Source organism: Coffea eugenioides, chromosome 8 (assembly GCF_003713205.1).
Source record: "Coffea eugenioides isolate CCC68of chromosome 8, Ceug_1.0, whole genome shotgun sequence".
Classification (NCBI taxonomy): Eukaryota; Viridiplantae; Streptophyta; class Magnoliopsida; order Gentianales; family Rubiaceae; genus Coffea; species Coffea eugenioides.
Window position 1 is genome coordinate 37,278,027 of NC_040042.1, and position 72,089 is coordinate 37,350,115.

The window sequence follows — 72,089 nt, forward strand, 5'->3', positions numbered from 1 at the left end:
TATCATGAGAATGTGATTTTGGTATTTCTGGAAATGAATCCTTGGTTAAACAAGAGCAGTAACAAGTGTTGAATTAATTCATTTTAGATCTTTTGTGTCATAAGTGGAATCTACATCCCTAGATCTTAATATTTAGTGAATTCTACTCCTATTGTGAAATTGCATTTATCTATTTAAGAATTTTTGTAGTTGAATTAAAATCTGAAGTTTCTGCTCAAATTAATTGTGAGTCTAAATAATAGAGTAAATTAGTATCTAATAATTGTTTTAAATTGCTCCTCGTGGGATCGACCCGATACACATCTCGTACTACAATTGCGACCTGTATACTTGCAGTCCAACGGGTGTAAATTCGGAATTAAACTTGCATTGATAAAAAAATCCCGTCAAGAGCAACTGGCTAACATTTTTACCAAGGCATTGAAGACTGAGACTTTTGTCAAGTTGAAGAAGATGTTGGGCATGTCCAAATTAGAAAAACTTGGTTTAAGGGAGGCTATGTAGAATATTAAACCAAATTTATTGGTTAGACTTATTTGCTGGCCATATGGCATTAGCTTATAAGTTAATATTGTTAGTAGCATTGTTAGTTTATAGACGGAGTCACAAGGGATTAGTTCCATTAAGATATAGCACTAGTAATTGTGCAAGTGTACAAGGCACAAGAAGTGTATTAGATATAGCCTCTGCGTCATTGTACATTGTGGAGTCAGAAGCTTCTGTTAGTGTGAAAAAAGAAAAGCCACGCTGCCGCGCTGTGTGAATAGTTGAAAAAAATTTCTCTTTGCCTTTATTTCGTTGTTCTTGAATATTTTCTGTGGGTTTATAATTTGTTACTAATTTGGGTCCTTCATGATTTATGATAAAAAAACGAGTTTGGGGTGTAAATTCACAAAATAGCTATTCAAAAATATTTTTTTCATCATCTTTGGGGTGTAAATTCACCATCTTTGCAATTTTTTTCATAAATAGCTATTTTAAAATATTTTTTAAAAAAATAAAAAAAAAATGCTCCTAGAAAGTCCATCCAAAAGCACTCTTTTCTATTTAAGTTCATATAAGAAAAACTTTAGTTCTCCTTACAGATTGCCCTCATTATAAGATTATTATATTGGACATAGTCCAAAAAAATATTTTGAGTGCATGATATAATACAACAATGTAAGAAAGAAAAATGAAAGAAAAAGAGACAAAAACATACCAAAAATTTATATATTAATTTTGTATGTGGATAGCTTACAGGTTATATTTCAATTTCAGTTCATTATCAACTTTTCTTTTAGCATAGAAATGACATTTATTTGTCCTTCATAATTATTCAAATTTATAAATGTTGAATGAAGAGGGAAGGACTAAAGTTCGACTTTTATTTGATATGAACCATATATCGTTTAAAGGTGAGCTAATTATATTTCAGTTCTATTGTATTAGGTTACAAATTAAATGGGTTTCCTTAATCTCCTTTATTTATTATAAAAAATGTGGTCTATTTGGGTTTTATTAGTGGATCTAAAAAAACTGATATAGATCTAAGAACTGGTACAGATATCTATTTTTTGCATTTGTTATTTTATGTATATAGTAATAAAATAGAATGATTTTCCTTACACTCAATGTCTAGACTAATTAAGTGAAAAAATATATTTGAAAATGGATATGGGTATAATAATTTATGTATTATTTTTTAAGTGTATAGTTCATAGATTATGTTTTAAGTTAAGTTCATTTTTATATTTTCTTTTAACATGGACAGGGCATTTAATTTTTCTTCCTATTCATTTTAATTTGAATAAGCTAGGCTAAAAGAGCTACTAAAGTTATGCTTATTTCATATAAATCATATTTAGTTCAATTGTGAGCCATTCATATATTTTTTTCATTCTATTTGGTAACTGATTGAATGGCTTTCTTTAATGTCCTTTGTTTATTTTTAAAGGTATGACCCATTTGGATTTCATTGGTGAATCTTTCCTCATTTGCTTTTCAAAATTTCCAATTTTAAGTAGTCTGTTAGGTTATTGAATAAACTCATTTTAGATAAATTGTAAGAAGTAGTGAATGCTAAAGATTTAGTATCCATTTAAAATGGTTATAGAGATTTATTGTACATAAACTAATTCAAAATTATAAGAAAAATGATGGAGGGTAGGAAGTTTCAAGATTTGCCAAAAGTGAAAACACCTCTTAGAATACACACACACAGATATATATATATATATATATATTAATCTTCTATACACTGACATACACACATTTCCTAAGTTGTATGAATTGGTTATTTACTAAATTTTTTAGATGTAGTAACTATTGGTACACCATTAAAAATAAACAAAATTGGCCTCAAAAGTCTATGAAATTTTAAAGCTCAACATAGTCTATTGCAAGAACTTCGGAAATTGAAGAACTTAAGCTTCAAAAACAGCCTTAAAATTTTATAAAGAGCAGATTTATGGTGAGTTGAAAATAAATGACGAGTTGAATAGAAATGAGCTGAAGATTAGAGCTGTAAAATTGATAAGGGGGTGGTTGTTTAGATTAACGGGCAAAATGCTAAGCCAAAGAAGTGGATATCTGAGGTGGTAACCCGGGATTCATGCTGATACTTGGGTTAATTATTAGGAGTAGAAAAAAGAGGCATGGAATAAACTGGTAATTTCATGAACGGGTGTTCCCGAGTTGGGTATCTAACCTGCAGAATAAACTTATGACCCAATTCAATCCGAACAGTTTGACAAAAAATCGAACTGTAACTACCCCACGGCCATACGGTACTTGAATGATCGGAGACGCACTAGATAAGTACCCGACTCGATATCTAAATTTAAAACTATACTTTTTTTTTTTAAAATCGGTGAATGCATTTCTAGTTACATTTATGTCGAAAAAAAATCATGGGCTCATCACGTGTTCAAAATATAAAGGGAAAAATTTGTTATTCACATAACCTCTATCAAGTTCTCACAAGTAATTCATGTGCAAATATCAATCTTGGGTTGGAAAAAAAAAAGAGGTAGAAATGACAAGTTTAGACATTGAAAATTTTTCATGTATAAATCTTCTTCATCTTTCTTCGTCTTCTTTCCTAAGATTCCAAAAAAAAAATTGAAGAAGGTGTAGAAGGGACTTGAGAGAGGGGTTGGTGGTGGTCGAGAGGGGGGAAGGAGAGGGGTAGAGTGGCATAGAATGTTGGAGTGGGATTGAATAGAGGTGTAGGCTTGGTGGAGGAGGTAGAGTAGTGTTTGGGGGTTTTTTAAATTCAGGAAATGCCTATCCAAATGAAACCTGATTTTGTACTGCCTTACCATATTTGATTTTTGCCCCCATCCAATCGCATAAGTATTTCCTACCAAACTTTTAATTTTATAAATTTAGTTCCTATCCTTTGTGTAATAGCAATCCAATTTGGAAGTAGCCATTAATGCCCTCATAAATAATTTACTAGATATCAACCAATAGCTGTTTTTAATAATGTATTTTGCATAACAATTATACTGTTTAAGAAATAATCAAAAGATCAAAACAATTTGGATTTGATATATTACGTATATTGCAAATCAAATTATGATTAAATTAACATATTACTTTAATACAAGTTGCCTATACCTTTTTTAGCCTTTCTCATTCCAATCCAGTGACTCTATAATAAGTCACCAAAAAACTTGAGAGTGTGAATATCATTTTCCTTAATTTATTAGTCAAAGTAAATAATTACTTTTTTTTTTAGCAAGTGAAAATTTTTAAATTCAAAACCTCCTACTTATAATTATTCTTACCTTACCACCTAATCCATCCCTACCCCAAAGTAAATAGTAACTACTTAAACAATAGTACTGGAACAATGGGTATTTCCATTAAGTCTATCTATCAAATAGACCAGTTCTACAGCCCCCAGCAGAGAGCTCAACTGGTGATCACATGCGATAGTATCTCGTAAGTCACCCGTTCGAACCTTGCTGTGCATCCTTGGACGGGCCTCTGTACAACTTCGGGGGGATTAGTCCCGCAAAAATGCTGGAATACCCCTGTATGACAAAAAAAAATTAAAAATAGACCAGTTCTACTATTTGGGCCTTTGTTAAAGGATCTCAATTCAGCTGGGAAGGGCCCACCCTACCATCTTTCTTTGTAGGTTCACCGCCATAACAGTGAACGTGTGATATGATATCTATTAAATTGTAGATTTTACCAAATCTAGTGGATTGTATTGGTCTGTAACTGTCTCTGTCAACCTGAGTCCATTACGGGCCCATATTGGTCTTTGCTACAACACAAATATTCACGAAATTCTCTGGTAGTCTCTTTGAGAAATGTTTCCGTAGGTCTCCGTTGTAATTTGTATGCGTAATTTTCAACTGAAGAACTTTTGAGGATTTTTTTTTTTTTTTTTTGTAAAAGTCTGAAATTTTTAATGAATTCTTGCAATTGATCAATTTTCCTGAAGCAGCTCTCTGGTCTGTTTTCCATCATGGGCACTGCCAGTTTTGAGCATCTTTTTGGCATCAGTGATCATATCAGTGAAAATTCAAAGAATTTTGTCAAAAAAAAATTGGATTTCTCTGTGGAATGCTCAAGATTATATTTGTCTCCGAGTTCAGCAATTTGCTTTATGCACAAGGCACAACTCACAATTTCCTACTCTACTTTGTTCTTTCAAAACTTGTGAGGCAGCACATCATATAATTTTATGCTATAATGCCTGTTTTGATTATTGTATGCTGGACTATATTGACATTATTCAAGTTTGTTGGCTATGATAAAAAAAAGAAAAAAGAAAAAAAAGATAGAGCAAGTGTTTTGATCTTTATGTGTTGGAATGAGATGTATGTAGATGTTATTTGATTTGTATTTGAATTTCAAAGAAAAGATCAATTAGAATAGGACTAGTTTCCAAAATTTAAATAGTATTTAGATTTAATATAACTAATTAGATTATTTTATTTTAAGGCTATAAATATAGTTTAGTGTATCATTGTAAACCTTTGAGAAATATTTCTCCTAATCTCTTCCTTCTTGTTTTTTCATGGTATCACAGAACGAATCATCTGAAGTAAAATTGACACTATCCTAGAGGACTTGACTAAATGAATGATTTGTCCATGATGAAATTCGACATTAAATTGGATGAAACCAACAATATGCTTTATGGTCCCAAATTATTGAGATGCACATTTTAGGCAAAAAATATGTTGGGATACATTACACTTATGCCTTTGTATGTCTTATTTCACGTTGCTTTTTCAATTCATTGATCTGCATTTGAGTCTCACTTACTTGAATTTTGAGTTTTATTATAGACTTATGCCCTTATTATTACACTCTTTTATGTATGTTTTTCTCCCCTTTTTTCCTTTCTGTTTCTTACTTTTGCTTCTTCTTTTCCCTTTTCTTCTTTATTTTTCATGCACTTGGCTTTTCATATTCGTATTCTCATTCTTTCAATTGTGATGCAATATTTTTCATTCTTCGTTATCAGTAATCAATTGATCGCAAAATATACCATATTTACACAAATTGTGATAATTCAATGCTTATTTGAATGTACCTTTGAGATTAAAAAAATGAAATTTTTTTTTTCTCAATCTAAAAGAGGGATTCTATTCATATACTTTAAAAAAAAAAAGAAGAATACATAGCTCATGAAATTCTTAAACAAGGAAAATGCATCCTATCAAGATTAACTATTCCTTTTACAATCCGTGGCAAATCATGAGGATGATGAAAAGTGGACACTTGGCTGGTACTGGCAAGTCGTGCAAATGCATCTGCAGCAGAATTGACTTCTCTATAACCATGAACAAGATGAAATTGTCCATTCTGAGAAGTAACTCAAATTTGGCAAATAACTTTATCAATGCTCTATGGACACTTAGCTTTCCTCTGAACCACATCAGACAAAATCTTGGAGTCCATTTCAACCAAAACTTTAGAGTGACCAAGCGAAATTGCAAACAACATGACCTTCCAGTAAGGCTCCTGCCTCCACCTCCAAATTGGTTCAATGACCATAGAATGTAGAAAACGCAGCAGCGATCACATAACCAAAATGATCACAGAGCATACCACCCATGGTTCGAAGTCTCGGCCGAGTCGTCACCGTCTCGGCCCCTACCGATACGATACCGTGACGAAAAGATACCGAGATACTTGACTCGCCGAGAAATCGGCCGAGACGTCACTGCGACGGATTGACTCGGCCGAGTCACACCGAGTCACTCCGAGTTATCCCAAGTTAAGACGAGAAATCGGCCGAGTTACACCGTGACGGATTGACTCGGCCAATTCTTTTGCTATTTTTTATTATTTTTGTTTAGCATACTTTTTTTATATTATTAATAATTTTTAGAATATTAAATATTTTAAAATTTGCGTCTCACCGAGACCGCGACCGATATGTCGAGACCGATGTGGAACGTTCCGGGCCGCGACCGTGACCGCGACCACGACTTTGAACCATGATACCACCCCTACCTGAATGTCCAGGATTTCCAAGCGAAGAACCATCCACAGTTTATTTGAAAAAAGAGAATAGTGGTGCTATCCAAGTCAGGGACTTAGCTGTCCTAGGAATTTGTGGGATAAGAAAAGGAACCATACCCGTAGCAAGAAGCTTCACATCAAATTCCTTCTTATAAGCCAAAGGCCAAGCTTTCAAGATAGTTTGAACTTTAACAATAATTTGACGACAAAGCAGACTAGCTAGGATAACAACACCTTCAAACAAATTGGAGATTCCATGCTTTCCAAATTTCCCAACACACGATCGATGGAAAAATCTGCAGAAGATAACCAATCGTAAAAGAATTAGAAGCATTAATGCATAGACCCTGCATTTGGACAAGAATATCAGCATAACACGTGCTCGGAATATCCAATAGATGCTCAAAAAAAGATCAGATTTCCTCTACTAGCGAACATGTTGAAAATAGATGATCCACCATTTCACAATTTATACAAAAAGAACATATTGAAGGCATATTAAAGCCCAAGCCTGCAAGAACATCAGGTAATGGTATGACATTATTTAGAAGCCTCCATATAAAAACCGAAATTGTTGGAGGAATTCAAGAGCTCCAAATGTATCTCCTGGAAATCATTATTGGTTTATTTGGTCGCATAATGCTGAAAGCGGATGAAATTGAAAAAAGACCTGAAGCAACAGGACACCATACAAGCTCATCCTTCGTATCATTATATAAAATGACTAAATGTGCATCACGTACTGATTTCAAGCTAAAAAGTGATCGAAATCATAGGTTGAAACCAAATTTTACTGACTTAATTTTATAAGGAACGTACAGTTACTATTTTAAAAGTGAAGAACAAAACAATTCATTTGACGAAATATCAGCAACGTTTTAAATGATTTTATTTTCTTTTAAATGATAAAGGTCAATGATGTTCGAAAGGTGCACTGATTTACAGTACCAGTTTTTACAGTGGAAGTTCTACTCCTTGATGTGTGTTTGTTTGATATAGTGTAGTACTATAGTGCAGGTTGTCAAAAAAAAAATTGCAAAGCAATGTATATTGATGGTCGTGTGTTTTCTGGTTGTAACATTTCTTGACTAAAGGGCTGAAAAAGATGGGATGTGAAGGCTCTAAGTTTTCATTCAGTTTCAAATCATCCTATGGTCGTGTATTTTCAAGTTTATATGAGAATACACGAAATCACAATCATAAGGTCTTAATCCTAAAGCCAAGCAGTACAAGGCAACAGATCATGAGTCACCCATTCTTCTTTTGCACTTTTCATGGAAATTCCTCATCAGCATCGAATACAGAGAGTACAGGTGTCTTACTCTAACAGACTGAGATCGACAAATACAAACCTCTAATTGAAGGATAAATCAACCATTCCAGAGAGGTATCATTCGCCTTTTCCTTAGTGCACTATTGGTTCGTAAATTCATCACCACAAGCTCAAGTTTTTATGTCAATTTTCTATCTGTATTGAGGAAATGTGCGTTCATATGATCCTTCATTGCTGTTGGCAAGGACAAATTCAAGTATAATTCTAGTAAGTTCAAACTCTAGGAGTAGGCAAGCCGATGTCCGGTAATTATGAATTTACTAAGGTCCTGCAAATTTCAATTGCAATTTCAGAATGATGAACTTAGCAATAGGACCAACATTCATAACCTAAAGACTCTATTGCACCTGAGGGCTATTACATTGCTTTTGAACTTGACATTGAGAAGCCTTGATCTATTACCAAAATTTTTCGACTCTCTTTAGCATTAATCAAACAGCTTTGTTAGAAACCTTAAATGTAGGAATTGGAGTCTGTTATTGCACTAGGAAGGAACTATAACAAATGAAGACATCCTATTCTGTGAAACTTCAATTGTCTAAACAAAATAATATAAACATCAACAATACTAATTGCCTATTTGCACTCACCACCATTGATGCACAATATACCCATCTTTTCTAAGTTTGACAAACAAGTTTAAGCACTGAGCATATGTCATCTTGTATCTGTTAATCCTCTGACCAGAGCAGCATTTTATGAAAATATCATAATGACATTCCAAAAAGCAACTCATCAATCAAACGGGTGAATTCTTAGTTTATGATGGAAAAAAAAAAGAATTCTACAACAGGGGCGGTTTTTGGAGCTTGTTCTACAAAAAGGGGTCTTCGCATTCGTGGAATGCGAGTTGACTGACCTCGCATTTCGCGAATGCGAGGTCAGCTCAAGTGAGCTCGCATTCGCGGAATGCGAGCTCAGCTCAAGTAACCTGAGCTCCCACTAAGGAGCGCCATCGAATTAGTTATCGCAGCAGTCAATTTTGAAATGTAATTAATATTGCCACCTACTTTCTAGAATTCTGCGGGACGCTGCAGATGAACAGGCTGTTGTTTGAGATGTGAGTATTCCTTTTTCGAAGTAGACTAGAATGAGGAAAAGATCACGAACTCCCCAGTACAAATGGGCAATTTTCCATCTTCTGCTTTTGGAAAAATGCTAACAAAATGTTTAGGTAGATTTCTTGACTTTGTAGTTTCACGCGGGACAAAGACAAAAATTTTGTTGCACAGTAGTATTTATTAGCTTAACATAATTTGCGTTATTGTGATTTATTTTGCAGTTTATTTGTAGGATTGTTTAGCTTCTCTGAGGTATAGAGAACTAGTTTTTTTTTTTTAATAAGGTGTAGAGTCCTAGAGTTGTTGTAGGATTTTGTTTTCCGTTTGTAAATGCTTACTGCCTATTTCATTTCTTATTAATTAAATTTGAATTTTACAAAAAAAAAAATTCATAATTGTGTTAATTTTCTAATATATATTACTTCATAATTGTTATAATTTATGGTTAAACCCCCTATTATTAACAATATACCCTTAAGCAATCCAAAGAAATTAATGTGCATACTATATATTTAGTATACCATATATTTGTAATACAAACATCTGCAGGCAACTTAAGGCAAGGAAGTAAAATACCAAAAAAAAAAAAATAGACGTGCATACAACTATGCCAAGTGTATATTAGAGCTCGCATTTGCGGAATGCAAGCTCAATAAGTAGAGCTCGCATTCCGCGAATGCGAGCTCTATTCTAACCTCGCATTCGTGAAATGCGAGCTCTACTGACCCCCGGACGGAATCCATTCGTAGAATTTTTTTAAAATTCATCACAAAATTAGAAATTTCTCTCAATCAAACACACTGCACCAGTTTCAACCAAGCTCTTCATCGAATCTACCTAAGTACCCTCGACATCCATTTTCGTTACCACAAAATCCCTCTTTGAAACTGTACTTATCAAGCAATCCGAAAGGTCCAATGCGTCAACCTTGTACAGCTTGTCAGCATAATCCTTCTGTTTTACTTGACAATTGCTCTGGTTGAATCCCATCCATCTGTTCCCATCATTGCTCTACATCTGTGGGTTCCCAATCAATTTCATAGAACAATGTCTCATTGCTTATCCATGCAGCATAAGGCGAAAAAGTCACCCCCTTTTTTTGGCTCTACTCATCATGGAAAGACTCATGAGCCTCAACTGCGTAGATCTCAAATGTTTTGTTCTGCTTCTGATTATTTCTTTCTGAACCAACTCTCTATATTTGAACCATAGTCTCGGGATCCAAGATCCACATAGATGTACATATCCTTAAAGCTCAAATCAACCATGGCAGAGAGGTACTGAATACGGTTCTCATTTCCACCTAGTGCATTCCACGAGTCCTGTGGTTTTTCCATTACCATTTACCAATGGCTCAAGCTTGTTGATCAGTTTTCTTCCGTACTGTGGCATCATGCACTTATATGATCCTGTATGGCTAGAAAACTTGTTCTCTCTCTTCAGAACCATTTCACGCAGAGAAGGCGATTTGGATTCCAGGGCTCTGATGTCACACGAAGCTACTAATTCACAACAAGTGAACAAATTAATAAAAGAGTTCAAACTGTACTCGTCTTTAGACACCATGCGGACAACCAAATAACCTCCTACTTTAAGGGTCCTACAATTCTGTGCTGCTGTTTCAAAAGGATGGATTGACCAATCAAACCAGCTGTCGTAATCAAAGAACTCGAAATCAAATGCATTATTTTTCACGGGATGGTTAAGAGTTTCTTTGTCTGAAAAGCTAATTGCTGACTCAGAAATTCCAATTGCATCAGTGACACCTATTTTCCTTGGCGCAATTACATTAAGTCCACCTATACTGTTGATGCATCAAGCTTTTGAGGCTGGAAATTAAGTATCCTTCAGCCATCAAATTCTAGAACATCATGTAATAGTAATCAACAGATTTTGTCGGCTGTCCATAATAAGGAGGAGCCTGATTTTCCAATCTGGATAAGTTGAGATCCGATTTTGCATTATAGAATCCATCTCTGATGATAGGCGAAACTAATAAAAGGAGGAAAATGAGAATGCAGTAAGGAAGCATTTGAGGGAAGGATCTTTTCTTTATATTCATTCTTTGTGTCAAAGGGTTCATTAGTTCAGGATTGCACAGAAGTGGAGTAAGGCTGGCTGAAACTTTATTGCTGTTCATGTGTATTTTAGCTTTTAAGCTCTTCTATTTCCAAAATCTCGTCTATAAAATTGGACATTTTGGCGCGCCTGTACCTTATGGTAGCTCCACCACTCGTTCGACCGTCTATATAATTGATAATTTGAGGTTGGGTGAACGTCATTTTCACTACAAGCTGAGAGGTAGTACTATAGCCGTGAGCCCGTTATACATACACACATATATATATATATAATGTGTTTTGGAGGTGGGATGTATCGGATATTATGGAAGAGGAAGTGTTAATCAGAGGTCTTAGATTCGAGATCTCTCATTTAATGTGTTCATTGGAAAGGAATGTGTCGGATGGTATCAAAGAGGAAGTAAAAGTGAGAAGTCTTGGATTTGAAATCTCCCATTTACATTTAAAAAAAAAACAAAAAAAAAGTGTTCAATACATAAATTTCCAACAAAAGATGGTGGCTGTAAATGCAAAAAAAAATCTTCATGTTTCCATCGACCTTGCTTTGCCATCCAGTCAGCGCACCGGTTTGCTTCTCTCGGAGTATGTCTAAACTGGACTTGAGTGAGTTGTTGGACAAGAGCTCTGCAATCACAAATTCAAGGAGAGTGTGATGCTTATCAGAATTAGTGCCTGTAATTTGATCAATAATAACCTTTGATTCTGATTCAGTGATGATATCCAAATAATTTTGTTGGACTACAATCTGCAATCTCTGATGGCACATGCGTCAGCTATCTTGTTGGTTGCAATTCCAATAAATCTGCTCTATCCAACTACCCACTCTCCTGTGTGGTTGCGGAAAAAGCCCACCTGCACCTGCTGGTCCAGGGCTTCCTGTTGAAGAACCATCTGTGTTTAACTTGACAAAGGGTGTCATAGGTGGTTCCCAACCAATAAGTTCCTCCTGTGAAATGATGGAGCCAAGGGGGGCAGAGGGGGCCATGAGTTTTGAAAATTTTAATTCATAATATGTAAATATATGTATAAGTTAAAGTTGGCCCCCCTAATTTTTTATAATTTTAGTTTATATTATGAGAGTTTATATATATATATATATATATATATATATCTGTGTGTGTATATGAATTAGCCACCTTTTGATTTAATTTTTTCTTCAAAAAAAGTTATTTATTTTTTATTGTACTAATTATTTAACATTCAAAAAATTAAACATATAATTTGATAATCCATAGTAAATTGACCCAATTTGATGTATTATAATGAAAGACTCAATTCATAATTATCAATGGGCTAAAATAAAAATAATTACTTTATTGATCCATATACAAATATACACCTTAGCCTAATTGATAAAAAATTTAAAATTAGCGATCTATCCTCTTGTTGACTCATATACAAATATACAAATAATTACTTGAAAGCTTGGTGAAGACAAGAAATTGAGTGATACATCTTGTTATTGGCAGATTGATTATATTTGTTCTCACTCTTTCTGTATTAACTGCAACTGTAGAACGTACATTTTCAATTGTGAATATAATCAAAACAAGATAAAAGATAATTTCTTGAATGATTGTCTAACAATGTACATAAAAAAAAAAGGATGATCAAAATTTAGCACCGATTCAATTATAGATGAATTTAGTTCTATGAAAGAACGTAAATCTCAATTTACTTTTAATAAAAAAGGATGAAATTTCAAGGTATATTAACATAACTTTTATCTTTTTTTTAATTGAAAATAATTATATTTATATTACATAGTTATATTTTTGTTTTTGCACAGGTGACATATTGGAGCATCTTCTCATAATGTACAACTTAAGTGGTTTGTGATGTTATAAGATATTTAATCAAATGTTATTTCTTATCTTAATTTTAGTTCTGACTATGCTACATATTTATGAAATAGACATGCCTTTATAATTAAAATTAAAATTTGATATTTTAAGATGTCATATATTTAAATAAATGAAAATTAGTTTGAACATAACATATTAAGATAATTTTGATCGAAAGAGCATCTTCTCATAATGTACAACTTAAGTGGTTTGTGATGTTATAAGATATTTAATCAAATGTTATTTCTTATCTTAATTTTAGTTCTGACTATGCTACATATTTATGAAATAGACATGCCTTTATAATTAAAATTAAAATTTGATATTTTAAGATGTCATATATTTAAATAAATGAAAATTAGTTTGAACATAACATATTAAGATAATTTTGATCGAAAAAATTTTGGCCCCCCCAAGGAAAAAATCCTGGCTCCGTCACTGCTCGTGTCTCTTAACTGAATTAAGAACATTAGGTCCCAGGAAAAGGAATTCTGCAGCTCCACCAATACAAAAGTTGGCCAAGTCTTTTGGCTTATTAAGGGGGTCGAATAAGGATTTGTTCCTATCAGTACAAAGACCCCAGCAGTTGAAAGGAAAGAGGGAGCTCCACGTAATTTGGCGGAAGGGAACAGTTTGGAGTTTTGTAAAGCCATACTTCAACCACTCCACAAAACTCATTTGAACTAATTTAGGGTCATTAATAGGAAATGAGAAAGAAGACCAAAGACTTAGACTTTTGGGACATTTTCTCACAACAATGTTCAGCATTGTCCACTGCGACAATATAGAAAGCAAGTCTCACATTTTTTTTGTGGCTTTGTAGTCAAGACAGGTGCTGATTCCATTGAAATCTACGAAGGATGAATCATTTCATAACCTCTTCAGAACATGACGAGTCGGTCTAAGTCATTGAAAATGTAAGGTCTAATCCTAATTACTAACACTAAGGAGGAAAACCCTGCACGGGAGTTAGGAGCCTGTAGTGTCTGTCACATTTGGAGCTTATTTTGGACCAAATTATGTTAGCCTGCAAATTTAAGTTGGCGAACATGAATGTTAGTTAGGAATTTAATGATGCAAAGGAGGTAAAATTTCAAAACTTTGTGCCCCACGTTGAGGATATTCTAAAGAAATAGGGGAAAGCACTCGCTTTGATTGTCAAAACTTACAATATATCATTAGCTAGTGCCTTGAAAATTTTTTTTTGCAACTTGGATCATTAATTTGCGAGATGATATCAAATCTTTTACACAAATAATCATCAAAGTTTACAGTGATTTGTTGGACTTCTACTCATGGTATGGCATTAATCATACAAGCAGGTTTTACTTTAGGTACACAAACAAGTTTTACTTTTCTTATGCAAACATAAGGTTATAATTTTTCTTTATCTTATCTAATCATTTTTTTGGTATCTTTAATATTATATACACACATGCATACATATATATTTATATATATATAATTTTTGTATTTTTATATTTTTTAAATAGTTAAAAATAAAAATTTGTGGGGTTTGCATCCCACGCCCTGGGGTTTTTGCCCCGTCTGAGCGGACGCAGAGCACCCTATCCAATGTTTTCGCCTTTTAAAACACTGATTTGTGTTTATGTTGACAACCTACAACGTCTTCCATATCAGCTACAGCCACATGAGTAGTAAGCATGCAGACAACATCACCGATATTTTGCAAAATGAGTTTAACACATCCTAGACAAGCTTTTTCCTTTGGGGGAAAAGCAAGAGGAAGATGCTACTTAATAACGAACAAAACATCATTTTCCTTGCATGATTTGAAACTTCAAATTTATAAGCAAAGAGTTGCCTGATCATATTTACTCCCATTGGTTGGTGCACAAAGCCCTACTGCAAGGAGGAAAAGGATATAATGTGTTTGGATAGCAGATTATTTAGGATAATTTTTTGAAAAAAATAATATAGTACTTTTGATATGATGTATTTGAAATTAAAAAAAAAGTGATTGAAAAATATGTTGATAATATAAGCAAATAAATTTTGACAAATAATGTGTTGACGTGGTTTTTCGGCTACAAAGTCAATTATTCAAAGGCTTTCTGTTTATATAGAAAGTAGTCAAGTGTCATCATTTTATTCATTGCGGTTTTTCGGGTGAAGAAGTTTTGCTATTGCCTAATTATTTCCCATCCAAATTTTTGTATTCAAGTGAAGATAAGCTTCCAAAATTAAGTACGAATTATAGAAACGACAAGAGTTTCCATCTTCCATCTTTTGATGTAAAAAAGTCTTCCTGGTCCACACAATGTTTTGTTCTTTAAAGCAATTTTCCAAGAATGCTGTTGTGATGGAATTTTAGTGGGTCTTCACAATTCTATTTGAGGTAATGAAATTCAGAAGCCAATTAATGAAGCTTGCACTTGGAAGATTTAACTTAATTGGTGTATCTTTTTCTATGAGAAATTTACAATTGCTCTCCTTTTCTCTCTATCCTTCCTCTTCTCTAACTTCTTCCTACTTCTTTTTCTGCTCTCAAAAGATACTTCCTGTTTGGAAAGGAAACCACCTAGTCTCAATCCCATAGATTTCTTTTTTATTTTGTTTTTTAAATAAAATCTCTCCTAAAATTTTTTAGCAAGAGTTTTTTGTTTCTCCTAAAGATTCCTAGTGAGAATTTTCTATTATTCTAGGAATTTCTAGTGAGATTTTTGTGTAGTCTTTTCTCATTTTGTTGTTAGATCTGAATTTATTTCAAATTTAGTTTTATATATGAAATTTTTTTAGATCTTGGATCTATTTCGACAGATCTCATCATCATTATTAGAGTTTAAAACAGTTGATTAACAGATCCAACGATTATAATATACACAGAAGAGAGCCACAGCGATTTATCTTCTTAGAAGGCTTTTTGAAAATTCTTATAATTTTTAGATCTGTTTATAATTTTTCAAATCTTTGTATTTATTAAATTGCATATTTGTTATTTCTACTGTATGTTTATTCTACCATTAGTGCAGATTTATATGATGTAAATCACATTGTGCTAGACAATTTCTAGATATTTTGTTATTGAAATTCACTTTTTATCAAAAAAATCTATAAAAAATTTCATTCATGGGTCCTAATTAGATTTTCTGTCCAAGCTATGCTAAAAAAAAAAGTTTAATTTCACTTTGCTCTCTTGAATTTCCTAACTAAATTTAGGAAACTTTGCTCCTAAAGTTTTAAATTCTTTCTACTTTAGTCCAGTTGTTAACCAAATGTACAAAACCAAAAGGAATTGCTGGCACTCTCAGTTAATGAAATTAATATTCTAATTTGAGCAGTAAGGTAATCAAGAGTAGCAACTAGCCTACTAAAAATTGGACTAAAGTAGGATGAGTTTAAAATTTCGAGGAGTAAAAGCATTTCAAACTAAAATTTTAAGGACCAAAGTGAGACTCAAGGTATAATAATTCAAGAGTATTGAATTGATAAAAACTCGAGAAAAAAATAACACGACCGTGTGGAAAGAAAAAGCTAAAAATAAATAAATAAGTAAATGAGTGAACCAATTATAAGAGAAGAATATGTAATCCAATCAAAGGCTGGGACCAAACCTAGCTCCATAGGAAATATGGGGGGGCACACCACATTTATACGAACGTTGTAAATTGGTACATCTTCAATATCATGCCACATGACTTGTGGACGTGCAGACAACGTGGTACATCACCACCACTATTATGGTAAATAAAATTTGACACATCCTAAACAAGCTTTTTTCCTTCCGATGGAAAAGCAAGAGGGAGATTTGGAACTAAAAATACCTAAGCAGAGAGTTGCCTAATCATGTTTACCACCATTGGTGCACGAAGCATCCATCTTTTCTGAGTTTGGCATACAAATTCATGCATTGAGCATATGACCTCTTGTGCCTATTGGTCTTCTCACCAGAACAGCATTTGATCCAACGATCATAATGGCATTCCAAGAACAACTCATCAATCAAACAAAAAGCACCACTTTCTACCAATCTATTCATCAAATCAAATTCGGAACCCTCAATATCCATTTTCATTACCACAAAATCCCTCTTTGAAAAAGTTCTTATCAGCCAATCAGCAAGATCCAAAGCCTCAACCTTATACACCTTGTCTATGTTCTCCCTGTCCTCAGTTGATAACTGCTTCGGTTGAATCCTGCCCATCTCTGCCCATTGCAGCCCTACATTATCGGGTTCTCGGTCGATTTCAAACGACAAGGTCTCATTCCTCACCCATGCAGCATAAGGCATCAGCTTCACCCCTTTCTTTCCTTCGTACTCTCCATAAAAAGACTTATCAGCCTCAAATGCATAGACTTCAAAAGTCTTGTTCTGCTTTGGATATTGCTTTTCGAACCAACTCCCGATACTTGAATCGTAGTTTCTGGCTCCAAGATCCACATAGATGTGCCTCTCCTTATATCTTAAATCAACCATGGAAGAAAGGTACTGGATACCGTCTGCGTTTTTCCCCAGACCATCCCAAGACCAAGAGTCTTGTGGCTCTTCCATCACCAATGGCTCAAGATCGTTGATCAGGTCTCTTTTGTACTTTGGGACCTTGCACTTATCTGATGATTCCAACTGGCTAGGGCTAGAATGCTTGTTTGCTTTCTTCAGAACAAATTCATGCAAAGAAGGGAGTGCAAACTCCTTGAATTTGATGTCGCGCGAAGCCTTTAACGTGAAACAGGTAAACAAGTTAATGAAAGAGTTGTAAGTATACTCATCATTAACAGCAATGTGAACAACCAAATATCCTCCTACTTTCAGTGTCCTGCAAATCTGAGCAATTGTTTCTGAAGGATGGACCGACCAATCAAACCAACTGCTATAGCCAAAAAACTCGAAATCAAAGGTATTGTTATGAAAGGGATCATGGTTTAAGCCATGTTCTGAGGCTCTGAGTGCTGCCTCAGAAATCCCAAATGCATCAATGACTCCAATGTTCCTTAGAGCCATTACATCATGACCACTTATACTTTCAATGCATAAAGCTTTAGAGCTTGGTAACAAGAAACCTTCAGCCATCAAACGCTGGAAAACTGTGTTGTAGTAATGAACTGCTTTGGTCAGGTGGCTAGAACCAGCTGAAGACTGATTCTCCAATTTGGATAAATGGGAATTGAATTTTTCGTTGTGTAATCCATCTTTGATGATGGCTAAAACCAAAATGATGAAAATGAGAATAAAGTAAGGAAGGACTTGAGGGAAGATTGCTTTCCTTGAATTTAATCTTCTCCTGAAAGGGTCCATTAGTGCAGGTTGCAGCAGAGGAGTGGAACTTTGGAACTTAAAAAGTGAAAAACTTGATAGGCAAAAAGTTTTTCAATTGGAACACTGGGAATCTTCTGAGAAGCATAGAAACATTAAAATAACTGAAGAGGTACGTGGGATCATTGGACAAGTGAATTTTGCACCACTCGATCTTAAAATCGAGAAAAAAATATGTGGTACCATCAGATAGGGCTCAATAATTTACGTTTGTCGAAAGCAGGTGGTCCCTGGAAATTAAATTCATCCCGGGAAGCAACCAATAATTGCAACTTTTTACATTTTGTCAGAGAAAAATGTTAGCACAAAAAAGTATGCAGCAGAAAACAACAACACGCGGTGGAAGACATCTCAAAAATCTCTAAATCAATAAGCAAGAAGGCAACAGGAATCGAACCCAAAGCTGTTAATATTCCAGGCTTGAACAAGGAAGAGAGGATCGAGAATAAGCATCTCTGTAGCAAAACTAAATTTTATTGAAATAAATGAATCCTTATGTCTGTTTTGCGCACCTAAGACAATCCAATCGAAATTACTAGACAACAAATTCAATTCTAAAGCTATTAAACTTCTAAATATATAGTTTAGTTTAATTATTCTAACAAAAACTAACTAGGAGAGTAATGGTTTTTGCCACCGCTCCAACCTCACCAAAATCACTAGACTATAGTTTACATTTGGTATTACGAAATTTTTGTTGGTATGATATATTGGAAAAATGTCCACAAACGAATTTAAGTTGTTGGATTAAGGGTGAGCAGCCATTGAACCAACTATAAAACTACTTTTGATAAATCGGTTTCATCACCCAAGCCACCGGCAGGCTTTTGTTTCACGACAAATACTTGGGTAGACTCGGCCGATATAATCACATCCCATTCGTAGAACGAGTGGTCCAGAATATCGCATCGTCAATGCGAATTTAATACTTAGAAATCAAAATGTTTCCCTGCCTCTCTACCAGCCATCCCGATCCATCACGACGCTGATTGAATCAAGAAGCTCTTCTCTCAAGGCTTTTGGTATCCCTTTTGTGCCTTCCATTCTTATTCTTGATGGCAAACATCCCAACTGAATAGTGGTCAACAGAATATCGCATCGTCAATGCGAATTTAATACTTAGAAATCAAAATGTTTCCCTGCCTCTCTACCAGCCATCCCGATCCATCACGACGCTGATTGAATCAAGAAGCTCTTCTCTCAAGGCTTTTGGTATCCCTTTTGTGCCTTCCATTCTTATTCTTGATGGCAAACATCCCAACTGAATAGTGTTCATGTACTCATATACAACGATCCGACTACCCCCTTTTTTTTTCCCTCTTTTTCTGTCTTTATAACATCAACCAACTTTGCCTTACGAATCAGGTTTATATAAGGGGGAAAAAGAGCTAAGCCATTCGAAGTTGAAATTCATTCTTAAAATCACATGAGAAAGGAGACAGAGCGAAAAAAAAGGGGTAATAGAAAAGAACTTGGGGCAGAAAATTTTGGGAGAAAAGAGGAAGAAAGTAAATCAGAAAAGTTTTTGCCTTGTTTCAGAGGTTAGGCCAAAAATCACTAAAAACATTCTGGATTCGAGTTGATTTTGGATAAAAACCGAGGTATTTACATATCTACCTACCTTCAAAAATATATCGATGATGTAAGTAAATAAATTTTTAATGTTTAATGTTTAAATTTGTTATTTAAGGCCTACATCTGTTGTATTAGTTCAATCGACAACCTAGTCCCAACACGACCGACCTTTAAATGGAGAACCTGGAAATGATATCACAATTGCCTCGTGAATCATCCGTCATTTTCTTCTTTTTTGCTTTTTTTCCTTTTAGTTAAACAATTTTCGTCGAAAATGGGAGGGACACAAACTTATGGTTCAGCGTCTCTATTCTCCAATCCTTGAATGTGATGGTGGAGTACGACTTAAAGTGGGTCCCAATTGTTGTGCGAGGATCCAGGATTCATCGCTCATGGTTCATGATGAGAAAATTGTGAAAGGAATTGATTTAAAATAAAATAGTTTACACCGTCCTCATATTTCGTCTAACGTATTTTTTTGTCCTTTACTTTTAAAATATTAAATTTACGTTCTTTATAAATTCGAATTAGCAAATTTGATTCCCTTAAGTTTCTGATCATTTTTTTAACTTGAAATCACCACGTAACTCGTATATTATCATTTTTTATGCATAAAAAGGTCAAATCTTACTTTTTTTAATGACAAAAAATAAATATAAATTCAATCAATCTCACATTTTTAGATAAAAAATGAATATAGCTCGATTCGGGTGCTAGTTTCAAGTAGCAGTTATGTCGTACAATACACGGATAAAATATAATAGATGTAGACATTAACACATTACCATGTGTTAACACCACTATTAATGTATTTACTGATATAATGTTTGCATGTTCATTTTATCTTTAAATTTGTTCTTTAAGGCCTAGACTTAACATGGCCGACCCTTAAACGTAGAAACTTGGAAATTGTATCATAATCGCCTCGTGAATTCTCTGTCATTTTCTTAGCTTTCTTTTTTTACTTTAAGTAAAACAATTGTTGTCCGGAAAAAAAGAAAAGAAAAAAAAACTTATGGTTCAGCGTCTCTATTCTTCAATCCCTTTTTGTGATGGAGTGCGACTTAAAGTGGGATCCCACTTGTCGTGCGAAGCTTCACACGTTTTATGATGAGAAACGTGTGAAAGGAATTGATTTAACAGCCAAATTACTCCCCATAAAAAATTTCACAAGGGACAATGATCGAAGTCGAGATCCTATCGACCTAAAAGATTCCAAATAGAAAGTGGCTTGGCTTGGATTTACTTTGGAGGCAACGAATATAGTAATTTGTAATTTGTACATAGTTAGTCACTTGCGGAACAAGTATAATACAAAATATTATATATATGCATAATATACGAATTTATTTTAAAGAGTTTGATTAAAAGTTCGACGTAAAAATATGATTTTGGCAACACTGAATTCATATGCAAATGGTAGGGGAATTCGATAAATTGATTATGATTTTTGTAAATTACATTATACTAATAGAAATTTTAACTCTTATCCTTATGTATGAAATGTTGAATTAGCTAAAATATTATCGTTGCATTTTTTATATGTAATTTTCTTAGAAATTATTATCTACATCGTTGCTCTTTTGTTTACAACTTGAAGATGTCATTATCCTTATACGAAACTTTAATGTTTTCAAAAATTGGAGTATGATTCGTGAAGTATGATACTTTAAAAGTTTATTACGTGTTTCACACAATTGTTTGAAAAAGATGAGCATTTTGTGAAGTATATTTTGAATGTACGAAATGCAAAATTTTTAAAAATTATACATACGAATATAATGCGTGTATTTACTATTATGGTGTGTATTGATACTATTTGGATCTTTATTAGAATTCAGATCTTTTTATTATTTAGAATTTTTTGAGAAATTCTTTTTCTTGGTCACTTTAAAACACTTTTTGCTTCACGATAATTGTTTTTCTAGGCCACGATAACTATTTACACATGTCTTCCATGTGAAAGTATCAACAATAATTCAAGTCCTCTGTACGTTACATTGCATTATAGACGACTTGGGCCCTCACAAGCTCCACTTTAAACTGGTTGTATGAGTCTTAACAATATTTGGTACAAAGTATATAGTTTTGATATAATCATAATTTTTATGCAATTATAAATTCAAATTTTACACCAATATTGTACCAGTCGATTCGAATTAGACAACAACTCAGGTCTAACTACGCATGGATTTACTGACATTAGATGGATCTTGCCATGCTTACCGCCAATGGAAAATCTGGCAGTTAAGAGGGTTCCCATAGCGGATCAAAATCAGGTCTATACTCTATACACATTTATTTAGAGTTGCAAAAGAGTTGAATCGAAACAAATATCTCATGTTCGAATTCTATTCGTTAAACAATAATATTCTAGATCCAAATCTGTGTTCGTGTTTGATTTGTTAAACAATATCCTAGTTTGAGTTCGAGCTCGAACTCGACTCGTTTAATATAAACGAGTCGTTCGCGAACAATTAGCCCATGTTCACGAACAATTAAGTCTGGAATTAGAAATTAGGAATATGATATTAACTATAAATTTTATAAAATGACAATTATACTCATAACAATCATTTAAATTTGTGAACGAGCTCGTGTTCATTCAATTACTTATCGAGTCAAAATATTTGTTTGAACTCGGCCAGTATAAATTTTCAACGAGCTATTATCAAACACAAACGGGGTCGATTTAATTAACAATTCGGTTCATTTAACAATTCTACATATATTATGTTACTTAACACGGGAAGACATCCCCTTGACCCAGACCCAAAGAAAAAAGTAATAGGACGACTGGACGAGGACATGCATTAATTTGATGGTTGCTTTCCACAACAATGACGGAAAGAGACACATAAATAATTGGGTAAGTTACATATAAAACCCTTATAGTTTTGCATAATGTCACAAGACCCTCTTCAGATTTCAAGAGAGTCATATAACCCTCTCTAATTTTATGTAAAGTAAAAAATTGTTGAAAAGCAACATCGCTTTTGGCAATTGAACCAAAGAAGCTCAAAAAATATGTGTGATTGAATCAGAATATCCACTTAATCCCCCTTATAGCTTAAACAAATATCCACTCTATGTACCTATAATTTTTGTGTTTCCCATATAATCCCCTTATTTTTTTTGTAAGATGGTTAGGCTGCTGTTGAATTTAGTACTTGTGGTAGAGGAACGGGTTTGGCAAGGGATGGTTAGTTGTGGTGGAAGGTGGGGAGTGGTGGTGATAAGAGGTAGGAAGTGCTGGTAGAGAAAGAGTTGGGAATGATATTTCATTTTTATTATTTTTTATTTTTTTTGTAGATATATGGTGAATTGTATTTGAGAGTTTTTGAGTTATTTTTTATTATTTTTGGATTGATATTAATTTCCCGATTGGATTGCCAATTTTAGTAGTTTTTGTAGAAAAATGAACTGTAATGATTTGATGTATATGAAATTAACAGATGATTGAAAAACGTATTCACGAAAAATGAAAAAAAATTTCTACGAAAAATCACAATCCAAACAAGGCTTCATAGACAATGCTGTGATAACGAGTACTTGCTGACCTATTTGACTCTTAGAACTAATTTTGGACATCAAATTCTTTCTTTGAGTGCAAACCATGTCGGTACTTTAAAAATAATAAAATAAAAAATAATATAATTTTAAAAAAAACTAAGGCTCCATTCAGGCAAATGTTTTTTAAAGTTTTACTTAGCATTTTATTAGAAACAGTGAACACGGGATTCAGAAAATGGTTAGATAACATGTAAAAAGTTTTTTTTTTTTTTTTTTTAATAAAAAAACTAGTAGTATCATTTAAGAATCTGCTAAAATGCTGTTCTATTAGTAAAACATTGAAGGGCTGGTTTTCTGTTTTCTATTTTGTCCTCATTAGTCAATTAAAGCAAATTTAAGCACTTCATCTTGCCAATAGAAACCTGCTAATATTTGTCACTGTTGAACAATTAACTAATTCCTTTACCGTTGTTTTCCACCAAGGCATCTCCAAAATTGTTCTGATTGCAAGTCACTAAACAAGACACTCCTCTTTCTTCTCCTCTTGGTGAATTCCCTGCTGTCTGTGCTTAGTGGTCTAATTTTCTTGTATCACTTTCTCCACTGAGGCAATCTCTGGACCACTACCTGCAACAAAAAAATTTTTGTGGGTGAAGTCCATTTTAGAGAACTGCTTTGAGTGCAAGAAACAGGAGCTCTATTGAAGCTTCCGTGTGCTAATAATCTGAAAGCTTCTCCTCAACCTTTGTGTTTTATTCTGCAGATGACAAGTGAGAGAAGGAAATTCAAATGGCTTTACAGAATTCTCATACCTTTCCAGAGTTCTCTTTATTTCCAACAATTGTTTGGCAAGCCAACCTCCAAGACTCTGGCTTCTGCACAATTAGATTGCATAAAGGTATTAAAGAGATGATAAAACAGGCAAGTCCAGAGTCAAAATTTTGAAATCAGCAATGAAGTGTATTCCGGCTACTGTGGTATGTAATAGCCAAAAGACGCAAGACTGATCGTACATGAATTATCAGGCAAAGAATTAGTATGAGCAAATCCATTTAGACTTGTGAACTCTATAGCAAAACAAGTCATGGTATAACTATGCTGAATAACAGCCACTGATTAAGTGTACTACTCTACACAGAAGTTGAAGTTGAAGCTAGGTTAGACGACATAAAATGTATGACCCTGTATAACTTTAACACACATGTTACTACAGAAATTACTTGACGAATCATTGGACAGGAGAGCAATAAATCAGACCTTTTTAAGATATCGAAATTCTGTATTCGTCCTCTCACTCAATAGATCCTTTCCATCAACTATCTGCAACATAAAACAAAGGATAAGCTTGGATATAGAAACCAAAATCTGCATTTTGTTGAATGCCTAATGTGTCATATTTGTTTTAGAAACCACACAAGAGCAGCTTCTACCACACAGGTGATTGGTAAATGAAGAGAGAGAAGAATCAAGCTTTCAAGAGAATACAGAGAGAATTTTCATCTCCAATTAGAACGAGTGATTCCATTGTCGACATCTTTCAGAAAGGATTAATGAACAACAGAACCAGATGTAAAAGTAAGGACAGACAATTGACAACAGATGAACAAGCTATTTGTGTAGCATTTATGAAACTTGAGTTTTGACGCCTGGTTCAACTTGGAAGAGAGGAAAGAAGTAGCTAGGTATGAATCCTAGCTAGTTGAGGGTATTACAGGGTAAAGTATAAACAATACCTCAACAATGCAGGTTCCACAACTTCCACCTCCCCCACAATTCATCAGCTTTCCCTAACGAAAAAGCAAAGGTTGTTAAAGGGACAACAAAAAGAAATCTGAACAAAAAGGCTGAAGAAGGGAAAGGTAATTGAAATTGATATAGAGTTGTGAGGTTCATATCCTCAATAATATACTACTAGTAAGGTCTAATTTTCTTGCTTAATTTCATTTCCAGCAGCAAGTTAAAATATAGATAATTCTGACTTAATTTGCATACAATTTCCATATAGAACTTCAGTGAAATGTCGAGCTGAAAACCAATTCTCTTGAGATCATTTTTCTTTCCCTATGACAACCCTTTTAGAGTCCTTGCAACATCTATTAATCGACCATAAGCTGCTCTGCAGATGAAAGTATTTCCAGAAAGCACAATTCCTGATATTAAACATCATGAACTTGAAAATTTTTATTCTTGAGTAGTCTATCCGAATGCAAAACTTTCCTCAGATAGTGTTTTGGAGAAAAATGCTAGTAACGTTATGTGGACCTTAATTTTGATTAAGCTCCCATATTCAAGAATAATTCTTCTCTAGATCAGTTAGTTTAGTATTTCCTCTTTCTATTAAAAACCTTACATTTTTCCTTACGCCTATTAGTTTTTTCTTAATACAAACATTTATTTCACTTAAGTCCATGGATCAGTAGTACAAAATTTAGAAGTCCCAACTTCCGTGACTATGTTTTCCAAATTCAGACGATTGTCTAAATTTCATTTACTTTTTGTAGTACAAGAGCAAAATAACATCAAGCAAAAAAAAAATGCACTAATCCTTTTAGAGGTGACACCATATTACAAAAAAGCTACACTATGTTATTATTATTATTTTTTGTTTAAATTTACACTACGTTATTCAAGTGTTGAAGAGTTTACTAAATATCTGCCTTTTGACCAATACCACAAATTCGTTATTAACACTTTTGGCTTTTAAAAAGTCAATCTTCTTTTCTTGTCTAAACAGGATGAAAGACCAGTCCAACACTGACAATGCATGGAGTCCAGAAAACTCTTTTGCTGTATCTATCGGTTTGATTATGCTTCACTTCTCATTTGATCATTTTACCTAATTTTAGATTTCGATTTTGGACAATTAATTTCTTCTTTTCTTTTTAATGTTCTCATATACTTTTGCTTGTAAATTCCCAGAATTTTTAATAATCAAGAAAAAATTAAAACGTAGAATATACCAAACAGTAGCTTTGGTTGTTCCTAATTTTTCTCTATAATCAATTTTCATAATGAACCTATGTGGTTGGCTTCAACTTCTTTGTGTCATGGGTTTTCACCTATTTTTTTTTCAAAGAAATAGCAACAACATATACGAAAGGACCAACAGACCCTGCAGAAGAATTCCCAACAAATGTAGTAAAACTTACATACGTGGCATAGAGCTCAATCTTGTTATCCAACATGATATTCCTCAGCAGCTTCTCTCCACTTATAGCTTTGGCTTTCTCCACTGGGAACTTCCCATCTGCACCTGCTTTAGGCTGATACCAAATTACAAAAGTACAATCCCATCAAAAGATAACACCAACTATTTATTAGAAAAATACTAGAACTACCTACCATATTTAACAAAAGTTAAATTAAAATAAGGCTAAAAGGTTTAATTATGTGTAGTCAGCAGTTAGTAGTTACCCCAATGAATTCTAGCTCGATTTCGGGCTTTTCAAGAATTTCTGGGGATGATTCCGGTGAACTGGTGGCTAAAGAAATGGAGGAGGGTTTTCTTCTTGGAGAAAATGTGCTGAATTTTGGGTGTTTTCCAGTGGTGGTGGTGGAAAAGTCTGGTGGCCTTAGTGATGATATGGGGACAAGGTTCTTGGTAGCCATACTTGGCTGATGAAACAATTCTTTCTAGTTAAGGCCATTCTATCTCCCTCGGCCACACCATTTATTTGTTGTTTTCTTTTAAATCATCCACATCATTGTGAACTAGCGGTTTGAATAGCATTTTACTACTTTATACAAGTGGCTGGACCCAAATAAAAAAGGGCTCGTGGACCACTAGAAACGCTCTTAAATTTTTTTTTTTGTTTTTTGTTTTTTCCCCTTCTTGAACACTCTAGAGGTTAAACCAATCAAATCAGTTGGATGGAATGAAAATAATTAGAAAGACATGAGTTTGCAAAATCATTTGAAGACGAACATTTAGTGTATTTAATACCCACATGGGTACAGTAGTGTTTGATGATGCAATAACAGTAATAGTGTGTTTGTGAGGTATGTTAATCTAAGAAGAAAATTCATGGGGCCATTAACAATATGAGATTTTTTATAATTGGATCACTAAATTAGGTCTACTTAAGTATTAGCAAACATAAATCCTTGGAGAAACAATTAAAAAAAAAACCTCATTTATAAGTTATTGCAGTACATGAGATCGTAAAATAAGTAATAGAACAAGTAAATTTGAGGCATGATAATACAATGCATTATAATGCTACATTGGAAGAGCAATAACATGGTCAACAAGGTAAATCGGCAAACTTGTGATTTTTTTAAAAATAAGATTATCGGACCTCCTATAGTGGGAAGAACACAAATAAATTACAATTCAAACTAACTCATCGATAATGAAAATTACAAACCGTAACATTACAAACTAATCCACAAATTATGAAAGGAGAAATTCACACACACACACATACATATACGTGCATTAATCTATGTACATCCGTAGAGCATAGTTATTAAATTCTGCCCTACCAAACAGATGATTCATTTGCCCGAGGCAAACAGGTCAATGACCTAAGTTAGGCTAGGGATAGTAATGGATAGGATAAAATCCAATACTTGCGAATACTCAACTTGATGATTAATCCAGTTAGATGACCGATGAGTGATCTATTAGGTTTTGATATTGATGAGTGATAATCAATAGATAATCCGATAAAATTTGATAAGAGAACTCTAAAAATCTAAAATTCGAAACCCGACATGTGTACATACATACATACATGAATTTCTCTCATGAAGGTTGTATTACTCTACCAAAATTTAAAATTTAACATAATGTGTTGATTTAACATTATATATGTATTAATTTTAGTTTGATAATAGTTAATTACCTTTTCTTGAATTATTCAAATTAATGAGTTGAGGATACCTGATAAATAATTTGAACTTGAAAGTGAGTGGGTTTATAATGGAATGGAAGTTAAAATCTGTAGGATTATCTGATAGAATTTGGTAAATAATCTTAGATATACTGGCTAAGGTTTGGTAAAAGAGAATTCGAGATACCCGATCCACTGTCATTCCTAAGTCTGGCCGACCATATATGGAATTGGACTCATCAAACTTGTTTCACCCTCTGGGTCAAACCAAGAACCCACAGGGTACTTGATTGACCTTTTCTATTCTCTTTACTACAAATGCGGATATTTGTTTTTGGGCCAAAATAGATGTAGTTTTAACAAAGTCTGAAAATTGGATCTCCTTTAAAATGTACAAAAGATTTTACCACTTGTTAAGTTTATATTCGATAACTATATGTTCCTTTAAATAAACTTGTCTACCTTTTTGTTATACTACTATTAATCCTTTTAACTTCCAACTAAAAATGCATCATGTGACAATAGTTGAGCAGTCAGAAAATTAATTTGTTGTTAAACAAAAGTAAAATACTAAAAAATGATGCTATTTCCTTCAAACTAAATGGGATCATTTATTTTGTTTTACATTTGACTACATAACTTACTTTTGTAAAAGTATGATAAAATGAAAGTAAATCTTCAATTAATGTTTATATGTTCATTTATACATATTTCTAAGTATAATAATTAATATCTACAACCATTTTATTGTGCATTTTAAGTATATTAAAGTTGCCATTTTATATTTATAAGTATTATTTTAGTAACCCATTTGTTTTATAATCCGGGTTAGGTTTAATAACTATGGCTAAGAGTCTCTTTTTGGGTATCATGTACCCGTTAATCTCACGTTTTCCCTGCTTGCGCTTGGCAGAAATTGGATTAGATGGTGAAGCCTAGGATTTTCCTTTTGGGTAGTTCACCTTCCGCATATCAGTATCCTTAATTATCTTCTTTCCTAGCAAAACTTGTCTTATTTCTGCTTGAATTTTTTCTGTCAAACTTAGATGTCTCATCCATACTGGCATGCCCATTCCTTCATAGAAGGTGAGGTATCAATTCCCGGGGTGAAGGTGATGTATCGATTCCCGAGGTAAAGCTGTTCTGGATCGATAATGTCACAAGAACAATAACTGGAGTATTTCTGGGAAGGAAAAATTATCTGAACTTGATCGCCAAAATGATAATCAGAGCCACACCACTAATCTATTTTCCGTGATTAATTAATTTGAAATTGCTTCATTTTTGGTGTTTAAGTAAGGAAAATTTGCCACATTAGTCCCTAACATTTTAAAAAAAACTTTTTTAGTCCTTAACATTTAAAATCATCCAGAATAGTCTCCCGCATACAAATTATGTGTCAATTTGGTCCTAATGCTCATTTGTACTCATTTCTTTGACTAAAAATCGCATGCTTCTCTAACGTAGGCATAATTTCAAGGGTAAAACCGAAAACACCTTTTGTTTCCATTTGAGTTTTACCCTCTTTCCTTCATATTTTTTAAAATCAAACCCTAATTGCCTCACATCAAAACCACAATCGAAGAAAAAAAACTTAGCTGCAGCTAGATGACCGTGCAATGGAGGAAGAATAGTAAGAAAAAAGCACTGAAGAAGTTGGCCTATTGAAGAGTACAATGAATCCGAACAATGGGCGATATTATTGTGCCAAGAAACCTGTCATTGTAACTTCTTGGAAACCTGCAAATCTGGGGGTGATGACTGGGCCAGTTGGGTTCCTTGCCACAATGACATTGCTCATTGTTCGGATTCATTGTACTCTTCAACAGGTCAGCTTATTCTGCACTTTTTCTTGCTATTCTTCGACCATTACATAGTCATCTAGCTGCAACTGAGTTTTTCATCTTCGATTGTGGTTTTGATGTAAGGAAATTAGGATTTGATTCAAGAAGTATGAAAGAAAGAGGGAAAAACTCAACTGGAAACAAGAGGTGTTTCCAATTTTGCCATTGAAATTATACCTACGTGAGAGAGGCAGGCGAATCGTAGTTGGAGAAATGAGCAAAGATGAGCATTAGGACTAAACTGGCACATAATTTGTATGCAAGGGACTATTCTGGATGATTTTAAATGTTTGCAACTAAAAAAGTTTTTTATGAAAATGTTAGGGACCATTTTGGCAAATTTTCCTTTAAGTAATAAGTTTGTCAATTTATATAGTTGACCACAGGAATTTTTGAACAGGTGCTCCATAAGCACTTGTTAATGCAATTTAACTGCACTCAATTTATGATTGATATGCACATAGTCACATTTATTGTCTAACTGTAAATAGTTTAAAAAGATTATCCATACATGTAAATAACTTTCCTAATTTACTGTTATTTTTCCAGAAAGCTAACATTTAAGACTTACTTTATTTACTTAAAAATGTTATTTTGCTCGTCCAAATAAAAATTACAACTTGGTAGATTTCATTTGTGTTAGGTGGATTGAACAAGATTATTTAGTATTAACATGAAAAACCAAAAATATCTCCAAGTTGAAAACAAAATAACAGAGAGAGAGAGAAGGGATATTGAAACTAAATGTGTAAGTTTGTTATAGACTGAGAGAATTATTGCATCCAATTAAAGTGCAAAGGCTAAAAATTAATGAGATTTTGCCCAAGAATCCTTATCCTTCTATTATATAAGAAGGAGTTTTGGTCAAAATTTGGCTTTGAATTCAACCATAAGTGTGGAGCTACTTTGGAAATGCGAGAGTGTTTGAAATACAATTAGAGCATTAGGTACAAATCATTACAGCTAATTTGGTTTGCTGTAATTACCTATATGTTCTTTCAAACATTTAAAGATAGGAGCAAGTTTGATATGTGATAGTGTTCGATATCCGGTTGAACATTGGATACAACTGAATTCAACTTTTGTTTTAATAAAATTACATAAAAGCCCTTCTAATCATTTTATTTATTAACATCCAAGTCTATTAATTTCCTGAAGCCTTTCTCATCGATTATTTAGAAAATTATGATATATAGATATTAAGACACAATTAGTGGAGAAGTTTGGTTTCTTGGCCGCTAACATAGTAATCTCCATCTATTCAAATTCATTTCATTTACTTATAGCTTTGTTCCACCACAATCATGTAACCTATTAAATTCGGATCTTGCTACATTAGCTACTCTTTTTCTCCATTTTGCAGCAGCTTTCTCAATAGGTATGTGTTCTTTAACCAATCCATTTTTTGGTTGTAAGAAATTTATAATCTTGAAGGTTGTATGGGCAATAATTTTTTAGTATTTTAATTTAGTTGTCCATGTTAGGCAGGCTTGATAGGGAGGAGGTCACATTTGTTAATTACTATTTGTGGTTTAAGGTAAGTTTATCATCATAAATATTCCCATTTACAAATTGCATCTACTTCTTTTGTTGTCTCAACTATTAGTTGTGGTAGTTTTCAAATCATTTGCTACTTTATTGGTGATTCTCTTTGAGCAATTTTTTCACTTTATTTGGTTTGCCAATAGGTTTAACTATCTACTTAAAACTATTTGGTTGCAAATCTAAAGTATGTACTTTTTTTTAGGGTAATAAACTATGTACTTCATTACTTTTAATTTTTTTCTTGAATTGAGTGGATTAAGAACCTTAGAACCTGAATCCAGAAATTGTTGAGCAGGGGTGGAATGAAACTGTGAAAGGGAATCCTGTAAGGGTTGTGTGTGCAAAGTTGAAGAAAGTAAAAGCTAGCTTGAAGCTGTTGAATAAAGAACATTATAGTGACATTAGTAGCTGGGTGAAAGCAAAACAAGAGCAACTATTTAATATCTAGTCCACCTTATAGCACAGCCCATATGATTTGGAGCTTATTCAACTTTGCAAGAAAGTTACAAATGAATATACAGAGTTGTTACTTGTAGAAGAATGGCTCTATAAAGATAAGTCCAGAATTCAATGGCTGAAGGTAGGCGACCAAAATACTTCCCTTTTTCATAGGAAATGAAAGGGCACATAGCTTGTAATAGAATCCTTTCCTGATGAATGACCAGGGTGAGCAAGTATAATTATATGAGGAGGTGAAGAAGATGGTGGTTGAATTCTACCAGAATCTCTTTAAGAGAAATGATACTAGTTGGGATGAATCTAGACTCCAGCAAGTGATCTTAGTATCACTATCAGAAGAACAAAAGGAGCTTTTAACGTCACCTATTTCTGAGGAGGAAATCACAAATATAGTGTTTAACATGATGAAAGGGAAAGCACCAGGACCATATAGATTTACTGGAGAATTCTTTATAGGAAGTTGGAATGTTGTGGGGGCTGATGTTATAGAATCTTTGAAGCACTGTTTTGAAGAACAATACATGTACTGACCTCTAACTAGTACTGCAATCTCATTGATTCCCAAAATCAAGAATGCCTCTAAGATGATGGAATTTAGACCCATCTCTTTTTGCAATTTCCTTTACAAATGCTACTCTACAATCTTGGCCAACAGATTAAAGAAGGTACTTCCTAATCTAATTTCCAGCAATCAAAATGCTTTTGTCAAAGGCAGGCAGATTATAGATAGTGTTCTCATGATGCATGAAGTGGTGAGAGGGTATCATTGTAAGCATGGTAAGGAGAGAGCTACCATTAAAGTGGACCTTATGAAAGCATATGACCCAGTTGATTGGTCTTTCCTATTTACTACTATGAAGATTATGGGGTTTCCTGAAACATATGTAAAGTGGGTTACAAATGGTGTGACTACTGCTTTGTTTTTTGTCAATCTTAATGGATCTCTTTTTGGTTACTTCCCTAGTGAAAGAGGTCTCAGACAAGGGGACCCTCTTTCCCCTTACCTATTCCTTCTGGCTATGGAAGTTTCTACTGATCTCTTAAAGTGGTATATTGGTAAAAGAGAGTTTGATTTCCATCCAGCATGCAGGGACTTGGAGATTTCCCATATGATGTTTGCTAATGATTTATTCCTGCTCTCTGCAGCTAATATCCAATCTTTGTCAATTTTTAAAGAAGTCTTAGCAGAGTTTGGATTGATGTCTAGCCTCAAGCCAAATTATAAAAAATGTGATGTCCATTTGTCTTGTGTATCTAATGCACAAGCTCAGGAACTGTGCAGTTTGATGGAAATGCCTAGAGAGAATCTATCAGTAAGGTATCTTGGAGTACCATTGATATCAACCAAGCTTAGCTTCAATGATTGTCAGCCAATCTTTAACAAGATTAAAAGTAAGATTGAGAGTTGGGCAGCAAAGAAGTTAAGCTATGGTGGTAGATTGCACCTCATCCATTCAGTACTAATTGGAATATACTTGTACTGGTTTAATGTTTTTATGCTTCCTAAAGCTGTTATTCATAATATTGACAGAATGTTAGCTTCTTTTTTATGGTCAGGTGACTTAAAAGGAAAGTATGCAGCAAAGGTGAAATGGAGTGATGTTTGTAAGCCTAAGAGAGAAGGTGGTTTAGGAAAAAAACACTGCATAGTGGAATGTGTGCTTTATCTTAAAGCTAGTGTGGAATATTTGTAGTAAAAAAGACAATTTATGGGTGAGGTGGATACATTCTATACTAAAGGGGAGAAGTATTTGGGAGGTTACTAAAACTGATGGCTGCTCTTGGATTTGGAGAAAAATAATGAAGTGTAGAGCTCTAGTTCAACCATTTATATGCACTTTTATAGGCAATGGAGGCCAAACATCATTTTGGTATGATTTTTGGCATCCGTCTTGACCATTCTACAAGCCATACCCCGTATCCTTGCTCAAGAACTTGGGACTAAATACAAGATCTAAGGTGGCTGATTTTATTCATAACAAGTGCTGGAAATGGCCTCGGGGAAGAAGACTTAACTCTCTTGTTCAGGATTTCAAGGATGCAACTCCTACATCGCTATTGCAAAACACACACAAAAAGGACCATGTGAGGTAGCTAGGATCATCAACAGGTATGTTCTCTATCAAATCTGCAATAAGGAGGATATTCCCTAGTGGTGAAACTGTAAAGTGGTATAAAATGAGGTGGGGGAAGGGTTGCATTCCGAAGCTTGCTTTTACTTTATGGTTGGTTGTACAAGGAAAACTGATGACAAAAGATAGACTGAGAAAATGGGGAATGCAGAATGTTGATCCAACATGTGTACTTTGGGGGGGGGATTGAATCAATAGACCACTTGTTTTTTTAGTGTACTTTTGGTAAGTTAGTTTGGCAAAAAATACAAAAAATGTGTTTGGTATATAGAGGAGATATGTGTTGGCAGATGGAGGTGCAATGGTGGAGTGTTTTCTTGAAGGGTGAATCCCAGGGGCTGATTTAAGGTGGGGGCAGTGGGGGGCGTAAATTCTTATAATATTTATACAATTTTAACGTAATTTTGAGTGTGCCCCCACTCCCCAAATTCCCTTTCCTCCTTTGTCCCCAATTTTCCCCCCACAACCGACGGTCTCTCTTTCTTAATCCATCATTTACTTCCTTTGTCCCCACTTCCCAATTTTCCTTTCCTCCATCATTTATTGCTCCTCTGGTTTCCCATTTTCCCCCAAACAAAGCCACAAATCTTTCCGCACCGAACTTTGCTCATAAGCACATCCCATCTGCCGTCCCACACTGAATTGGATATTCTAAGTTGGATATTCTTGCACTTGACATTGAATTGGATACTTATATTAATGACTTGAAATCAGCTAAAGAATTTTTTGATTTAAGAAAAATCTCTGATCTAGCTCAAAGGTTGGTGGAGACTAAGAGAGATATTGTGTATCCATTGGTTTATATGCTCTTAAAGTTGGCTTTGATTTTGCCTGTTGCTACAGTTACAGTAGAAAGGGTTTTTTCAGCTATGAATATAATGAAGAATCGGTTACGAAATAAAATGGGAGACACTTAGATGAATGATTGTTTAATTACTTATATTGAGAAAAATATACTTCGTGAAGTTCAAAATGAGAAAGTCGTAAACCGTTATCAAATTATGAAAACTCGTCGTGAACAATTGTAAATAGTTTAGTTTGTTTTTGAAATAAAATTATTATTACATTAATAATTTTGAGTTTGTCTTTTTATATTTTTCATGGAATATACGTATCATTTGTACTTGTTGGTGATTTTTTTTTTTGTTTAAAAAACTAGAAAAAAAGAACAGATAAAAAATTTTAGTGTTATTTTTGCCCCCACTAAAATTTTTTTCTGCCTCCGCCACTGGTGAATCCTTTGCAACTAAACTTAAAAGGCTAGCTCTCTCTGCGACTGTTTGGCACTTATGGCAGGAGAGGAACAGCAGGGTCTTTAAGCAAACCAACAGAACCAATGTTCAACTTGTTGCAGTAATTGCAAATTGTGTCTAATCAATGTGTGTATTTTGGGAGAGTGCTCCAAGAACAAAGAAAAGTCTGGAACTAATGCTCGAATGGGGGCTTGAATACAAGTGTTTGATGAGCTAGATAGGTGTTATTTATATATATATGAGCCATTAACTAAGTACTTAGTTTCTATAGAGGTAGAGGCTTTAGAGTATATAGTGCTGATAGATATAGGACACCGAGCTATGATGTACTAGATGTAGAGCTTATTGTACTCTTCTAAATCATACTATAAATCATAATTGATTGATTGGCCGATATGGAGGTCTCGTGATAATATGTTCTTGGAATTAATATAAATTCAAGAATTTGGCTTGCAAGAACCTAAATTCCACTAGCAATGATTTCTTCAAATATGCTAATTGTTCAAATCTAACTTATATGACAAGATAATGTGGTGGATTGTCCTTATATCAAAATCAAATTTAAAATTATATTCTTAAAGTGCATGAGTACCTATAAGTAGATTTAGGTTGATGCAAAGTGATTGATCGTATTTTATAATTATGTTTCATTGTACATTTTATTTTTGACTCAGTATGTAACTTATGATTTTTCTATTTAATATCATATAATGAAATTGTCATACTTCAATTCTTATACTACAAAATACTAAATAATAATTATTAACTATCTTTAATCACAGTCACTAAACTCCCGCATGACTTTTCCCCCTAGTTTTTACATATACTAGTAGTCAAGCGTACTTAACAGAGGCTGGCAAAACATGAGATAACTAATGATGATAATAATAACAATCATGGACGAAAACCATGAACATCTCTTTCTCACAACAGGCAGGAGAGATACGCAAACATAATTTTGCCATCAAACTTTTCCGCTTCTTGGAAAACAAATTACTTATCGACAAGTGATATTTGCACCTCAATAATGGTTTTTAGCACACTTCATTTTAACATTTTATCAAGCAAAGAAAAGTAATGATTAATTTTTTATATACTGACAGTATATACATCATTATTATTAGATGCATAACAGCTTATCTGAATTTATATTTAAATCCATATTTTGGTCATATATCATGCTTCAACCATGACAGTGTATACACTGTTAGTGTGTATATGATTTAATCGAAAACTAAAGTGTCAAACAATTATTTTGGAGTGCAAATGGCAATGGTCTTTATTGGATGATGACTTATTTTGAAGTGTTAATTTAGGCGTAATAGGACCAACATTTATGCACCGCTAATTGGCAAGCAGTGACGGAGCCAGGATTTTTTTTTTGGGGGGGCCAAAATTGAAATTCCATTCAAAGATGACTAATTCATATATATATATATATCAACTCTCATAATATAAACTAAAATTGAAAAAATTTAGGGGGGGCCAATTTTATTTTACACACATATTTACATATTATGAATTAAAATTCTCAAAACTTAGGGGGGGCCATGGCCCCCCTCTGCCCCCCTTGGCTCCGTCATTGTTGTTGGCAAGGCATGTGCGTCTAGGATTGGGTGAACACTAGAGCACCATCACGAGCCGCTTAAGATGGTAGAATGGCATTTTAGTACTAAGATATTTTTTTCCTTTAGTGGACGCCCAATTAACACCAATTCGTATAACCATTTTTGTAAAAAATAATCCATACAATTTCACTTTGGGACAGGCTAAATTCATACCATACATGTTCAATTTATGCCACTTTATACTGATAACTTGTACAATTAATATTGATCACTTATACAAATAGTATTAAAACTCGTACAATATTTTATTTAGATTGTCAGGATGTGAATTTAGCGTCTCCCTTTTATTTTTCCAAGATAAAACACTAAATATTCATATTAGTTAGTACCCAATGAATTTTTTTCCCCATAGATTAATTCATTTATGTATTTATTTTTATGAATGGGCCCTAATAAATCAAATTTGTTATTCCGTTTTCTTAGTGGATCACAAGTGCAATGTTCTACCTGGCTTTTGGTAAATCCTTCACGTTGTAGAAAGAGTGCAGACGTAGCCTTTCATTTCCTTTTGCTATTCTTCACCATAAAATGTTGGAAAGAGAATTTGATTGCTTCTTAGAAAAAGACACATTAATTACACCTAATGCTAAATCGTGCTAAAATTTTTCAGCAAAACCTAACCACCAAAACTAAATGTGGTTAGGTAAAGGGTCTAGATGCAGAAGTAATCACTTTAGTGCACCAAATATTCTCCATGAAACCATGTTGAAAAGAATAGAGCTCTTTGAAATTACTCCCTTTCTTGTGAAGAAGAATCTGATTCTCCATTAACCATGTTGATTACTTCATTAGAAATTAGTGCACACTATCAAAAGCTGGCTTTTCAAAAATTTGCATCCTATTTCACTAAATTTGAATCTTTTGTCCTAACAAAGTGCTCAATACGTATTTGTTAACATACTTAAATAACATTTAACCACCATCTAAATGCACACATAAACAACTATTAGGGTCCATACTCCACTCCATGCATTTATATATTTTTTAAATTAATTTAAATTTTCTAAAAATTCAACAGTTGAAGTTTTGAACTGCATTTTAACCTCCATACATTTATGTATATTTTTAATTAATTTAAATTTTCTAAAAATTTAACATCTGAACTGCATCTTAACCTCTTTTCCAACAAAAATATTATATTCATGTTCAACATAGAAACCAAATCATCTGACAAGAGTCCTACGGAAAAAGCCTTCATATGATTGACTGAAAATGGTACCAGAAACTAAGAAATGCTCTGACATTCTTTTTCTCAACCACTTTGAACTACTTTGAAATTGATACACTCCATCAATAGTCAAACCTAAATCTCCTACTATTATCTACCCCTGCTCTCCCTTCCCTTGTTTTCATTTTTTTCGCAGTTTCTTTACTCTTTGCATGGCTGGATCATGCATCTTATTGGGACAAAGACATTTCCCATCTAGTAGTAAAACTAATAAAAACACTCAACCACCAAAAATGAGCTTCCAAAGTTGGTTGAATATACACATCCAACACCACCAATCCCCGCATCCAATGCCTTGTTGTATCAACACATATCTCCTAAACCAACTTTAAATTCCCACAAATTTCCCACTATTCTATCTTTAACCAGAGATTTGTCTCCTACATTGATAATCTTATATTCTAACTGCACAAAAAGATGTGGAACTCATCAGCAGCAGCAGACACGTTTACAAGAACAACTGAGAGTAGAAGCAGTGATGATGAAGAGGCTCTTTGGTTGGCAGCTTTGCAAAGATCTCCTACTTTTGTCAGAGCCAGGACTTCGGTTTTTCGCAATCTTTCTGGTGGGTTTTCTTTAATTGATGTTGCCAAACTAAGGGATCAAGAGCAGAAGCAAGTTTTGGATAAGTTGGTTAATACAATCAATGAAGATTCTGAGCTGTATTTCAAGAAAGTTAGGCGAAGATTTGATGCGTAAGTCTCAATATCAGAGTTTTCCTGCATTGGTTATTGCATTCTTGATTAGAAATATAATGTAGTAACTGACTATGTGGAGTTTTTGGAAAGGTAATGTTCATTCATGCTTCTATTTTGCTCCCATATCGTTCTTTAGTATAATCCAATAGCAGCAACATTAATCATAAATAGAACAGCTGTCAACGATGCATTGACATAATCATGTAATCTTGTTTGTATTTGATGATATATGGCTATCCCTGTCATTCTACTCACTTAACTTTATCAGTTCCAACTTCTATAATCTGCTTTTTTTAAAGTAGAATGTAAAGTTCAATTGGTTGATGAAACTTACCAAAAAATATTGATCAACTAAGCAGATCAGTTAATTGATTTTGTGTATGCATTAAAGCTTGATAGACTACTCATCAGCATGTCAATCTTGGATGCTGCAATCGCATGGTCATGATTCTAAATAGGGCAGCATGCAAGATAAAATTAACTCGTGTGTTTGATCCGATTGCACCTATTACCTTTGCTTTCTGGTTTCCAAGGAACAACTTACTGTTGTTGGAGACATGATATATGGGAATTTCCTTTTGATAAGAAGGAAAGAATCTAACTTTTTCCTCACGTTTTATATCTTGATGTTTCATACTTAAATCCTAATCATGTATTTCTGGAGATGAACCTTTTGTATACATGATGAATTTCTGCTCATATTCTTGGCTGACTGAAAGATATTTTTGCATATGATCTAGGGATGGTCTGAACTTTTAATTCTTGATTGTCGTTTGAGTTTCATGACTCTCACAGGCATGATTCTCGCAAGAATTTGCATTATGTAGTACCATGTTTCTATGAACATAGTAACTTCTACAAAAAAAAAAAAAATTTCATGGCTAGTTTCTGCATCTATGTGGGCTTAATTAATTCTACAATTTCAAGCTGTACTGACATTCTTATCACTTAATTTGTCAACTATTTAACTATCTGAAAATTGTGTTTTTGTCTTCATTCGCCCATCTGTAATTGCAATGTGCCAAATATGCAGTGTTGATTTGGAATTTCCAAAAGTTGAGGTTCGATTTCAGAACTTAAATGTGGATGCCTTTGTCCATGTTGGAAGCAGAGCATTACCTACCATTCCAAATTTCCTTTGTAACATGACTGAGGTAATCACCAGTATTTGTGTAATAAAGAAGCGTTGCAATGTACAATTTGGTTCTAATAGCAGATCTCTTGGCAACTAAAACAAAAATTGAAAGGTGTTCTTGAGGCAACTCAGAATTTTCCCAGGCAGAAGGAAGAAACTGTCTATCCTGAAGAATGTCTGTGGTATACTTCGACCTTCCAGGTACTGCTATACCTTCCATTTGAAATCTCAATTAAAAAAATTTTTAGCTGAATTGTCTTTTCAAATGTATTCGACTTTTCTTTTAGGTTGACTCTGCTTTTGGGTCCTCCTAGCTCTGGAAAGACAACTTTGCTCTTGGCTCTTGCCGGTAGGCTAGGACCTGGCTTGCAGGTACAGTAACATGTTTGGTTCCAGAATAAAGTGTTCAAAAAATCAAACTTAATGGTTACTGATCCAACCTAATCTTTAAATTTGGTATTTGTGCTTCTCTCTGTACCATTTAGTTATCTTTGTTGCTTATCTGGTCTCATTTTCTTTTTCAATATGGTTTGACATAGCAAATTGAGGTTAGAAACATTACCTATCTCATGAATGTCTAGCTATTGATGAGAGTGGCTGTGTAGATCAACATTCAGTATGTCTCTGACATGTGTCTATAAGGCTGAAGTTCTAAAATCCCATAGATAAAGTTCCCATAACTCGTTACAGAAAAAGGAAAACAGTTTCAAAGAGGCTTCTGTCTTTACAGGCTCTGGGAATTACTAATTGTGCCCAGACTCATCAATGCTAGCACAGAGACTAATTGTGTCAGTCAAACTTGAAACCGCAGAGTTAACAATAATGCAACCTCGCTCCTTTGCAATGTTTCACCTTCACAGGTTGCTGTAAATTTTAAAAGAAAACGGTCAACCGGTTGGATTAAATGGTTATTTCTAGATAATTCTACCTGTCATGGCCTTCTGGCTACAATTCAATAGTCCATCAGTTTCCTCTTTGCTCACTTTAATGCAATTTTTGGAGCTGAAACCCTATGGCCACATATAAAATCCTGAAGATGATGATTCTCTCTAACTATTTGTTGTAATTCAACTTGTGAGGGACAGAAGGTTAAAGTTCTGTATTAACAAGCCTTACTCTTGACTGCACAAGAATGTTTGTTTTTGTTCTGCAGAGTCCAAATGATAAAAATGAGAATAAATGGTAGACTTGATCACTTTTTTTTAAACAACCTTATTTGAATATGTGAACATTGACAAAGAAGAAAAGTAGAGAAGAGTAGGGACATATACTAGTCACACTAGACTAGTGAAGTTCTGGAGTTTAAGTGCTCTTCTGTAATTGACGCTTTTGGAGCGACCAGTCTCTTCTGAATAAGCAGTCTTGCCTAATGCAGTTTGCTCTAAGGTAATGATCAGTGGAGGAAGAATCTGCTCTCTTTTCAGGTTGAGAGAAGAAGACGGTCTATAGAATTTGAATACCTTATTGTCGAAATAACCACGGGATCGAACGAGGAATCATACATTCACTGTTCTTCTCGTTGAACAAGGGCCCAACTTTAGTTGAGACCTATCTCTGAAAGGTTGATAGAATAGCTTCTCAAAGCTTTTTGGCCACTTTCCTCTTAAGTTTATAGCAATATTAGAATCCTTTTTTTTGCTTTTGCTTGAGACAAAGACTCAGTTCCATCGATACAGTGTAGGTTTTTTGTAGCCTATTCTTTCCATCTTTTTCTTTGATTGTATTAGTTAGTTTGTCAGGTACTGTGAAACTGGCCAGAGAGAATCATTTTTCTGTCTTTTTCTATCACCTTAGCTTTCATAGGTAAATCAGTTTGAACCAATTACTCGCATAAATGTGAATATCTAGTATTTCTGTCTTGAATATTCTGCTTGTTTATTTCTCATTAATGCAGTTGACTTACTTTGAAGATGTCAGGAAGAGTAACATACAATGGCCATGATATGAGAGAGTTTGTTCCCCAAAGGACTTCTGCATATGTAAGCCAGCATGACTGTCATATGGCTGAGATGACAGTAAGGGAGACCCTTGAGTTCTCAGGACGTTGTCAAGGTCTTGGATATAAACAAGGTAAGCTTTCCCATATTGCTGCATGTTAAGTATTACCCGAGTCAGATAACTGTCCCTAATATTCTACATAATGTGGAAGATATGCTTATGGAACTGCTGAGAAGAGAGAAAGATGCTGGGATATTTCCTGATGAAGAACTTGATTTGTTTATGAAGGTATGTCTGACAAATTGTAAGTTCTCTTTTTGGCTTTTCTGCCAAGAAATGCATATAAGATACAAATTTGCTTTGACATAGAGGTATTTGTTTTCTCCTAGGGAGTGGCACTGGGGGATCAGACAAGTATTATTGCAGAATACGTGATGAAGGTACTTAATAGAAGTTGGTTCTATACTTTGTTAACTTCTGTGAAGAAATCGTCTTTGTAAGAAAAAATAAACCTGCTCATCGTGCTTTAGTTAGATGTTTTGATTTCACAAGCTGCAATATCATGTTAATGTTTAGCCTTTTTAGGGTGTCAATCTCAGATAACGTTAAAAGTCTGTGAATCAGAATTCTGTGCATCAAAAGATACTGACATACAAGTATTTTGGATGATTTTATTTATTTGATTAAAATAATGGTATAAGATGTTTCATTGACTCACAGACCTAGAAGTATGTCTCCATTAATTGGATATCCTACTTTAAGTATACAGCTGCATGCATTGATCCAGTTTAAACCTTTTCATGAATATCCTTCTGAAATATCCAACATTTTAGATTGGATATATGCACAATTTGAATTGCTTTGTGAAAGTAATGCTACCAGATAAGCTTTTATTGACTCACAGACGAAAAAGAATGCTGCCACTATTTGGATATCCTACTTCACAAGTACAGCTGCATAACTTGTATTGTTTTAAATATTTTCATGTGAATCTTTCTGAAATATTTACAAAGATTTTAGGATTGGATATATGTGCGGATACCCTGGTTGGAGATGAAATGCTAAAAGGCATTTCTGGGGGCCAAAAGAAGCGCCTTACCACTGGTAATTACACTGATATTTTGATGTGCTCTGTGTTCTTTCATGACTTTTGACATTGATTGACAAAAAATGAAAAACATTGGACAGGTGAATTGCTAATGGGTGGATCTCGAGTGCTCTTAATGGATGAGATATCAACTGGGCTAGATAGTTCCACTACCCATCAAATTATCAGATATCTTAGGCATGCAACTCATGCTTTTGATGGGACCACTATAGTATCTTTGTTACAACCAGATCCAGAAACTTATGAGTTATTTGATGACATTATTCTTTTAAGTGAGGGACAAATAGTGTATCAGGGGCCCCGAGAAGCTGCTGTTGATTTCTTTGAATCCATGGGATTTAAGTGTCCATCAAGAAAAAATATTGCTGATTTTCTGCAAGAGGTATGCGTTTCAATCTCAAGTATTCAACATGACTCCTTAGGTTTTCGTTCCTTCACTTAGTATCTTCAATGTTACACAGGTTATATCTGAAAAGGATCAAGGACAGTACTGGTCGCTCAATAGTGATCATCAGTATATACCTGGGTCAAAATTCGTAGAAGGCTATCGATCTTTTAATGTTGGTAAACTTTTGGCTGAGGAGTTATCCATTCCATTTGATAAACGATATAATCACTCTGCCGCTCTGTCAACAAATAAATATGCTGTTAGAAGGACTGAACTTCTAAAGATCAGTTTTTCCTGGCAGTTTCTTTTAATGAAGCGCAATTCATCTGTATTTGTTTTCAAATATATACAGGTAACCTGTCTCTGTATTTAAAACCTTGTTCTTTTAATAATTGTTTTGTTGACAGAAATGAGGATCTAGAAGAATAGAATAGAAGATATGCTCTACTCTTACGTTAAACATAGACTCTGACCCATGATACCATGGTGCTTTGCAGCTTCTTTTGATTATTTTTATCATGACAAGCGTCTTTTTCCGAACAACAATGCATCACAACACACTTGATGATGGAGGTGTTTACCTTGGTGCTCTCTACTTTGCCATACTTATGATTCTTTTCAATGGCTTCTTGGAGGTCCCCATGTTGATAGCTAAGCTTCCAGTTCTCTACAAGCACAGAGATTCACGCTTCTATCCTTTGTGGATATATACTCTTCCTTCATGGCTTCTTAGTATGCCCACTTCACTTGTAGAATCAATTTTATGGGTTGCAATTACATACTATGCAGTTGGCTTCGATCCTCAAATAACCAGGTACATTATCTTGAACTATGTATACTATCTTTACAGTTATTCATTAATCACCAGTGGGATGCATTGTTAAATTAGATAAATTGAATTCACTTTTTGAATGACATGCAGATGCCTGCAGCAGTTTTTGTTGTACTTTTGTATGCATCAGATGTCAATAGCTCTTTTTCGTGTCATGGCATCATTAGGGAGAAATCTTGTAGTTGCCAATACATTCGGGTCTTTTGCCATGTTGGTTGTAATGGCCCTTGGCGGATTCATTCTTTCAAGAGGTAAAAATTTAATCTTTCAAGTACATCCATCTAATATTGCTCTAACTTTCATAAGCAATTGTGTGACTTCTTCCAGTTCATATACACTCCTCCCAAAATATTCTGCCATATTTTCTAAATGTGACAGATAGCATACCAAGTTGGTGGATCTGGGGTTACTGGTTTTCTCCTCTGATGTATGCCCAAAATGCAGCTTCAGTGAATGAATTTCTTGGCCATTCTTGGGATAAGGTACACTGGTCTTGCCTTGTGAAATTGTTTTCTGCTTATCTGATGAATATGAATAAGACATTTTCATAATTGATCATCTTATCCGTTCAGAAGGACATCGTTCCTTTTTGACAATGGATTCTTTTTAGTCCCCATATTAAATTAGTCATGCAGATATAGACAATTTTAATATAACAAAAAATGCAAAAAAGCATTTATACGTGGTTTGGCATTATAGTGTAGTTTATGCTCTGAGATCAAGGACAAGCTTCCATTAGCAGAGTAGATTTTAGAGGCTCCAACGAACTCATGAAGTTACTTGTCACTGGATGACAAAGAAAAATGTCATTAACCAAACTCCAACAGTTTTTCTATAGAGCTTTGCCTTGACAATATTGTCCGAGATACATCAGGTATATGGAATAGACTTCTCACAATTGTTAAGCTCTCAACGTTCTGTTCTTTGGTTGAGTAACATAGTGAAGATGCCACATTGCTGCCACTATAACTGCTGCTCTCATTAAGGAAAAAAAAAAAAGGAAAACTACCTACTGAGAAGTTTAGAGATATGTTCCAAGACCGCATACCAGGATTTAATAGTTTAATTTCTGCTCCTTTGAAAAGGTGAATGCACATCAACCTATGGTACACAGAACTAACAAAAAAAAATCTCACAAACAACTTAAAATATTTTAATATGGCTTATTTATGTGGAGCGAAGATAAAGTTAAAAATAATCTTTTGATTCAATGGCTAATGCTGTTCATTCACATTTTCATGTTCCAATAAACACTATTCTGTTTCTGGGATCTGCAGAAAGCTGCGAATAATACGGAGTCCTTGGGAGTCACATTATTGAAGGCTCGCAGTTTGTTTCCAGAGAAGTATTGGTATTGGATTGGTGTTGGTGCTTTGATTGGATATACAATTGCGTTCAACTTACTCTTCACATTATTTCTGACTTACCTAAATCGTGAGTAGCTTCCACATGCATATAGTTTTTTTTTTTATCTTGATTTAACTCCAGACAAGCTACAATTTCAGTGATTTACAACTGCCATTGTATTTCGTGCCAGGGAGAAAAATATATTTCCTTTAAGATCTATGTATAATGCTAAGAAAAGTTGCATAATCATTAGTATCTTAACTATTCATGGTGATAACATAGTTTCAGGGACTTAGACAGGCCTTCTGTGGTGCCAAGTACTGAAAGTATAATGTTAAAATGTCTGCAATTATCAAATAAAGAACTTTCAAAACTGATAATCCAATATTCAAAACCAGGGATTGGTGCCATCAGAAGGTTAATTTGACTTGGATATTTTGGCTTCTAATGAATGCAAAACTCCATAACTTTCTTTGCAAAGAGTTCGTAGGGCAATGGATACTATGTATTACTCTAGCATTATGTTTAATGGTGAAGCTTACCTGAAGTTCATTTGCTTTAGTATATCCTCAAGAATCCCTTACCAATTAATTTAATATAACACCCAAAAGAGCTTCTTTTCTTACTAGTTTTTCTAGATGTAAGCTAATTACATCAAATGTTGTGCAGCTCTTGGTAATGCACAAGTGGTTGTTTCTACGGAAGGACTCCCTGTAAAAAGAGAGGAGCAAGAGGATATCTGTTCTGACATTTCTCTTGGTGAATTTTTAAACCATTCACACTCATACAATGGTATGTGTATAGGATCCTAAAATAAATTTGTCTTAGAGATCTTAAACTATGTGAAAGTTGTCACGTTGTTTTTCATGTGTCAGGAAAACAGATGAAGAAACATAGGGGCATGGTTCTTCCTTTTCAACCTCTTTCAATGTCTTTCAATAACATCTGTTATTACGTTGATGTCCCGCAGGTATAACTTCAGCTCAACCAAATATTTGGATTTATAACAATTTATCTTCCTGAGGGAAGTTAGTCTTGCCTAATATCTAATTTGGGATCAAAACTTGGTTTCAGGAACTGAAGCAACAGGGAGTGCCTGAGGACAGGTTGCAGCTTTTGGTTAATGTGACTGGCGCTTTTAGACCTGGGGTGCTTACTGCATTAGTTGGTGTTAGTGGTGCTGGTAAAACAACCCTCATGGATGTTTTAGCTGGTAGAAAAACAGGTGGATATATTGAAGGTAGTATTTACATTTCTGGGCACCCAAAGAAACAAGAGACCTTTGCAAGGGTTTCTGGCTACTGCGAACAGAATGACATCCATTCCCCATGTTTAACCGTACGTGAATCTCTTCTGTTTTCTGCTTGGCTCCGTTTATCATCCAGGATTAATATCAAAACACAAAGGGTAAATTCTTATTTTCATTCTTGATTGACTTTTCGCTTTATATATAGAACTCTATTCCTACGCTGAGCACTCCTGAAAATTATTCCAGGCATTTGTAAATGAGGTGATGGAACTTGTTGAGCTAAATTCCTTAAGTGGAGCTTTAGTTGGTCTACCAGGGGTTGACGGTTTGTCGACAGAGCAGAGGAAAAGGCTGACAATAGCTGTTGAGCTAGTTGCAAATCCTTCTATTGTTTTCATGGATGAACCTACTTCAGGTCTGGATGCAAGGTCTGCTGCAATAGTCATGAGGACTGTGAGGAACATAGTTGATACTGGACGAACAATTGTTTGCACAATTCATCAACCCAGCATTGATATATTTGAGTCGTTTGATGAGGTTTGTATCTTTTAGGCATTAAAGAAGTCTATTCGAGTTTGTGAATTATAGTTTCTCCAAACACCCCCCCCCCCCCCCCAAAAAAAAAACCCTCCTCCAACCAAAAGCTGCCAAATGAATCCATTGTAGGTTGGCAGATCAAGAAACCTTTTATGAATAAGATATCAATAATTCCATACTTCTGTGCATGTTTTCCATATCTGTAGTAGCAAACGTCCTTTAGATTAATATGAACTGGAAAATTTTTATGGTTGTTTTTTCTCAGTTTAGATATGTTTCAGTATCAAACATCTTTTCTGTATATATTATTCAGCTGACGTGGACCATTCAAGAAAAATAGGACTCTGGATTGAACTTTTGTAAATATATTTAAGACTTGAAGTGTTAAAACGTTCCTTCCCGCGTGCTGCATATGTTGCTGTCTGATTATGTTATCCTTCGCTATTTAGTACAATAACAATTTAATAAAAGGAATAAATCATATACTCAGAAGCATTAAAACATTCCTTGCAGCCTATTTTTTCTGTTCGGGTCATTTGTTAAGGTTTTCTTTGTTTTAGAGATCTGATCTTACACTGTCCTCTCAGCTTTTACTCATGAAACAAGGTGGAAATCTCATTTATGCTGGTCCACTGGGTGAGAGATCTTGCAAACTTATCAATTACTTTGAGGTGGGTCAAATCTGAACTTTAATTGGCACAAGGAGTTTCACTCTTTTTAGTCTTTTAGATGAACTAGTATCATTTCTGCAGGCTGTAGAAGGGATTCGTAAAATCAGACCTGGAGAAAACCCTGCTACTTGGATACTTGAAGTTACTTCTCCGGCTGAAGAAATTCGCCTCGGGATTGACTTTGCAGAAATCTATCACACATCAAATCTGTTTGAGTATGTGCCTTTAGCGCTTATCATTTCTTCTTGTGTTTCTCACTCTTTTTGTGTTTCTTACACTTAGTACTTTCTCGTCATTTCAGGCGAAATAAGGATTTGGTTAATCATTTAAGCAAACCAACTGGTGATTCTGATGAATTAAGCTTCCCAAGCAAATACTCTCGATCATTCTTCAGTCAATTTCTTGCATGCTTATGGAAGCAAAACCTGTCTTATTGGCGGAATCCACAGTATACTGCTGTGCGCTTCTTCTACACGGTTGTCATTTCATTTATGTTTGGAACAATATGCTGGAGATTTGGCTCTAAAAGGTAAAGTACCTCTGCATCTTCAGCTCATCCAATTTTATTGGTCTCCTCCAAGTGCACAAGTACTTATATTGTTAAAGAATACTGACAGGGAAAACCAACAAGATATTTTCAATGCTATGGGATCCATGTATGCAGCTGTTCTATTTATTGGAATAACAAATGCTTCTTCCGTTCAACCTGTTGTCTATATAGAAAGGTTTGTTACATATCGAGAGAGAGCAGCGGGGATGTATTCTGCTTTACCTTTCGCGTTTGCTCAGGTATGCATTCCTTCCTTACTTTCTCTTCTTTCTGAACCAAAGTATAATCATTAATCTCTTAGTGGATAACAGAATACGTATGACAAAATCCCTTCTTTGCAGGCTACAATTGAGTTTCCATATGTCTTTGCTCAGTCACTTATCTATAGCACTATCTTCTACTTCCTGGCATCCTTTGAACTGAACCTCTGGAAAGTTGTCTGGTACATGTACTTCATGTACTTCACATTGCTGTATTTCACCTTCTTTGGCATGATGACAACTGCAGTTACACCGAATCACAATATTGCTGCAATTATTGGTGCACCATTCTTTATGATGTGGAATCTTTTCAGTGGCTTCACGATATCTCATATGGTAATGAACTGATTCTTTTCCCTGTATCAGAATATATTGTGCAGTTTCCACATTCTTGATAGGGTGACATTGTTTATCTGAAAGAATAACTGAAAATTTTGATAGAGTAAACCAATTGATGGCTGATACATAACAAAAAAGAACTAAAAATCTTTTAGAGTATTAACAAGTCAAAGAAGTTCTTGCTAAGTGCAATTTTTTCTTTCCTTCTTATCGTTTTCTTATTGACGTATGCAGAGGATCCCTATATGGTGGAGATGGTATTACTGGGCAAATCCAATAGCCTGGACTTTATACGGACTTTTAACATCCCAGTATGGAGACCTAGACATAAAAGTTGAACTTGCTGGTGGTGATGAATCCGTGCCAATCAGACAGTTGCTCAAGGACCAGTTTGGATACAGGCATGAATTTCTGCCTGTTGCAGGGCTTGCTGTGGTTGGTTTCTGTTTGGTTTTTGCTGCTACGTTTGCCTTTGCAATCAAATCCTTCAACTTCCAGAGAAGATGAAGTGAGTTAGCGTAACTGATTTAGGCATCCAAAATTGGAGGTAATCTGATCTGATATTTTTCCACATCTGCATATGCACATTATACAAAGTTTACGTTATTTTACCTGCTTTTGATTTTCCTGCACCTCATAATTGTCACCTCATAATCGTCCCTTTGCAGGACATAGCAAAGTAAATAATACAAGGCTCAAGTCTTCAATAGTTGAAAGTAATTGTAAGTATAACTCCCACTTTGGCAAGTCCGTGAAATTATCATCAACCTCAAAAATTCGACATGCAACTCATTATCCTTCTATACTGGCTGAGACTATAACTTTTGAATCTCTATGAATTCCTTTGCCACTTTACAAAGTCTAGACAATGTTGATAGAGTATTGCTCTTAAGTTCTCATTTTAGGCCATTGACATAATTTTTGTATTTGACAGCATTTGACTCTCCTATCAAGTTCAGAAAAGGCTAATCATGGTTTTGTGTCGTGCCGCAGGTTTCTTATCCCATTTTTGTTTGTCATCTCGAAGGGAAGGCACCTCAGTAAAAATCAGCAAGTACCATATGCATAATACTTTGTGGGATGCAAAAGTCTATCTTGAGAACTTGTTCTCATGTAGTTTGAAAAATTTTTGTGAAGCTGTATTTAACCACTTCCATTTCTTCTCTGGGTTATTTTAGGTGTTAAGCACGAGGGTGTCCATTGTTCTGTTATTATTATGGTTGGACTTTATAGTCGAGTTTGTGAATAATTGCTGAAAATTTTAGGAATTGAAATGTTCTACTATCGTCTTGATGTTAAACAATTCTAAAGAAGTAGTCTTCTGCCATTTTTCCTTTCAAATTATAATTGCAATACGTGCATCATAACTCAAATTTTGTGTTTTACAAAACTTGGAATGAATCTCCCAAAATCTACATATCAAACAATAAGAATTGTTGGTCACCCGTTAAATCTGATTTTCACTCAAGGCATGCAAATTAAGTGCCCTTAGGTGGTCAAATATTACATGCAGAAATATGATCTCTATTCTCTAATATTATATGTAGAAATATGATGATCTGATCCTTGTACCACTTGATCCAAAGTTCCGAACCTTCGTTTGCTTTTTATGGAATGACAAAATTGTCACTCGTAAGGTGTCAGGACCCCAAATCCAGAGAAAGAAACTTACAGATGAATGGAGAAAGAAAGAAAGGATCTAGAAAAGGTGGGAGAGTAAGAGGGAAAGCAAATAGAAAGAGGAAGCTAAGAATTAGTAATAGAGGGAACGTGATCATTCTTTCTTGATTCCCAATCCACTATAACAATCTGGATTTTATGGGAAAATTCTTAAATTGTTATGAAAAAAAAAAGTTATTCTACAAAGGAGGTAATTTGTGGAGCTGATTCCAGACTTGTGATCTTCGCATTTGTGAAATGCGAGTTCAGGTACCTCGCATTTCACAAATGCGAGGTAAGTGTTTCCAGAAAAAAAGAAAAAGAAGCTCGCATTCTGCAAATGCGAGCTTACTCAGCTCGCATTAGGAGAATGCGAGATTAAGTACCTCGCATTTCATGAATGCGAGGTACTCAATCTGAAATCAATCAGACTTCCCACTTTCGCATTTCTCTTCAGTTCGTCACTCCCTTCACTCTCTCCGTGCGAGAAAATTCTTAAATTGTGATGAAAAAAAAAAGTTATTCTACAAAGGGGGTGATTTGTGAAGTTGGTTCCACAAATGTGATCTTCGCATTTGTGAAATGCGAGTTCAGGTACCTCGCATTTCACAAATGCGAGGTAAGTGTTTTCAGAAAAAAAAGCTCGCATTCTCCAAATGCGAGCTTATAAAGCTCGCATTTGGAGAATGCGAGCTGAGATACCTCGCATTCAAGAAATGCGAGGTACTCAATCTTCTTGCTCCATTTGCTGGTACAAGAACCAGCATGAAGTACAAGACCTCGCGGTTGCAAAATGAGAAGCAACAAATGGGATTTTTCTTCATTTTTCTTTTTTCTCCAAGATTACCAATACACAATTCCACCTCACTCACCAGAAGATGCCAAGAATATTCTGGAATTAAGAGCATCAAACGGCTCAAATTCTGGCCATAAAAATGCAGCAAACAATTACCATGGATGCCAAGAACTGGGGCTGAGAGTTTTGAGGGACTGAGGAAGACAAAGAGCAAGAGTGAAATGGGGGGGAAAAGGGAAGAGTGGAAGCAAGAAGCTTTCGGAGGGTTGGAAAGGATGAGCTGGAGCAGGAAAGAAAAGAAAGCAGAGGAGAAACTAAGAGAAAAAGGAGGAACTTTGCAGCTGGGTTTGTAAGAGAGCTACGGGTTGAGTGAGTTGCCTGGGCGAGAACCTCGCATTTGTTAAATGCGAGGTATATGACCTCGCATTTAACAAATGCGAGGTCTGTTTTTCTTTTTCTTTTTTTTTTTGATTTGAATGTTAGGAAAATTCAGGGAGACCTCGCATTCAGCAAATGCGAGTTCCTTGAGCTCGCATTTGCTGAATGCGAAGACCCCCTGAACGGAATCCCATACAAAAAATGCCCCCTTTGTAGAATTTTTTTAAAAATCATCATAATTTTAGAAATTTCTCCTCTCCGTGCAGCCTCCTCACTCTCAAAATTATCTTGGAAATCAGATTCACAGCTTTGTCGTCGGAAGCTGTCGGAATTCTTCTCGGAAGCTCTGCAATTTTGTCAGCCCGTGCGGCGTTTCTCCTCAGGCGAAACCAGAAAGGTGGCATTTCTTCTCGTCTGAAGCCGTCATCGGAAGCATCGGAAGCTCTCGGCCATTGCAGAGCTTCCCCTTTGGGAACCCATCTCTGGTAGCTAGCTCCATTCAAGTCCGGCATCCGTCTTTCTCCATTTGTCATTCATTTTAGCAGAAACAGCATAAGAGGTAAGATATTTTTTTTTTCTGAGTCTTAATTTTTTTCTGGGATTTTTTGTTTTTACGAATTGAAGTGGCTTTTATGATTTGGCAATTTATTGGACATTGTTGTTGTTTCGGTTGGTCTCTTATTTGGACATTGTACATTGCTTGTTATCGGAGCTAAGTTTCTTTTTGTGGTTGATTACAAGAATGGCCTGTCCTAAGTTTCGGTTGGTTTAATGATAAATGTCGACAATAAAGAAGATAGCTTGTCAGATACCTTAAAGATCAATCATGCTATGGAAATTCATAACGGACAGGAATATTTTTACGTGCACACAATGCGCAGGAGTGCTTGTATATCCTTATATAATAAATTTTTTTTGATCTAGCAATTAAAGATCTAGCAAGTAAATCTGATATAACTTTTAAGATCATGCTATCCTTTGAATTGTTTCCCCTGTTGCTGTCTGTACTTTGAAAAATAAATGGAGTAAGAATTTGTTTATGCACTTACAAAAAATTAAAATTAAAATAATTTATTTACACACTTTCGAATTTATCCATTAATTCTTTGTCTATCCTTTTCATTTTTCATTTTTGCATTTGAAGCATGTTAATTACTTCACTCAGCCTCCACCTCACACTGAACCACAAGAGCAAGCTCAAGAGACGGAGGCACAGCAGACCCTTCCTCCTCCCATTCCACGACCACCACCTCCGCCGCGATCCAAGTTGCAAGAGATCCTCAATGCCATCTGCTGCATGAAGACACGTGTCATGGAGCGCATTGACCAGACCGAGCGGATGATGACTAAGCAACTAGACAGGCAGGATCGTCGTCTTCGAGCGATGGAAGATCATTTCCACATTCACCGCTCACCTACTCCTAACCCTCATCAAGAGGAGGGGCCTAGTGGTACATCTCAGGGAGCTGAGGAGGCAATAGACCCTCGTTCTGAGCAGTCATGAAGACCTTTCGAGGATTCCATCTTTTATTGCTTTATTTTTCTTTTATTGTGTTCGGTTCAAACTTCGTAGTTTTCTTATTAGATTTTCTTGTACTACTTATATTGTTTAGTACCCTTTGATGTTTCAAGCATGACACAATTTGGATGGTCGTGAGGATTAAGGGCTTCAAACTGCATCACCACTTACCAAGTGGGAAGTTTCGTTTTCTTTTACCTTCCTCTACAATGAGGACATTGTAGATTTTAAGTGTGGGGGAGGGATTACTTTATTTTGTGGGTCATTGTGTCTTGAATGCATGAATTTGATTGTCTATGGCTTAAACTTTTATTCCGAAATATTGTCTTGAGGTTGTTGGCAGGGAGTTTTGTCCATTTTTATGGGGAACTCTGTCAAAATTTTTCTAAAAATATTTTCCAATATTAATGGCCAAAATGTTCACATTTTAAGTGCTCAAACTCTTCCATTGGATAGAATGCTATATGTAGTACTTGAAGGTTTAGTCCTTATTTTGTTTGGAAAGAATTATTATGCTTAGAAAGTATATTCGGTTAAGTAAGAAAACTTATGCTTACAAATTTGCAAGGTTAATGATATTTCTCATTTTGACTTAATTTTATAAGTAAGTGATTGATATAGTCAAAACAAGGCCAAATTCTTCCTTTAATGATGTTACAGGGAAAAGAAATCATTTCAAATAAAAAAAAAGACAGAGACAAAAAATATGTATATTAATCTTCTACTCCAATGATTCACATACCGAGTAATCGGGGGTTGGCATCTACAAATGTCGACATTCGCGTAAAAAGGTATCGGAATTAAGAGTATACTTAGCAATTTGAATAAGTGAAATGTTGAGTAACCGGGAATCTTCACCTAAAAGTGTCGATTTTCACGTAAAAATGCGTTTTCACTATTAAAATAAAATGGAGTATGAATAAATCCCTCTCATTAGTTAAGTTTTGATGGTATAAATGCATAAAGGTATATAAATATTTAAACAATAAAAATTATAAATTATAAAAATTATAAATTATAAATAATATTAATTGTACATTTATACATAATATTATAAATATATTTATAAATTATAATTTATACATTTACATAATATTCATTTATAATTTATACATTTATATTAATTATACATTTATAAATATATTTATATTATGTATTATATGTAATATAATACATTTATACATTTACATATTCTTATATAAATATATAAATATATTTATTTATAAATATTCATAAATGTATTATAAATGGATAAATGTATATAAATATAAAAATTATAAATTATAGAAATACGCAAAAATATGTTTTAGAAATACGTGAACAAAATAATCCAAAAAACATCTACAGCAAATTTTTTTATATAGTTTTTCAAAAACAACCCCAAAAACAATTAATCCAAACGGACTTGTATTTGAAAAACAAAATGCTACAGTGCTACTTTTTGAAAAACAACCCCGAAAACAGCTAATCCAACGGGGGCCAATGTCATTTAAGAAATTTAACTTTTCCAATATATAATAGCAAATTTGAGAAATTGATTAATCAATTATTAGTAGTATCAATAACAAAAAAATAAAATACTATTCTTGTTCATTCTTATTTTTAATTTCACTGCAAATAATAATTGCTAACTTTTCTTTTTTATGTGGTATATAATATGTTACTTTTAATATAAGTAATTGAGTAGCTACGAATTCTCAATTAGTTTATAGATACTTAAATTATTGAATTACTAGATTAATACACTTTACAAAAATTGTTGACTTACTACATTAATACACTTTACAACATCAGCTACATATATTTTTTAATAACAAAGAGTTTATGATAAATTATTAAGACATCAGATATTTTTTAATAACAAAGAGTTTATAAATTATTAAGAATGAATTTAACAAATAAACAAATTAAAAAGTAATTTAAAAAATATTGAAATTTTTTGATGCAATTTTCTAGGAATTCGTATTTATCGGATGCAAGATACAGTCCAACCAAAAAGCTTGCTAGTTTGGTTACGATTTATTGCCCCAAATTATTATCAACTATTGATGTCAATATTAAGGGATCTTTTTTTCCCAGTTGTGATGAATTTAGAGCCTTAAGTAGTAAAATTTGTAGAAATTTGCATTGCAAATTGTAAATCATTTTATAATTTGCAGTGAAATCATAAAGCAAGGGAAAATGGCATTACAATTGAAGCAAAAACAAAAATTTTTTAGGCAAAATCTAGAAGCCAATGTTGGAAAGAACCTTAAGATGGTACATAGTGAATACTTGTTCACTAGTTTTATCACTCGCATGATGAAGCACGCACGGCTTGTTACTTATGATTATTGTTTGAGCAATAATCATAAGTGTAAAATTGCAGCTTGCTCTCTCACTGGACAAGGAAGCTTCTATGGTCATTGCTGGGTGGTTACTTACCTCGCATTTCATAAATGCGAGGTCTGCTTTTGTTTTGTTTTTTTTTTTTGAATTTCGGTGGTAGAATAATTTAGGGAGACTTCGCATTTAGCAAATGCGAGCTCAAAGAACTCGCATTTGCTGAATGCGAAGACCTCAAAAACAGACAACCATACACAAAATACCCCCTTTGTAGAATTTTTTTAAAAATCATCATAATTTTAGAAATTTCTCTGGATTTTATACACTCAGTCAGCTAACTAACTCTACAATTGTTTCTGCAACTTTCTAACAAATTTTAACTAACTTTCAATTTGATGGATATTGATACAAAGGCACTTGCAACTTTGATTTTATTTCAATCACACCCCAGGACCCGACAATACTCCCTGCGATGGAAAAGCGCCTTGTCCTCGAGGCTGGAAGTCAAGAAACTGGCTGTCGATGAAAGATTGGTCTTCCCAAGAAGCCTCTTCTTCTCCTAGCTGGTGCCACTTAATAAGATATTGAATTACTGAACCACCATTCCTCAATATTACTCTGCGCTTTAAGACTACAGCCGGTTGTAAAAGGCAATGGTCATGACAATCAAACTCTGGAAGAGTTGGGGTAATATCCTGGTGAGGTCCCAGCTTTGGTTTACGTAATGAAACGTGAAAGACTAGGTGAATCTTGGCTTCAGGTGGGAGTTTGAGCTTATATGCCACTACACCAACCTTCTTAATGATTTGAAAGGGACCATAAAACTTAGCAGACAGTTTCAGATTTTTCCTAATAGTTACAGACTGTTGCCTATATGGCTGTATCTTTAAAAACACCCAATCACCAACCTCAAACTATCTTTCTGTCCTATGTTTATCTGCAAAAACTTTCATTCTGTTCTGAACTTGTTGCAGATGCTCCTTGATCCTATGCAACATCTGAACTCTGTGTTGGAGCATATTGTGAGCTGTTGGTATAATGGTGTCATGATAAGGACCCATAGGAAGTGATAGAGGCTTGTAACCACAAAGGGCTTCAAAAAGGGATACTCCCAGACTAGCATGGTATGAAGTGTTGTACCAGAACTTTGCTGAACTAGACCATTGATTCCATTGAGTAGGGACTTTACTAATCATGCATCTCAAATAAGTTTCCAGGCATTGATTCAGGCTTTCACTTTGACCATCTGTCTTTGGATGATAGGATGAGCTATAATGCAGAGCGGTGCCAATCATTCTAAAGAGTTCGTGCCAGAATTTGCTAGTGAACAACTTATCTCTATCAGTCACAATAGACTCAGGTAGTCCATGAAGTTATCTAGAAAGAGCTGAGTTATCTAAGCAGCTGAAAATGGATGAGTAAGTGGTATGAAATGACCAAACTTGGTCAGTCTATCTATAATCACCAATACAGCATCAAATCCTCTGGAATAAGGAAGCTTTTCTATGAAATCCATGGTGATGTGTGCCCAAGCTTGGTTTGGGATGGGTAGGGGTTGTAATAATCCTAGATAGGGAAGATGCTCAAGGTGGCTCCTCTGACAAACGTCATACTATCAAATGAACTGAATAACATCTTTTTTCATCCCTGGCCAATAGAAGATGCTCTGAATCCTTTGTAGACTTGCCCTTTGCCCACAATGACCCCCAACAGATGTTTTGTGTAGAGTCTTGATTATTTGTTGTCTAATTCCATGACCATTTCCTACATATAACTTGCCCTTATGTCTAATCAGCCACTTAGTTAACTGGAAATCAGAATTGTGAGGTACAGGATCCAAAAGTAATTGGCTCATCAACTCAAAGTAGCTATTTTGTAGTTCTTCTATCCACACAGGTTGCACACTTCTCAATTCCATGACATGGTGAGGCATCCTGAGAGTTTACAACCTGTCTTCTAGATAGAACATCAATCACAGTATTTTCTATTCCCTTTTTGCACTATATTTCATAATCCAATCCTAGCAACTTAGTCAACCATTTGTATTGAGCAGTGGGTGTTAATCTTTGCTCCAATAGGAACTTCAAGGACTTGTGATCTGTTTTAATAATGAAATGATTGCCCACTAAGTAATGCCTTCATTTGGTTACTGCAAATACTAATGCCATCAGTTCTTTCTCTTACACAGACAGCCCCATATTTCTGGGTGAAAATACTTTAATGATAAAAGCTATGAGATGTCCTGCTTGCAACAATACTGCACCCATACCATAACCACTAGCATCTATTTCTATGACAAATGGGAGATCAAAATTTGGTAATCTTAATATAGGTGCAGTGATAATCGACTGTTTCAGTTGATCAAAGGCCTTCTGAGCTTCTGTATTCCAACAGTAAGCATCCTTCTTGAGTAAGACTATTAATGGCTTGCAAATGGTTCCTGTAAACTAAGAAAATGGGAGAGAAAATACTCTTCTTCATATCTTTGGACTACACAATATACAAATATATTTACACAAGTGTAACCTAATTTAGATCCTAAAATCATGCTAATCTAAATCAATCTACTACCTAATTAATATATGATACTATAATCATATGATACCTAATTAATACATGATACTATAGTCATATGATACCTAATTAATACATGATACTATAATCATACGATACTATAATCAAATTGATAGGGTGCGATTTTATCATTTATTTTGTTATTAATTTTCCCTATTACTTGACCTGATGTGGATTTATTATTGGATTCTATTCACTTTTCATAATTTGCAGTTATTTCAGGGAGTAGATCGAAAACACCACAATCAATGCCAATTTGACAGTCATCGGGAAAGAATTCAAATAGAAGGCTTGCAGGGGCATTTTTGGAACAAAGAGACGCAAGCCCTTTTTGGTCATTTGGCCGAAGTCTTCTTTTCCCTGGGAGCCGCCGCACAAAGGAAGACCATTACATAGGAATTGGATTGAGTAGAGGGGGATGATTATCTCCATTAGCTTAGTGTTCCTTTGGTTTTTCTTTCTCACGCATGGCAGGACTACTTAGTAGTTTCAGCTTTGACTTTTCTTTTGGGCACTACTGAAGCTTAGTTTTTAATGTTTTCCTTGGAGGCTTCTTAGTAGTTTTTATCTCCTGGGATGTCAGGAGCAATTAGGTACAATTGAATGATTTTCCCGTGGCTTTTCTCCCAAACACAGAAGATGGCCGCAGCTTTTGCTTCAGTTTCGTATGTTTTGTTCTCATTAAACATGAACTAATTTCTCCACTCTAGTCAAGGAGCAACGGAGGCTTTGGTTCGCCTAAACTTGTGAGATTGATTTAATTTTATCTTTTTCTTTTATTTATTGGTATTCGCATATCCCTTGATTGCAGTGTTCATGATTATTTAATTAATTGATTGTCTTGGATCCGGATAATTAGTTAACTTGATAATCTATTGTCAATTAAGGCATTAAATCCGTAATTGTTAATTGCCTTGAAATAGTGACAACTGGCACGATTAGATTCGTGTCAGGGGGATACGCTGGCTAATCTGAAATAACCCTGGTAGTGCGTTATTTGGTTAGAATAGGACTCCTTTAATATGCAAGGCAATTGGGAAATTAAATCTTACGGGCGTACCTAAGGTTATTTCTCAATTAGAGTAGTGGTTAACGGGCGTACCTTAATCACCGACACAGTAAAGAAGGGTTGACTGTCATCGCTTGTTTAGCAGTTATAACCTATTTATTAATAAATAATTGGAATTGCTTGTGCATCGATGATCAATTGGGTAAACTATTGTTGAAGTTATTTCTTGGCTAGATCTTTAATTAATATTACCTTGATTTTAGTACATTGCCATTTGATTTTTAGTTGCCTATTTTATTCCATTTTTAATTGTTTTCTTGTTTTAATTGCTTTAGACCTTTAATTATTGTTACTCTAAGTTTGGTGAATCGTTATTTAATTTCTAGTTAGTTAATTATTTTTATTTTCTTATTTGAATTTCTTTAATTTTCGTCGTTCATACAAAGAACACCCCCCGTGTTATTTTTGGATTTCGAAAGAGATGAATACCCCCACTCCCTGAGGATACGACCCTACTTGCCCTGTTTACAAATTAATAATTATTTGTAAAAAGCTGTTCCATTCAGGTATATCGGATCAAGTAAACTCTTCGGGAATAGGGTGAATCAAGTAACCCATTGCACACTTAGAATCCCTACTCCAGTACTTGAATTGAGATTTGACTATTTTAATTGGCAACTAGGTTTAACTTTATTATTGCACAGGCTTCGACAACCTGTCAATTTTTGGCGTCGCTGCCGGGGACTGGCGTTATTCTTTGTTTCTTTTTAAGTTCATTCTGGCTCTAATTTTCTGGTATTTCTCTAGTGTATGCCTCGTTCTTCTCGTACAAGTGAATTAATTTTTGACCCTGAGGTAGAGAAGACTGCGCGTAGGACAAGAAAGGAAACCAGACAACTCAGAGAGGAGCAGTCCAGTGTTGCATCTCAAGGACTTGATCCAGAGGTTGAGTCAACGGATCTGCGTGGTGATAACTCAAGTGATTCAGACCAGGAGGAAGTCACCATGGCGAATGCACAAACATTAAGGGAGTTGGTTGCTCCCAATTTAAATCAGCAACCTCTATGCATTACTTTCCCAAGTTTAAATGATAACACTCCATTTGAATTAAAATCTGGTCTAATTCATCTTCTGCCGTCATTCTATGGTTTACCAGGTGAGGAGCCGTATAAACACCTGCAGGAGTTTGATGTAGTTTGCAACAGCATGAAGCCTCCGGGTATTACAGAAGAGCGGATAAAAATGAGGGCATTCTCTTTCTCCTTGAAGGACTCTGCAAAAGACTGGCTGTACTACCTGCCACCAAGTAGTATCACCACGTAGGACCAGCTGAAGAAAAAATTCTTGGACAAATATTTTCCGGCGTCTCGAGTTGCAAGTCTAAGAAAGGAGATCTGTGGTATCAAGTAGCACCCAGGCGAGTCCCTCTATGAGTATTGTAGGAGATTCAAGAAGCTGTGCATCAAGTGCCCCCAGCACCAAATAAGTGAGCAACTGCTCATTCAATACTTCTATGAGGGCCTACTCTTCAGGGACAGGAGTATAATCGATACTGCAAGTGGAGGGGCGTTAGTGAACAAGACTCATCGGGCAGCATGGGAGCTAATTGAAGGGATGGCTGAGAATTCACAGCAGTTCAGTACGAGGGAGGATGTCCCAATACGCAAGGTAAATGAGGTAGAGACATCCTCTATCCAGCAGCAGCTAACTGAGTTGACATCCTTCGTTAGGCAACTGGCTGTGGGAAATGCATCACAATCCAAGCTATGTGGGGTTTGCACTGGTACGGATCACTCTACAGACATGTGCCCAATGATTCAAGAAGAAAGTACACAACAAGTAAACATAGCTGGTCACGCGCCTGCGCCAAGAAAGCCCTATGACCCGTACTCGAATACATACAATCCCGGCTGGAAAGATCACCCAAATTTCAGCTATGGAGGAAATAGGCAGCCTAATTTTGTACGTAATAGACCGCAGGGGTATCAACAGCAGTACCACCCTCGGCCACCACCACCCTCCTCGAACTCAAGTCCGTCCATGAAGGAGATGATGAAGCAACTACTTGCTAATCAACAAAAGGCGGACTCCGAAATGCAGGACATAAGAAATCAGATGAATCAAATGGCCAAAACAATCAACCGTTTGGAGTCCCAAGTCCAAGGTAAATTGCCGTTTCAGCCTAAATTGAACCCGAAGAATGTAAGCGCGATGACCCTAAGGAGCGGGAAGGAAATTCAGGGGCCTAAACCTGTGATCCCTAAGGACAAGGATGAGGAAAAGATTGAAAATGAGCTTGAAAGGGAGAACAGCAATGACACAAATCCACAGGTACTTCCAGATCCAGTCATTACAGTTAAAACTAACCCGCCTCCCTTTCCTAGCAGGTTAGAAAAATTGAAGAAGCAGGATAAGGAGAAGGAGATCCTGGAGGTGTTCCGCAAAGTCGAAATTAATATTCCCCTGTTAAATGCAATTAAACAGGTGCCGAAGTACGCAAAGTTTTTGAGAGACCTGTGCGTCAATCGAAGGCGGCTGAGGGGAGATGAAAGAGTCATTCTTGGGGAAAATGTGTCCGCAGTCCTGCAGAGAAAGCTCCCACCAAAATGTGGGGACTCGGGTATGTTCACTATCCCCTGTAGGATAGGCAACACCTTGATTAGAAAAGCCATGCTGGACTTAGGGGCGTCAATTAATGTGATGCCAAAATCTATCTATGCTTCTCTAAATCTAGGTCCATTAAAAGAAACTGGGATAATTATTCAATTAGCTAACCGAACTAATGTGTATCCTGATGGGTTAGTTGAAGATGTGTTTGTAAAAATTAATGATTTGGTATTCCCAGCTGACTTTTATGTATTTGACATGGATGATGATCACTCTCCCGATCCCTCACCTTTGTTATTAGGTAGACCCTTTTTTAGCACAGCACAAACAAAAATTGATGTTAATAAGGGTACCTTGTCCATGGAGTTTGATGGAAAAATTGTGCATTTTAATATTTTTGATACTATGAAATACCCTCAAACTCCAACTTTAGTTCTGTTTTCTCTGTGAGTGCTATTGACCCTGCTGTGCAGGATGTGAAAACCCTCATCTTTAAAATACAATTTTTCCAAACTACATGCCTTGCATCAAGATTTAAACTACCTCTTATATACCCTAACATTATATTTTACAATGTGTTACAACAAATCCCTTGTATTGACCCTCACTTTAAAACACAATTTTCTTATTTACATGCCTTATTATAAGATCTAGACCATTTAATATATGCCCTTACAATATATTTCCTATGTATTATAATAATTTCTATGCATTACATTTCAATTCATTTTACTTGAAGTAAAATATTTCCTTGAGCTAGGTTGTAAATAATTCACCACTTGTAATTGTCCAAGTGTTCTTTTATTAGTGGTAGAGACTTTATGTGAGAGATTAGAGGTGTTGAATAATTATTGGTGCATTTGGAAAGGTAAGAATGGCATTAGTCAAAGATTAAGAAAGGTTAGGACAATAATGGAGCCATGTGGCAAAACCCTAGCCATGGGTTTGTTTGACTAAGGATTAGAAGACAAAATAAAAACTAAACATGGCTCTTTTCTTCCCTTAGATGGCCGAACCCCTTAGCAAAAAAAGAGAGAGAGAGAGAGCTCCATACACTTGCTTTTAACCCTAGTAAATCAAGAACAAAAATCCAAAGGAGAAAGGTCTAGAGTTGTGAGACAACTTTCTTCAATCCTTGAGGTTATTCCAACCTTAAAGTTTCCATTGTGGTTGATTGATTGGTGACTTGGGCAACTTGTAAGTGAGGTAAGTAATCTTTAAATTAGGGTTTTATGATGTTATATCATCCACTTTAAGCCTTAATGATGAATTGCAAGTTATTGTGGTTGATATTTGGGGTTAGTTCCATGAATCAATCAAGTAGTGGTAAAGCTTGTTAGTATGCACACCATGTGTTTGATGAAATGCCTAGCCCTTGTTCATGTGTGTGTATGAGGTATTAACATGTTTTTGAACCCCTTTTTAGTAGATCTAATACTTGTTATGTGATTGGAGTACAAATCATGAAAGGTTGAAAGTTAGAAAAGTTGGGGAGGTGTTGTCCGAAAATTTCAAGGGCTTGCTGCCCTGTTTTACTTGGATATTTTCGTGCTTAATATGGCTACAAATGTGAGGGATATATGTTGTGTTATGTGTGTGGAGGTTGTCTACAAAAAAATTAGCCAATTTGGTTGGATAAATCTTGAGTTATGAGCAAAGAGGCAAAACTGGACTACGTTCAGGAATTTTCTGACCAGTGATCTTGTGAGGGTCATAACGTTTTACTCGATGATCGGAATTGAGTGCCGTTTGTGGCATTTGAAAGTAGACTCTTAGAGCTTTAAAATAGTACTAAGCTCATTTTCTGGTTCGTCCCAAGCGATTCGTGGCGAGTCTTGAAAGTTGGCTGCCCGGTTGTTACTGTTCATCCAAGACTGTCCAGAAAATTCATTTGGTTGCTTGATTTTGAACCACTTACGTTTGGATTTTGGAAATTGTTTCTTCTACACAAATATAGCCTTGTGAACCTAGTTTCTAACGGCACTGACGGAACCTAATTCTGACTTTTCTATAGTGAATTATAACCATTTTCCCGAGATTGCCGGGCAAGACTGTTTAATCCGAATAAGGAATCTTCAAGTCTAAATGAAACATTTCTTTTGCCGAGCTTTCATGTACACACTAAAATTATTTTCTCATGAACTTTTACCATGGTATGAACCTTATTGCAGGCCGGATTAAGTAGCCTAGACTACTCACTTGATTTCTTAATGAACCTATACTTTAGTAAGGAACGAATCCAATTATTAATGATGTCACTCGTTGACCTAGGTTTGGGAAACGAAGGTGATCGTAACTGAGACATTTGACGTCGATTGCTACTTTTGCTTGACAGGTGAGTGTTCCACTACCTGCTACCTGTTACCTGAATATTTGAAATACTTGATTTATGACTGTTGGAGCCAAATACTGTTTTGATAAAATGGAGACGAGCGTGTACTTTATCGCACTTGACCTCACTTGTTTCCAATGAGGCTCTGTATACTGTTATTATGAGATGTGATTTCTCTATATATGACTGTGTTTAAGTTGTTTGGGTGATATCCCATCAACTACTGCTACTGTTTGGGTACCCAACCTTTTAGGTGAGTCGGTTGTATCGAGCCAGCAAGGGTTTGGTCGAGAAGGCCGATAAACCTTGGGGACTGATGTTTGGAGGTCCCTAGTGAAGTATAGCTGTTGTGCTTGCTTGTTGTGTTGCCCAGCACTACCAGTGGTAAAATCGTCGACTTGATCTTGTTTCTTTGGAATCTTGAATTCCTGGTATACTCGAGTATTACCAAACTACTGTTTATGGCGTGCAGACCCGATAGAGGGTTGATTGGTGGATGGAGACTGGTGAAAGTGGTGTTCTATGGACCCTTTTATACTGTGCATACAAGTGTTAACGGAGTGTCAACAGGAGGCAATTATGATCAAGCTCAAGTGGATTTTTGGCTTTTGAAAGCCACCCGTATCATTGAATTGAACTGTGATTAAACTGTTATTCTACTGTACGGTGTTTATTTGATTATTTTTGTGACCTTATGTGACTATGTGTTTATTTATTTTACTTGGAACCTCACTGGACTTTAGCTCACCCCATTCTCTTTATTTTTCTTAACAGATCGGGGATGGATTGATCAAGAGCTTTCTTAGCTTTATTTTATTTTGAACTTGTATTTTGAGATTGTAACCTTTTGTTTAAGGAGACCTTACTTTTGACTTCCGTAAGTTTGAATCTATAAGTTCGACTTATGTTATGTAAGTTATGTGTGGAGTGATAAGTTGACATTTAATTATGTGTATGCTAATCTTTTAGATTGTTGGTATAGTGTTTATGTTTAATTGGGGTTACACTCCTTTGAATGGAAGATATCTCATCCGCTTCACTTGAGTTATTAATACTTTGATCGACTGAGTCCCGGCGAGAGTTGGGCAGGCAGTCCGCTGATACCCTAGGATTCGCCCTAGGGAGAGGTGGGGCTGTTACACAGGAAGTGTTTGAAACTGTTGACAGGGATGAGTTGGAGGTTGCTTTAACCAAGCACCTCGAGTTGGAGACAACTCCTGAGGTGGAGTGGAGTGAAGATTTGAAATGCACAATAGGGGTGCTACACTCGTTGCCAACCATAACAAAAAGGTATGAAGTCTCACCTATTTTTATTCCCGAACCTCACCAGAGGGTATTGCCATCTGTGGTGCAGGCACCTGTTTTGGAGTTGAAACCCCTACCAGAGCACCTGAAGTATGCATATCTGGGCGACAACGAGACACTTCCGATGATTATCTCATCGGTACTATCAAAAACCCAAGAGGAGAAGTTAATCCGGGTTCTCAGAGAACATAAAGAGGCGATAGGGTGGACCATTACCGACATTAAGGGAATCAGTCCCTCCATCTGTATGCATCGAATAAGGCTGGAGGAGAATGCCAAACCCGTATGGCAAGCTCAAAGGAGGCTCAACACCCTCATGATGTAAGTGGTGAAAAAAGAAATTTTGAAGTTGCTCGATGTGGGGATCATCTTTGCAATATCGGATAGCCCATGCGTAAGTCCGATCCAAGTAGTCCCAAAGAAGGCAGGAGTAACCGTGGAAGCCAACCAAATTGGTGAGCTCGTGCCAGTGCATAAACCCACTAGATGGAGGCAATGTATTGATTACCGTAGGCTGAACGCCGTCACCAAAAAGGACCATTTTCCTCTCCCTTTCATTGACCAAATGGTTGAACGCTTAACTTATAGAGCTTACTATTGCTTTTTGGATGGATTTTCAGGATATTTTCAGATAGTAATTGCACCAGAGGATCAAGAGAAGACGACATTCACGTGCCCATTCGGGACCTTCGCGTATAGACGGATGCCATTCGAGTTGTGCAATGCACCTGCGACATTCCAGAGGTGTATGGTAAGCATTTTTTCTAAATATGTTGAGAAGATAATTGAGGTTTTCATGGACGATTTCACTGTGTATGGTGACAGTTTTGATACATGTCTAGATAACTTGAGATTGATTGATCTTGTTAAGATGTATAGAGACTAATCTCGTGTTGAATTGGAAAAAATGTCATTTTACGGTTGAACACGGGATAGTCCTGGGTCATATTGTGTCTTCTAAAGGTATCGAGGTTGACAGGGCTAAAATAAACATTATATCTGTCTTACTTACCCCGCGAGTGTGTGGGAGGTGCGTTCTTTTCTTGGACATACAGGTTTTTATCGAAGGTTTATCAAGGATTTTTTGAAAATTGGAGCCTTGTCGTTCCAGCTTTTACAAAAAGATGTGGTTTTCAAATTCGATGACAAATGTGATAGGGCCTTCGACGAGTTGAAGGAGCTATTGACCCCACTCCCGATCATCCAGCCCCCTGATTGGAGTTTGCCATTTGAGATCATGTGCGATGCCAGTGATCATACTGTAGGGGCGGTATTAGGACAAAGAGTAGGAAAGGCGGCTCACATCATTTACTATGCATCCCGAGCCTTGAACGGAGCTCAATTAAACTACTCAACTACTGAGAAGGAGTTTCTTGCGGTTATTTTTGCTTTAGAAAAATTTAGGTCATATTTGTTAGGTGTTAAAGTAATTGTATTTTCTGATTATGCAGCATTAAGGTATCTAATGACCAAGAAAAATGTAAAACCGAGGCTCATCAGGTGGATCTTGCTCCTGCAAGAATTCGACTTGGAGATAAGGGATAAGAAAGGCTCAGAGAACTTGGTAGCCGACCATTGGAGTCGTATACCCGTTGGAGAGGAGAACGAGCCATTGAAGGATGCATTCCCTGAAGAGCATTTATTTTCTTTATAGTCTCAATTGCCTTGATATGCTGATTTAGTCAATTATTTAGTAACGGGTAATTTTCCTGCAGGTTGGCCGAAATCGAAGAGGGATAAATTGAAGAGCGATGCCAAGTATTTCATATGGGATGACCCGTACCTGTGGAAGAGATGTGCAGATCAAGTGATGAGGCGATGTGTAAGTGAGGCTGAATTTCAATCAATTTTAACTTTTTGTCATACTTTTGCCTGTGGATGTCATTTTGGACCCAAGAGAACTGCTTATAAGGTATTAGAATGTGGATTTTATTGGCCTTCATTGTTTAAGGATGCTTATGTGTTTTGTAAGTCATTTGATCGCTGTTAAAGGGTAGGTAATATAGCCCGTAGAGATCAGATGCCCCAAGTCCTGTTAATCTTTGTCGAAATTTTTGATGTCTGGGGTATAGATTTCATGGAGTCTTTTCCTACTTCATTTGGTTTTATATATATATTGCTGGCAGTTGATTATGTGTCTAAATCGGTGGAGGTTAAGGCCACTCGGACTAATGATTCGAAAGTAGTTACAGATTTTATCAGGTTTAATATTTTTGTGCATTTTGGGATGCCGAAAGCAATTGTTAGTGACAAAGGGACGCACTTCTGCAACAAAACCACAGCTGCGTTATTTCGCAAGTACGGTGTACTTCACAGGGTCTCAACGTCATACCACCCACACACCAATGGTCAAGCGGAGGTATCGAATCGGAAAATTAAATCTATTTTGGAGAAAATGGTGCGACCTGATAGAAAGGACTGGAGTCAAAGGTTAGAAGATGCTCTTTGGGCCTATCGCACGGCGTACAAAACTCCCATAGGGATGTCACCCTATAGATTGGTATTCGGGAAGCCGTGTCACTTACCAGTGGAGTTCGAGCACAAGGCTTTTTGGACGATAAAGCAGTGTAACATGAATTTAGAAGAAGCCGGTGTCCATCGGAAGTTGGACTTGCGGGAATTGGAGGAGATCCGGAACGAAGCGTATGAGAATGCACTCATCTACAAGGAGAGGAGTAAGGCATTTCATGACCAACAAATCTCTAAAAAAACCTTTGAAGTTGGTCAGAAGGTCCTCCTGTATCATCCAGGCTCAAGCTCTTTCCAGGTAAGTTACGTTCCCATTGGATTGATCCTTTCATTATTACTCACGTATTTTTATATGGTGCAGTTGAAATCCAAAGTGCTAAGACAGACAACAAATTTGTGGTGAATGGACACCGTGTCAAGCATTATTACGAAGATTTTCCAAGTGGAGAAGTGGAGACGATAAGTCTAGATGCACCACCGTGTCCTAATTAGCGATACCTTGCCATGTCTAGCCAAAGACGTTAAAGAAATATGCTCATTGGGAGGCAACCCAATTTGTTTTAGTTGTTTGTTCGATTTTGGCTTGATAGTTTAAATATGTTTTCCTTGAATTTGACTAATTTCTGGGTTCAATTCGATTTTTGGTGATTTGTAGGTGTTTCTCTGACTTGACGCGCCCGCGTCATGTCGTACAGAGAGCTCACGGTCAGAAGGGTTCTTACCCTTATGACGCTCCCGCGTCATGTCGTACAGAAAGCTCAAGGTCAGAAAGGTTCTTGCCCTTTTGACGCGCCCGCGTCAAGACGCAGGGAAGCTCATGATCAGAAGGGGTCTTGCTCTCATGACGCGCCCACGTCACATTCGCGGGAAAGGTAAGTATTCAAACCTTGAAAAAAATTTATTAAATAAGATAAAAAATTAATTAAAAAATTATATAATACAAAAAAAAACTCTACTTTCTCTTAACCGTAGCTAGTTTTTTTCTTTTGTCTCAAATTAAGAAAAAAAAAACCCAATTTCTTTCTTTCTTTTTCTTTCTTTCTTCTTCTTCTTTCTTCTTTCTTTCTTCCTTCTCCCCTGTTCCTTCTCTGTCGCCCGAATCCCTTTGCCCGTCTCCCACCTAGCGCACGCCACCAGCTCCCTCATCTCTTCCCACTTGCATTCCACCACCAGCTCACCCTCAACCCCAAGACCTACCGCACGCCGCCATTGGTCTCCACCATCGCGCACCCCAACAGTGCGCTTCGCCTCGCGCCTCCAGCAGCGCCGCCGCCCGCTCACTGCTGCTGCTCTACCTCGTTCCAATGCCTTCCTGCCTTCGCCCGCCGTCTCTCTGCTCACGCTGCACGCCGTGGCTATTTTCTTCCACCGCTGCCCAGTCCCTGAGGATACAACCCTATTTGCCCTATTTACAAATTAATAATTATTTGTAAAAAGCCGTCTCATTCAGTTATATCGGATCAAGCAAATTTTTCAGGAATATGGTGAATCATGTAACTCATTGCACACCTAGAGTCCCTGCTCCAGTACTTGAATTGGGATTTGACTATTTTAATTGGCAACTAGGTTTAACTTTATTATTGCACAGGTTTCGACAACCTGTCACAAATCTTTCATAATATTTATAATATCAAATCTTTCCATAATATCAGATCACATATCTTTAACACTCCCCCTCAAGATGGAGCATAGATGTTAATCATGCCCATCTTGCCACAAATGTAATCAATTCTCGGACCATTCAGAGGTTTAGTGAAAATATCAGCTAATTGTTCTCCAGTTCTCACATGACTGGTTGAGATCAAGTTTTGCTGAATTTTTTCACGAACAAAGTAGCAATCAATTTCGATATGTTTTGTTCTCTCATGAAAAACTGGATTTGATGCTATATGAAGGGCAACTTGATTGTCACACCATAACTTCATTGGAAGTGAATTATTGATTCCCACCTCACACAATAATTGATGTATCCATATAAATTCACAAGTGGATTGTGCCATAGACCGGTATTCAGACTCTGCACTAGAGCGATATACTATACTTTGTTTCTTACTTTTTTACGATACCAAATTACCTCCAACGAAGACACAATATCCAGTTGTAGATCTTCTATCAATTTTAGAATCTGCCCAATCCGCATCTGAGAAGCATTCAACATGAGAATGGCCATGATTACCATATAGTATACCACGTCTTGGAGCTCCTTTAAGATAACATAAGATTTGCTCTAAAACTGCCCAATGGGTAGTTCTTGGTAAGGACATAAATAGACTCATAATACTAACCGGATATGCAATATCCGGACGAGTCACAGTAAGATAATTCAACTTTCTCACTAATCTCCGGTACATTTCAGGATCTGAGAATAACTCTCCATCATCTGCTGTAAGTTGCATGTTGGGGATCATTGGTGCACTGCATGGTTTAGCACTTAATTTTCCTGTTACTTTCAAAAGATCAAGGACATAGTTCCTTTGGCATAAGAAGATACCTTGTTTACATCTTGTAACCTCAATGCTTAAAATGTATTTCAACATACCCAAATCTTTTGCCTGGAAGCGTGATTGAAGAAAATTTTTAAGAACTGTAATACCTGCATTGTTACTACCAATAATAACAATATTACCAACATAAACCACTAATAGGATAATACCAACTTCAGATTGTTGATAAAAGACAAAATGATCAGAATTACACTTCTTCATGCCAAACTCTTGAACCACCTCACTGAATCTCCCAAACCAAGCACGAGGACTCTGTTTTAAACCATATAATGACTTTCGGAGTCTACAAACCTTACCAGATCCCCCCTGAGCAACAAATCCAGGTGGTTGCTCCATATAAACTTTCTCTTACAAATTCCCATGAAGGAATGCATTCGTAACATCTAACTGGTACAAAGGCCAATTATTAGTAGCAGCAAGGGAAATAAATAATCGAACAGAGGTGAGTTTTGCTACAGGAGAAAACGTGTCTGAGTAATCCACCCCATATGTATGAGCATACCCTTTTGCAACAAGACGAGCTTTGAGGCGAGCAACAGAACCATCAGGATTGACGTTTACAACAAATATCCATTTACAACCAATAGGTTTCTTACCTGTTGGTAGATGAACCAAATCCCAGGTACCATTATTATCTAGGGCCATCATTTCTTCCTCCATAGCAGCCCACCAACCAGGATGTTCCAAAGCCTCAGATAAGCGTTAAGGAAGAGATATTGAATCTAAGGAAGCAGTAAAACAACGCAAGGAAGGAGACAAATGATCATATGAAGCAAATGATGAAATTGGGTAAGTGCACTGTCTTTTACCTTTTCTTAAAGCAATAGGCAAATCAAGATTGGAATCTAGAGATCGAGGAAGCGGTGGATCAGGACTTGGATCTGTAGACAGAGAAAGTGGAGAAGGTGGTGGAGGATGTGAGTCTATGTGTTGAGAACGACGAGAATACACTTGAGTGATCGGTGGTTTTGTAGGAACAGTTGTTGTAACAGTATAGACTAGAATATCATCTCCCTCCCCCTGACTACTATAGACATTAGACTCAAGAAAAAATGGATGCGCCTCAAAAAATGTAACATCGGCAAAGACTAAATAACGATCTAAATTTGGAGAATAACATCTATACCTTTTTTGAAGACGAGAATAATCTAAAAACACACACTTGAGAGATTTGGGATCTAATTTAGACACATGAGAACGGGTATCACGAACAAAACAAGTACATCCAAATATGCGTGGCTTAATGGGGAATAAGGATTGGGTTGAAAATAAAATTGAATAAAGAATCTCACCAGTAAGCACAGAAGATGGCATGCGATTAATTAAGAAATAGGCTGTTGAAACCGCATCTGCCCAAAATTGCTTAGGAACCTTCATGTGAAATAGAAGGGCTCTAGCAATTTCTAATAAGTGCCTATTTTTCCTTTCAGCAAAACCATTTTGTGGTGGTGTGTCAGGACATGAAGATTGGTTAAGG

At 35.5% G+C, this 72,089-nt stretch overlaps 3 protein-coding genes across 3 annotated transcripts; 1 reads left to right on the forward strand and 2 right to left on the reverse strand.

Annotated features, from left to right (window-relative positions):
* Nucleotides 1-16,607: 16,607 nt before the first annotated feature.
* LOC113780678 lies at nucleotides 16,608-18,053 on the reverse strand. Its single transcript, XM_027326458.1, has one exon. The coding sequence runs from the start codon at nucleotides 18,051-18,053 to the stop codon at nucleotides 16,608-16,610; it is 1,446 nt and encodes a 481-aa protein (XP_027182259.1).
* Nucleotides 18,054-23,458: 5,405 nt separating this feature from the next.
* Nucleotides 23,459-26,845, reverse strand: LOC113779891 (photosynthetic NDH subunit of subcomplex B 3, chloroplastic). Its single transcript, XM_027325662.1, has 6 exons — nucleotides 26,574-26,845; nucleotides 26,309-26,422; nucleotides 24,893-24,946; nucleotides 24,417-24,479; nucleotides 23,972-24,034; nucleotides 23,459-23,786 (listed from the first exon to the last, which is right to left on the reverse strand). The coding sequence occupies exons 1-6, from the start codon at nucleotides 26,766-26,768 to the stop codon at nucleotides 23,751-23,753; spliced, it is 525 nt and encodes a 174-aa protein (XP_027181463.1). The 5' UTR covers nucleotides 26,769-26,845; the 3' UTR covers nucleotides 23,459-23,750.
* An 11,655-nt stretch (nucleotides 26,846-38,500) lies between these two features.
* LOC113781193 (ABC transporter G family member 32-like) lies at nucleotides 38,501-50,445 on the forward strand. Its single transcript, XM_027327070.1, has 26 exons — nucleotides 38,501-38,778; nucleotides 39,815-39,935; nucleotides 40,029-40,117; nucleotides 40,204-40,288; nucleotides 41,827-41,986; nucleotides 42,066-42,142; nucleotides 42,244-42,294; nucleotides 42,868-42,958; nucleotides 43,043-43,344; nucleotides 43,424-43,702; nucleotides 43,848-44,164; nucleotides 44,273-44,433; nucleotides 44,561-44,664; nucleotides 45,460-45,616; nucleotides 46,199-46,321; nucleotides 46,405-46,499; nucleotides 46,604-46,936; nucleotides 47,025-47,315; nucleotides 47,903-47,986; nucleotides 48,068-48,201; nucleotides 48,288-48,515; nucleotides 48,604-48,775; nucleotides 48,878-49,132; nucleotides 49,370-49,682; nucleotides 49,804-49,857; nucleotides 50,129-50,445. The coding sequence occupies exons 1-24, from the start codon at nucleotides 38,501-38,503 to the stop codon at nucleotides 49,640-49,642; spliced, it is 4,260 nt and encodes a 1,419-aa protein (XP_027182871.1). The 3' UTR covers nucleotides 49,643-49,682; nucleotides 49,804-49,857; nucleotides 50,129-50,445.
* The last annotated feature ends 21,644 nt before the right edge of the window (nucleotides 50,446-72,089 follow it).

Coding starts and splice junctions, on each gene's coding strand:
- LOC113779891 (XM_027325662.1), bottom strand. CDS start 26,768: ATGGCTACCAAGAACCTTGTCCCCATATCATCACTAAGGCCACCAGAC. Junction 26,423..26,573: donor TCGAGCTAGAATTCATTGGG/GTAACTACTAAC, acceptor ATTTGGTATCAG/CCTAAAGCAGGTGCAGATGG. Junction 24,480..24,892: donor GTGGAACCTGCATTGTTGAG/GTATTGTTTATA, acceptor TTTATGTTGCAG/ATAGTTGATGGAAAGGATCT.
- LOC113781193 (XM_027327070.1), top strand. CDS start 38,501: ATGTGGAACTCATCAGCAGCAGCAGACACGTTTACAAGAACAACTGAG. Junction 43,345..43,423: donor TTGCTGATTTTCTGCAAGAG/GTATGCGTTTCA, acceptor AATGTTACACAG/GTTATATCTGAAAAGGATCA. Junction 47,316..47,902: donor TATTTGAGTCGTTTGATGAG/GTTTGTATCTTT, acceptor CTGTCCTCTCAG/CTTTTACTCATGAAACAAGG.
- LOC113780678 (XM_027326458.1), bottom strand. CDS start 18,053: ATGGACCCTTTCAGGAGAAGATTAAATTCAAGGAAAGCAATCTTCCCT.